This window comes from Ostrea edulis, chromosome 1 (assembly GCF_947568905.1).
Source record: "Ostrea edulis chromosome 1, xbOstEdul1.1, whole genome shotgun sequence".
Taxonomy (NCBI): domain Eukaryota; kingdom Metazoa; phylum Mollusca; class Bivalvia; order Ostreida; family Ostreidae; genus Ostrea; species Ostrea edulis.
Genome location: NC_079164.1, coordinates 50,237,574 through 50,309,662, shown reverse-complemented (window position 1 = coordinate 50,309,662; position 72,089 = coordinate 50,237,574). Strand labels below are relative to the sequence as shown.

General features: G+C 35.2%; 2 protein-coding genes, 1 long non-coding RNA gene and 1 pseudogene across 4 annotated transcripts; 2 read left to right on the top strand and 2 right to left on the bottom strand.

Annotated features, from left to right (window-relative positions):
* LOC130051359 (uncharacterized) overlaps positions 1-3,151 on the bottom strand; it is a 4,766-nt pseudogene extending 1,615 nt beyond the window's left edge.
* Positions 3,152-23,610: 20,459 nt separating this feature from the next.
* Positions 23,611-38,487, top strand: LOC125651181 (terminal nucleotidyltransferase 4B-like). Its single transcript, XM_048879767.2, has 11 exons — positions 23,611-24,317; positions 24,749-24,872; positions 24,984-25,030; positions 25,175-25,295; positions 25,979-26,074; positions 26,245-26,385; positions 26,871-27,084; positions 29,018-29,135; positions 33,056-33,244; positions 34,817-34,940; positions 35,147-38,487. Exons 1-11 carry the CDS (start codon positions 23,959-23,961, stop codon positions 35,615-35,617), a joined length of 2,004 nt encoding a protein of 667 aa, XP_048735724.2. The 5' UTR covers positions 23,611-23,958; the 3' UTR covers positions 35,618-38,487.
* Positions 38,488-43,429: 4,942 nt separating this feature from the next.
* On the top strand, positions 43,430-52,608 carry LOC125651127 ((Lyso)-N-acylphosphatidylethanolamine lipase-like). 2 transcript variants are annotated; one of them, XM_048879732.2, is made up of 6 exons: positions 43,430-43,577; positions 45,511-45,599; positions 46,888-47,430; positions 47,684-47,795; positions 47,989-48,175; positions 49,686-52,608. In XM_048879732.2, exons 1-6 carry the CDS (start codon positions 43,537-43,539, stop codon positions 49,941-49,943), a joined length of 1,230 nt encoding a protein of 409 aa, XP_048735689.2. In that variant the 5' UTR covers positions 43,430-43,536; the 3' UTR covers positions 49,944-52,608. The 2 variants fall into 2 exon arrangements, with proteins under 2 accessions (XP_048735689.2, XP_048735681.2); XM_048879724.2 differs by having other exon boundaries at positions 43,564-43,870.
* A 5,716-nt stretch (positions 52,609-58,324) lies between these two features.
* LOC125651316 (uncharacterized) lies at positions 58,325-67,359 on the bottom strand. Its single transcript, XR_007361227.2, has 3 exons — positions 67,250-67,359; positions 59,773-59,979; positions 58,325-59,472 (listed from the first exon to the last, which is right to left on the bottom strand). It is a non-coding gene; the product is annotated as an uncharacterized LOC125651316 (long non-coding RNA).
* Between the last annotated feature and the right edge of the window lie 4,730 nt (positions 67,360-72,089).

Genomic DNA, 72,089 nt, shown 5'->3' with positions numbered 1-72,089 from the left:
CTCTAAAGTGGCCAAGTATCTGACTTTTTTGACCAGGTGTATGAATTTTAGACCGCCATACCCCTGCCACCAAATATCTACTCCTCTTTGGTTCAGGCCTAAGCTCCATCTCCCCGGTCTATTTCTTGCCGCTATTGATGCCTTTTTTATGATTGACGAACCGACTATCCAAACTGTTATTCTGTCTGTTTTTACACAGCCTGTAATGCATACCAAAAATTGGGAAAACTTAAGATATAGGAGATGTTGGAGTAAGTGGTGATCTAATATAAGCTTGAAAAGCAGTGGACTTCCATCTGCCAGCCATTTTAATCTCTTCATCTGAAAACCCCTTGTCTGCTGCAACTGTTGCAGCCCCTATCCTATAAGAATGAGACTTGTAATATTTCTTATCCAAGCCAATAGCCATAATAATTCTATCTAAAACTGCCGAAAATTGATAACGGGTAAGTGGCTTCCCTCCAAAATGGCAAAACAAAGGTCCTGTAAAATGTGGTCTTACTAGTAAAAAATTGGCCATAGCTTGAACAGGGCAAATATTTGAGCCCTGCCTATTTAACATAATTGTGACCCCCTTTCCCAGTTGATCAGTTTTAGAACACCTAAGACACACTACTAATTGGTGATTCTGTATGCTAATATCATCAACCCCCAAAATTGACTGAAGATTGTTGCCCTTGGATAAGGCAAATTCTCCAACTCGCAAGAAGGCAAAAAAGGCTAATGTATATGCTGCTTTATATAATTTGGCTTCATAAAGACTCGAACACACAGTGTTTAACGCTCCCATCAAGTTTGTCAGAATTTTTTCCGTTATCGGCAACCTAGTATCCGCCCTGGACTTCAGACGCCTGAAGCCATCCAACACCTTAGCAATAACAAACCTATTTGTAGAGTCTTCTAATCCCTGAATTTTGCACTCATACCCAATTGCCACTACATAAGCTCTAGCAGTAGATTCTGCATAGCCCTTAAGTGATAAGTAAGCAATGAAATTGACTATTTGCTCTACTGGGGGTGGCCATATCATTTCTGCGTTAGTCACGCTCCTAAACCTATCGAAAGCTAAAAGCCCTGTTTTGTATGTTGCTGATGTATTGGAGGAATTTGCTGCCGTCAGTAGTCGAGAAACTTCACGCTGGACAACAGATCGTGAAATGCTGCTGGTATTGGATCTGGGATCTGGTTTGCTGTTGGAGCAAGTTGGCGTAATCTTCCCCACTGTTTACGAGAAATGGCATCAGCTATACCATTATCAATACCAGCAATGTGTTTGGCTTTAAATGTTATGTTAAATTGCATAAACAACAATACTAGCTTCCTAATCACATACATAATCCGTGGAGACCTTGACGACTGAGTGTTCAAAATGCTAACCAATGCACTGTTATCTGTGTGAAATTGAACCTTACGACAACTTAGATCCTCCCCCCAAATCATTACTGCCAACAGTATGGGGGCCAACTCAAGAAATGTTATGTCCCTCAAGACATCCAAATTTTTCCATTCTAAAGGCCACTCATAGTAAGTCCAGTTTCCTTTAAAATAACACCCACAACCAAATCCGACAGTCCCAGCACTGTCCGTGTATAGCTGGATCGCTCTAGAATTAACCCATTCTGAATGAGGAAAATAAGCTACACCATTAAAATTGTCTAAAAAATGGAGCCATAATAACATGTCTTCTTTCAATGCTCTAGTGAGTCTAATATGACTATTTGGGCGAGATAACCCCATCATTGAATCGTAAAATCTCCTGTTAAATGCCCTACTACCTCTGATAGCCTTGGAAAAGAAATTCAATTTTCCCACCAATGATTCCAGTTCCTTTAACTTAACCTTAGTTTTATTGATCAGAATACTAAGCAGCCCTTTCAGCTCCTGTATTTTTTCCCTGGGGATCTTAACATTCCTAAGCACTGTATCTATTTCAAGTCCCAGAAACACTAAGCAAGTAACTGGACCCTGTGTCTTTTCCCCTGCTTATGGAACTCCTAATTCACTGCACAACTGTTGGAAAATTGTCATTAACTGCAAACAGTCCCCCGATCCACTCCTACCCACAAAGATAAAATCATCCAAATAGTGCTCGACTGTCCTTAAACCCGATTTGTTTATAACTGCCCACTGAAGAAATGTTGAAAACTTTTCAAAAATTGCACAAGAAATTGAGCATCCCATGGGCAAGCACTTGTCAATATAGTAATGATCCCTAAATCTAAATCCTAACAGCTCAAAATCACCCGGGTATACTGGAAGTAGCCTAAATGCACTTTTAATACCCACCTTACCCAACTCTGCACCAGGACCTATCCGAGTGATCATGTCAACAACTGTATCAAAAGCTGTGTATCTCACAGTACACAATTCCGGGTCAATAAATGAATTGATGCCAAGGGATGGAGGGTACGACAGATGTGTAATCATCCTCCAACCACCACTTGACTTTGGAACAAGCCCTATAGGTGAAATATGCATATTAGGCATAGGAGATTGTAAAAAGGGGGCCCATTATCCTTCGCTCTTTAACTTCTTTAAGGATTTTTTCCTGTAACTGATTTTTAAATTGACTAGCTGACCTCAAATTGTCGGAAAACGTGAAAATTCGAGGACCTGTATAATTCAACTTAAAGCCATAAGTAAACCCATGTAATATTTCCTTTACCACATGCCTGATTGGATATTGGTGCAGATACTGTGCTAAATTAGAGACCCTAATAGGAGTTGAACCGAGCTCCCAGAGGCCTGGGTGCGGCAAATCGAGGGGACTTTTGCGGGATGTGGTGTGCTGGTCGACTCCCTTGTTGGGGCCCCTGTCGTAAAGGTTGTTTGGGACTGAAAGAAGGAGCTTGTTTGTTAACATTGACAGCAAGGGGGCAATTTGTCATTCTTCCCCAAAATTTGACCGACCTTCTTGGTTGGCTGCTGAATGGAAAAGAAGGAAGCTGGGATGCGTAATTGCCGAGTGCACCCGTGATGAGTTATAATTCCGGAACAAAGTTTCCGGATTGCAACATAACAGAGATGGGCTTACTATTATTATATATATACATATAGTAAAACATACGTCGATGCGAATACTATCGTAAATAATGCTTAGATAAAGACACATATTTACAGACAAGCTGAAATATGTGTTAATATATTCAATTATTTGGAAGATATCATCAATTCATTTGATGCGCGCAACAATTGAATTAAAGATCTCTTCAAATAATTAATGATATCTTCAATTCTGAATTATTGCGCGCATTAATTGAATTGATGATAACATTAATTCTTCAACTGAATTGATGCATGCTTCAATTGAATTAATGACCTCTTCAAATGAATTAATGATATCAACAATTGAATTGATGCGCGCTACAATTCAGTTGAAGAGAGCAACAATTGATATAATGCGCGCATTAAATCAATTGATGAGAACAATAATTGAATTGATGCGCGCATTAATTCATTTGATGAGAGCAATAATTGATTTAATGTGTGCATTAATTCAATTATTGCTCTCTTCAATTGAATTAATGATATATTTAATTCATATGAGGAGAGCAATAATTCTTTTAGAGAGAGCAACTATATAATTTAAGATATCTTCAATTCAACATATCCACAATTGAATTAATGATATATTTAATTGAATTGTTGCTCTCTTTAAAAGAATTGATGCGCGCAATAATTCCTTATACAAAAGCATTGTAAATGATTTAAAGATATCTTCAATTGAATTAAAGAGATCATCAAATTATTTAAACCGAGCTCTAAATTAATTATTGCCAGCAATATTTCTACTAAATTGATGCTCTCATCAAATGAATTCAAGAGAGCAATAATTGAATTAATGCGTGCATCAAATCTATTATTGCTCTCATTAATTGAATTAATGCGCGCATCAATTGAATTGAAGAGAGCAATAATTGAATTAATGCGCGCACTCCCAACTCCCCTCCCCCCCCCACCCTAAAATTTTCTAATTTTATGTAAACCGTAGTATCTTGTTTTAAAAAAATGTACTAAACGATAAAAGAAGCAATAATTTTTTCCACTCCCAGAGAAATAAATAACAAAATCTTTTGATTTCTTGAATTATTTGATTATGAGAACTTATTTATTTTCCCAAAAACCCTTAACATTTGCGTCATTTTATTAATTTCACCTAATTAAAAATGATAAAATATAATACAAATGACTAAATAGGAGACATATTTCAGGCCCTGTAAAATCCAGGATCTTCCGGGGGCTGCGCCCCCACCAGGGCCTCATCCTGCACCCACTGGGGGCCTCAAGGCGGCCTCCAGACCCCCTGCCTCATACAGTGGCGGCCCCCGTAACCGCAATTCCTGGATCCGCCCCTGTATAATATCTAAGATCTTCCTTTGTTCTTCTTTTAACGGTGATATTTGGAATTCGCTAAAACTTTTCATGTATCGATGCCATTTTTTGTTACCCTACATTTCTGATACGCTCCTGATTGGTCCTTGATTCTTTGTCAAGCTTGAGGTATTGGTCGAATATTTATTGAATTATTCATGAGACTGGGGTCAATAGCATGACATCAAATACAATGCTGTCAAATCCTTCTCCAGTGTAACGGTTAGAGAAGATCCGATTTTAATTAGATTGCGAGACAGCGCGATGGCGTGTTAGCGCGACGGCGTGTTGTGCATTAGCGCGACAGCGTGTTGTGCGTTAGCGCAACGGTGTGTTTCTTGCGTGTTGTGTGTTAGCGCAACGGCGCGTTTCTTGCGTGTTGTGTGTTAGCGCAACGGCGTGTTTCTTGCGTGTTGTGTTAGCGCAACGGAGTGTTTCTTGCGTGCTGTGTGTTAGCGCAACGGGCGTTTCTTGCGTGTTATGTGTTAGCGTGATAGCTTTTTCGCTTTTGCACATGGTCCTATCGAGACACAATAGGAATCGGCTCATTTAATTCTTTCCAAAGCCGCAAGAGAAGGTTGAAATTCACTGAAATTTCAGATTTTAATGAGATAAATGGCTAACACAGGGTGTTCTAACATGAAATTTAAGCAATTTATCGCCAGTGTACGCCCGTAATATCAAAAATATAGGTTTTTTTATTCATACCAAATCTCGACAACGCTTTGCGTTCGTACTGAAACTTTTCCTGTTCAATTGTTCCTCTTGCTCCTATGCACGGTACGAAATATCAACTGCACGGTTTAATAAATTTGCATTTCGTTACAGATGGCAGGGGACAGTTTTTTTGGGTTCTGAAACATGTGGGTAGGGGGTATACATCAAAGTCAGATTATGAGAGACTAATGAAAAATCACATTTCCCTTTTATGTCAATGCTTATACTTCATATTGGTGTAGTTAATAAATTATTACCCTAAATTACATGTAATCTATACATATTGGTGCACAAAACATGCTCTGAGCAGTTACCCCGTTTTTGCTTTAATTTTCTGTCATTTGGGTTCCGAGTCCAAGGCAGAAATATCTGGTGGGAGGTTTGAGGGGATATCAGATATGGCTCCAGGGATTTGGGGCAATTTTTGTGGATGAGAGGCAACATCTATTTGGTTACTATCATCCTCTTGATCTGTGTGAGATTCGGCATTTGAATTCATAACCTCTGGATATTCGCTTGTTACCTTGTAACAATCCGTTCACTTTACCCGATAGGAATTCTGTCTCAACTGCGATCCAGCAAATTTACGAACATTGCACCAAGGGAAATCTATGTTCACTACCAGATACCTATCACGACTCTTAGATTTGTTAAAGATCAAACCGAAGGTAAACAATATCACCAATATGCAAAGTGGGAGTTAGAGATGTTTTGCCGGAAGGGCACTTCGCTCTCTCACTATGTGGATGGGTTTCCAGCCGAAGTTTTTGTTGGGTGAGAATGATCTCGCTGTCGTCAATAGGCAACTGCTGGTTGGAGAATTGGTCTCTTTGTGTCCACATTTCACGAGATGATAAGCCTCGCTTCCTGATGTGTGTGTTGAGGCGAGCTGTAACGAATGACAAGGACAATGGAGTGAGGATGGAGTTTGAGAGGTTTGATCGCAGTATTTCATCCTCTAATTCTTGAATTGATCTTTCCGCCACAGGATTTTTGTTTACATTCTTGGGGTGGCCGAGTTCAATAGAAATGCGATGCCGATTGAGGAGGTGATCATTCACAAGAGCTTTAAATCCGGGAGCAGAGTCGGTTCTAATAACTGCGTATGGACCATCAAGGGGATGGGCCTCAGCAAGGAGAAGTAAAATAGCATCTCTTAGATTTTGATGGCGTTCACTTTCTAAGAGTTTCGTGTAGGTAAAGGATGTAACACATTCCCTCATGACTAGGACCAATTGCCGTTCCCGTCTTAGAACATCTGCAGCAAAGGAAGAGCCAACTGTTTCTGGTGGTTCTTGTGAACTCTGCTCAACGCGCACTTTGGGTGTTTTTAGGAGAGAAGCACACTGGTGACAAGTGCTGGTGACTGTTTCAATGGCTTTGTCCATATCCAAGGTGTAAAGGTACCGGTTCACTACAGATTTTAACTGGTTATTGGATGAATGGTCTTATTTAATGTGTAGTGATGTAAGTAATCCATCGAGGACTTGTCGGGGCACCACTATACAGTCCCGGTCTGGTGTGAAGGGTACATTCCTTTTTACAACTAACAAGCCATCTGTTGCTAAAGTACATACATTGAGGTACCTTTTGACATCTCTAATATTTGTACGTTTCTTGGAGGGGTGTGCAATCGTACGACGGATGTCGGAACATTCAGCTTGAATGGACAACCATGCCCCTCGGCTTGTAAAGGGCAGTTTACCTTGCCGTTGAGGACATCTTGAGTTGTCACGTGACGCACAACTGAGTCCTCTTGGAGATGTATGAAGGTGCATATTTTACAGGATGGATTGTCGCAATCTGGGGCATTACAACTTGAAAAGTCAGATGGTAGGATGACTTGACCAGACACATGTCTAATGGACACCTGGAAGCGACTTGCTGTTGCTAAGAAGGTGGATATTCTTGGGCTTGCTGAGAATTCGCCTCTGCATAGCTTCTCATATGTCTAGACCCAAGGTTTGCTGTCTGTGAGGATGCAAGCTGTAAGTCGGGATTTGAATGATAAATGGGCTGTAATGCTTGATAGCTGCAGCGATCGAAAGGGCTTCGACCTCACATGGTAACCATTGACGTTGATTGGGTCTGAATTTTGCACTGAAGAAACCGGTTAAAAGGAGACTTCCGTTCCTCTCTACATATAAAGTAGCACCTAGACCCAATTTTCTCAAGGTGCCATCGGTAACGATCACAACTGGTCACGCGGTCTAGGTAAAGTAATTGCCTTGTGCGTAGATAAAGCTTCTTGAGCCCTTGCAAATGTTGAATGAAGGTCATCAGTCCAAACAATGAGGTCCTTGGAGTCGCATCCAGCAATGGTGTCTTCGAGCTTCGAAAGGAAGTCAGACGTGTTCTTGGTCACCCTTGATAAACCTTTATAAGCACCAATAAATGATCTTAATGCAGTCACAGTTTTGGGGGGTTGACAGCTAGACAATGCAGCTATCTGGTGAGTAGTAGTCTGAATTGTCCCAAGTTGCCAACGCCGACCTAGAATTGTTGCTTGTTTTGGAGCAACAATAGTCTTTGAAGCCGAGAGGTTAAGGTTAGACTTATGTAGGGCATTAAGGACCCTTTCCCAGTTATCTAGTAGTTCTTCTGGAGTATGACCACCACAGTATAAGTCGTCTGCGATCTTCGCAACTACCGCTTCTTGCACTAAATGGCCTAAGCTCCTCTAATGCCGTCTCTGAGCCGGGCATACCCATGGCGCTTCTGACATAAACTCGTACCCCCCGGAATGGAGTTGCCACGCCGCAGTATTTCATAGAGTCTCTAGACAATGGTATTTGATAAAAGGACTTGGTAAGATCAGAGATCACTATGTATTCCCACTGGGCAATTTGTCTGAGGGTTAAGTCAACATTGCACATTTCTTTAAAAGATACTGACTTTTTCACAATCATACATAATGTGTTCTCTCTCCTCTAAACAAAAAGTACATAAATCGCTGTCTGATTTCCCAATCATTTTCAAAAAAGTGTTTGTAGTTAAAATTCTATGATTTACTCGATATTGTAGCCATTGTAATTTACTATCTTTTGTGTTCATAAAAACATCCTTATGAATTCCTCTCCATTCTTCACTAGATATTTCAAATTGTTTATCCCATTTTTTTTAATGTCCAGTTGTTTTTTCTTTGCTAGAATTCAATATTTTGTAAATGTTTCTATTGTTGGTTTTAGTATCTAGTAAAGGTAAAATGTGTAAGGGAATGGTTGGTTCTTGTTCTTTAATCAGATGATCAATATTAAAATCTTTCATCATTTTCTTTACTGTTTGTGTTACTCCAAAAAATTAGTTTTGATATCAAATACATGTATTGTTTTGAATTGAGCATAAGTCATTATATTCCCCTCCTCATCCAGTAAGAATTTATTAAGTAAATATTGTGTTTACTCCATTCCTTCAAATACATTAATTTTTTATCTACCTTAAGTTTTTCATTGTACCAGAGAACAGTTTTACCCATTTTTTCTGGTGTCAATTCATTTTCAAAACAGTTCTCCAGTTTTTTCCAAGAATTAAAAACATTTTGCCAAAATTTGTTTTTTGATTTTTCAATATTCTTTAATGCATATGTTGGGCCATTTCTAATGACCTGACTAATATTGATATCTTCGCCTATGACAAATTGCCATTTTGCTGAACTCTGCAGCAATTTTTTAACCCAAGATATTTTCATACTGGCAATAACATTTTCTATATTTATCATGTTCAAACCACCCTTTTCATATTCCTGGGTAACTATAGACTTTTTTTAACTTTATGAACAGGACTTTTCCCACAGAAATTAAAAAAATAGACAGTTTAACTGGTCAATAGTATCTTTTGATGGATTCGGTAAGGAAATAAACAAATGTACACTTTTTGAAATTTTATAACAGTTATGCGGCCAATTGGGGTAAGATTTCTTCTTTTCCCTTGTTTTAATAAATTCTTAATAGAAGCAATTTTTGTCATAATTTATCTTCACCATTTGACTTAAATTAGTGTCAAACTCAATTCCTTATACTTTAAATTTTGTTTCATTCCATGATAATTCTGTATCATCCACTAATTTTCCTATTGCATTCCTTTTACTTTCAATACTTTTTAATTCATCAAACTTCTCTTGAAGAGTGACGAGTTGGTCCTTGGAATATTGTGGAACTCTGCCTTTCCTTTGGGGAGGTTGTACGGGGCCCATATTAACCCTGGCTTCAAGTGGGCCAAAGCACCATTATAACCACTGAAATGCGGGTTGACAACACTGTCGTATTTGCATAATATGTCTTTGAACTTACTCCTGATATCCACTGGGAGCAATTTTTACACATGTAAGGCCAAAAATAAAAATGGATTTGTTTGATGTACTCCGACCGACCCGTCAAATTTGTTCCTACCCAATCATTTTTTTCAGCAATTTAAAATTTCATTTTTAAAATTTTTTTTTTTTTTTTTGGTTCCCTTGAAAAATAGAAAATTCTCCTTATTTTAAAAGAAAATATAAAAAATTTCATGACATTAAAAAAAAAACAACCTACCTACCGACCCACCTTGAAAAATGTGGGTCGGAGTACATCAAAAACAAAAATATTTTTAATGATGGCCTAATATCACTTCAAATATGGGGTATATCCATATTGTTAAAAAGTTGACCGGGCCTATGTAAAACTTATACGGTACCAATTTTGATGCACCAGATGCGCATTTCCACAAATAATGTCTCTTCAGTGATGCTCAACCGAAATGTTTGAAATCCGAAATAACAATGAAGTTTTAGAACTATTATAGGGAAAAACAGCGTGCCAAAAAAGTGGCGTCAAATTCGTCGAAGGATAAGAGCTATGCGTGAGGGAGATAATCCTTAATTTTGAAATGAATTTCTAAATTTTATAACAGCAATTAAATATGCATCCGTATTTTCAAGCTAGTAACGAAGTACTTAGCTACTGGGCTGTAGAGACCCTCGGGGACTAACAGTCCACCAGCAGAGGCCTCGACCCAGGGGTCATAATGTAAAACTTATACGGTACCAATTTTGATGCACCAGATGCATGGTGCGAAACTGTCCCCTGTTACCACAATCGATTCGTCCCATTTAAATAACATTCTTTTATTTGAGAGTACTTCAGTCCGGATCAAAATGAAAAGAAGCAACACTGCCTCTTCAGAACACAATTTAGGAAAAGGCAAAGTAAATTGCCGCAGTACTTTTCAAAACAACCAAAAACTGCGTCTACCGATACATGCGTCCAAGGCTCGATGGCAGTTTTTAATTCATAGTTTGCCACGCTCAAACACACTTGCTCAATTTAGCTACTCACAGCAGCAATGACGTTGCTACATACGAAGACGTTTCTGTCAAAATGACTAAATCAATTCAGCTATGGCGTTTAAAACGTTGCTATATTCAAGAAATCAAGGCAACGTGCCAGATGACTGGAGATCAGCGTTTGTCACCCCGCTTTTCAAGAAAGGAGACAGAGCGAAGGCTTCTAATTACCGCCCAGTGTCGTTAACCTCAATCTGTTGCAAATTGCTTGAACACAATATACACAGTCAACTCATCAACCACCTACAGAGGCATAACATCCTAGCAGATGAACAACATGGATTCAGGAAACTACGTTCCTGCGAGAGTCAGCTCAACACAGTACATGACCTCGCCAAGGGACTCAAGTCCAGACAACAAGTCGATGCCATTCTGCTGGACTTCAGTAAAGCTTTCGATAAGGTCCCCCATCATAGATTGGCAATGAAACTACACCACTATGGTGTGTGTGGAAAGACGTTGGAATGGATAAGAAGCTTCATAGCTGAAAGAACCCAACAAGTCGTTCGTCGATGGAGAAATATCACGGCCAGCCAATGTTATATCAGGAGTACCCAAAGGTTCTGCCCTTGGGTACCTATTGTTCCAAACATACATTAACGATCTACCATCCAAAGTCACTTCAACATCTAGACTATTTGCGGATGGTTGTAGGCTATATCGTACTACCAACACGGAAGCAGACACACGATTACTGCAAGAAGACCTGAACAGGTTGCAGGAATCGGATAAGGACTGGATGATGAATTTCAATCAAGACAAATGTGAGGTCATCCTGATAACAAACAAAAGAAGGATTGTACCTGGCCATTATAAGAATCATGGCCACATACTACAAGAAAAGGCAGATCGAAATACTTTGGTGTAACAATTGACAGCAAGCTATCATGGGGTCCACATATTAATAATATGACTAAAAAGTCAAATAACACCACAACTTTCCTTACCAGGAACAGTGCCTGCTGCCCAAGGAAGGACCTGAGCTACAAGAGCCTTGTTCGACCCCAAGTGGAATATGCTGCTAACTCCAACAAAACCCACCAAGCGGCTTTAGAAGAGTTCAAAGAAGAGCAACTCGGTTCATCATGAGTAACTACAGAAGAGAGTGCAGTGTCACTAGGATGATGGAACAACTGCACCTAGAGAGCCTCCAATCCAGACGACATGTGGCACGTGTTACCTTGATGTACCGCATTGTCAACAACATCATAGACATACCACCCATTCCTCTACAGCCTACAGGAACATCAACAAGAGGTATCACATTGTCAATAACATCATAGACATACCATCCATCCCTCTACGGCCTACAGGAACATCAAGAGGTCTTTCTAAACGTTTCTTCGACGTTTCTTCCACATCAAAAGCTACCAAGATTAAATTTTCCCAGCTACTATTTCTCCCTGGAACTCCTTGCCATAGTACATAGTGGATGCCGATTCACTTGAGACCTTCAAAGTCCGAATCGGCGAACAAATGACTCCATAGATGGAAAAATAGCTTTCATCCAGTTTTAATCACAAGTGCCCTTCACTGCAGGGTTTTAATATGCTCCAGGTGGAGCCATGTACATTATTGGAAAAAGAGGAAGATAATCTTGTGATATATATTCAATATCTTGTGATGTATGTTCAATATCTTGAAGATTATCGAATATACATCACAAGATTATTATTTAAACATATTTTATTGAGAAACTCAACAGGATTGGGCAACAGTCATAGCCTATGTAGGTCCTCTCCCACAAGATTATCGAATATACATCCCAAGATATTAAACATACATTACAAGATTGTCTCTCACCCAGGAAAGAGAACATAGCGTTTTTGCCCCAATCATAGTAGAAAAGCCTCATAAAAATGTTGCTTCTTACAGAACAGAAATTATCAAGTGGAGAGATGCAAGTGGCTAAATGTTGACGATAAGCCAAGCACACTGATCGATACTTGAGTTGTATACTAACGTTCATACCGCTGTAAAGGTTCTATTAACATTTAACCATGCCAGTAACTTCTGCAACCGCAGAGAGATCCTTTAGTGCCCTGAAAGGCCTTCGATCAACAATGGTTGGGGACAGACTCAATGGTCTGTTAATGATGCATGTGCATCCGGAAATTGAACTTGACAAGGCAATAAACACCTTTGCACCAGATGGAAACCGTAAACTACAACTTTTATTCTTTCATTCCCTTATTAGACAGTTATCAGATATAAAGTTGCATGAAAAGATAATAAGTGTATTATCTTTTCATGCAACTTTTCATCAAACACTTTCTCTCACTGTAGGCTCAGTCGTAGTAGCTTAATATGCAGTGAATAAGTTGGTGGGTTTTTTAGCTCACCTGAGCTGAAAGCTCAAGTGAGCTTTTCTGATCACCCGTATTCCGGCGTCCGTCCGTCTGTCCGTCCTACTGTCCGTCTGTAAACTTTTCACATTTTCAACTTCTTCTGGGCCAATTTCAACCAAAGTTGGCACAAAACATCCTTAGGTAAAGGGAATTCTAAATTGTCAAAATAAAGGGCCAGGTCACCTTCCAAGGGGAGATAATCAAGAAAAGGTAAAAATAGGGTATGGTCATTAAAAAATCTTCTTCTCAAGAACCACTGGGCCAGAAAAGATGAGATTTATATGAAAGCTTTAGTAGGTAGTGCAGATTCTAAATTGTTAAAATCATGGCCCCCAAGGATCGGATGGGGCCACAATAGGGGATCAAAGTTTTACATACAAATATATAGGGAAAATCTTTAAAAATCTTCTTCTCAAGAACCACTGAGCCAGAAAAGCTGAGATTTATATGAAAGCTTCCTTATATAGTGCAGATTCTAAATTGTTAAAATCATGGCCCCCGAGGGTCGGATGGGGCCACAATAGGGGATCAAAGTTTTACATACAAATATATAGGGAAAATCTTTAAAAATCTTCTTCTCAAGAACCACTGAGCCAGAAAAGCTGAGATTTATATGAAAGCTTCCTTATATAGTACAGATTCTAAATTGTTAAAACCATGGCCCCCAGGGATCGGATGGGGCCACAATAGGGGTTCAAAGTTTTTTTTTTTTTTTTTTTTTTTTTTTTTTTCCTTTTTTTTTTTTTTTTTTTGTTGTTGTTTTGTTGATATAGTGCAGATTCAAGTTTGTTAAAATCATGGACCCCGGGAATTGGATGGGGCCTCAAGGGGGCATCAAAGTTTTACATACAAATTTATAGGAAAAATCTTTTAAAATCAACTTCTCAAGAACCACTGAGCCAGAAAAGCTGAGATTTATATGAAAGCTTCCTGATATAGTGCAGATTATAAATAATTAAGATCATGGCCCCCGGGGGTCGGATGGGGCCACAATAGGGGGTCAAAGTTTTACATACAAATATATAGGAAAAAATCTTCTTCCCAGAACCACTAAGCCAGAAAAGCTGAGATTTATATGAAAGCTTTCTGATATAGTGCAGATTCAGGTTTGTTAAAATCATGGCCCCCTGGGGTAGGATGGGGCCACAATAAAGGATCAAAGTTTTACATACAAATATATAGGGAAAATCTTTAAAAATCTTCTTTTCAAGAACCATTGGGCCAAAGAAGTTCACATTTACATGAAAGCTTTCTGACATAGTGTAGATTCAAGTTTGCAAAAACCATGGCCTCCAGGGGTAGGTTTGGGGCCATAATAGGGACTACGGTTTTACATGCAAATAGATATGGAAAATCTTCTGATATGGACCAAGGTGACTCAAGTGAGCGATGTGGCCCATGGTTCTCTTGTTTTATTAGGTCACCTGAGTAAACTCAGGTGACCCATTGCAATTGGTTTTCGTCCGTCGTCGTCTGTCATGCGTTAACAATTAAACATTTTTAACTTCTTCTTAATAACTACCAGTCCAATTCTTTTCAAATATGGTATGAAGCATTATTGGGACAAGGGGGACATAAATTGTAAATTTCAGGACTCCAGCACCCCTGGGGCCCTAGGGGCAGGGCAAAAACTGCCCAATATTCAAAAATCTTCTTCTCAAGAACCACACACATTTAAGAAAAACTAAATGCATGGTGATGTAGAACAGGAAGGCTTCTATCAAAATTGTAAATTTCATGATCTCCGGGGTAGGGGTTCTGACCCCAGGGCGGGGCCAAACTTGTTATATAGTGTTTATGTGGAAAACACTTAAATTACATCTTCTTTAATGCTGTTGATGCTAAATTGAAAGTAAATAGATATTTAGAAAGAACAGGCAGTCCTCTGCCAAAATTATAAATTTGATTATTCCAGGGGTAGGGATTTTGGTATCAGGGTGGGGCCAAAATGGTCAGTTATTAAATGTGTGAACAATAGACAATTTTAACTTCTTGATAACTATCATTCCAATTCTTTTCAAATTTGGTATGAAACATATTTGAACAAGGGGAACATAAATTGTAAATTTCAGGATTCCTTCACCCCTGGGGCCTTAGGGGGGGGGGCAAAAACTGCCCCAAAATGACAAATTTTCAAAAATCTTCTTCTCAAGAACCACACATATATAAGAAAAACTAAATGCATAGTAATGTAGAGCAGGAAGGCCTCTACCAAAAGTGTAAATTTCATGATCCCCGAGGTAGGGGTTCTGACCCCAGGGCGGGGCCAAACTTGTTATATAGTGTTTATGTGGAAAACACTTAAATAACATCTTCTTTAATGCTATTGATACTAAATTGAAAGTAAATAGATATTTAGAAAGAACAGGTAGTCTTTTACCAAAATTGTAAATTTGATGACCCCAGGGGTAGGGGTTTTGGTATCAGGGTGGGCTAAAAATGGTCAGTTATGAAATGTGTGAACAATAAACATTTTTAATTTCTTGATAACTATTATTTCAATTCTTTTCAAATTTGGTATGAAACATATTTGCAACAAAGGGAACATAAATCGTAAATGTCAGGATTCCTGAACCCCTGGGGCCTATGGGGCAGGGCAAAAACTGCCCCAAAATGACAAATTTTCAAAAATCTTCTTCTCAATGACCACACACATGTAAGAAAAACTAAATGCATAGTAATGTAGAGCAGGAAGGCCTCTACCAAAATTGTAAATTTCATGATCCCCGATTCTGACCCCAGGGCGGGGCCAAACTTGTTATATAGTGTTTATGTGTAAAACACTTAAATAACATTTTCTTTAAACTAAATGGATAGAGCAGGTAGTCTTTTACCAAAATTGTAAATTTGATTTTCCCCAGAGTAAGAGTTTTGACCCCAGGGTGGGGCCAAACTTAGTATATATAGTATTTTTGTGTAAGTTTGCTGATACTGTATATAATCTAAATGCATACTTAGAAATAGCAGAAAAGGATGTACAAAAAACGGTGAATTTCATAACCCAGGGTTATGACTTTAGAATGAGTCCAAATTAGTCATATATTCTAATGTTTTAATGTTAATACACCTATTATTTAAAGCCTTTCATCAGTGTATGCACTTTTGAGGGCAGTGAAGTTTTAAGAACACATCTTGTTTTATACTGTTGCTGAACATTACAATTTAGCTTAGATATTCAGAACAAGAATTTTTTTTCTAGATTTCATAGCCCATGGAAGTAGTGATACTTTTTCACTAGTATTCAGGTGACCGATAAGGCCTGTGGGCCTCTTGTTTATTTAAAAATCTTTGTAGATATTCAATTTTATAGGGGGAAATATCAAAGGTGGATATGATCCTAAACTTTTTAAAAGAGCTTGTTCTGCACAATTACAATATGATTGTTGAGGTATTCAAACTATTGCCAGAATGAAAAAGGTGAATCCAAATAAGTCGGATAAATACATGTATAACTGAAAACAAAATTTAGAAAGTTATTTAAAAAAGATGTTAATCATACATGTGCAATATTGATAACTTTGAAAGAGAATGCTGCGTTATCAACGAGAATGGAAAGAGCTCATTTTTAGGTCACCTGAATTCATTCAGGTGACCTATTGCTATCTGTTTTTGTCCGTCGTCGTTCGTCGTGCGTTAACATTTGAACATTTTCAGCTTCTTCTCTGAAACCCCTGAACCAATTTCAACCAATTTTGGCATATAGCATCTGTGGGTGAAGGGGAACAAAAATTGTGAAATTCGTGGTCTCTGCCCCCCTGGGGCCTGAGGGGTGGGGCAAAAACCATCAAAATGAGTGTAATTTTAAAAAATCTTCTTCTTTACTCCTGGACATCAAGAAGCCAAACTGTGGACATAATTATAATGAGCATTGAGCCCTCTACCAAAATTGTGAAATTCATGGCCCCTGGGGCAGGAGTTCTTGTGTTAGGGTGGGGCTCTATTGGTCATATAGTGAAAATGGCAAAAACCATCAAAATGAGTGTAATTTTTAAAAATCTTCTTCTTTACTCCTGGACATCAAGAAGCCAAATTGTGGGCATAATTATATTGAGCATTGAGCCCTCTACTAAAATTGTGAAATTCATGGCCCCTGGGTCAGGGGTTCTTGTGTTAGGGTGGGGCTCTATTGGTCATATAGTGAAAATGTAGAAATTCTTTGAAAATCTTCTCTGTCTCTGGGTATTAAGTAGACAAACTAATAGCATGGTAATGATGAGCAAGGATGCCTCTTTATACCCCCCGCAACAAGTTGTGGGGGGGTATACTGGAATCGAGTTGTCCGTCTGTCCGTCCGTCCGTCCGTCCGTCCGTCCGTCTGTAGACGCAATGGTTTCCGGGCTCTAAAGCATTATCCTTTCCACCTACCGTCACCATATCATATATATGGACTACCCATGGGATGAAGATGTTCCCTATCGATTTTGGGGTCAAAAGGTCAAACACACTGGACATCGAAGTACCAATATGGTTTCCGGGCTCTAAAGTGTTATCCTTTCCACCTACAGTCACCATATCATACATATGGACTACCCATAGGATGAAGATGTTCCCTATCGATTTTAGGGTCCAAAGGTCAAGCGCACTGGACATTGAAGTAGCAATATGGTTTCCGGGCTCTAAAGCGTTATCCTTTCCACCTACAGTCACCATATCATACATATGGACTACCCATAGGATGAAGATGTTCCCTATCGATTTTAGGGTCCAAAGGTCAAGCGCACTGGACATTGAAGTAGCAATATGGTTTCCGGGCTCTAAAGCGTTATCCTTTCCACCTACAGTCACCATATCAAACATATGGACTACCCATGGGATGAAGATGTTCCCTATCGATTTTGGGGTCAAAAGGTCAAAGGTCAAGCGCACTGGACATTGAAGTAGCAATATGGTTTCCGGGCTCTAAAGCGTTATCCTTTCCACCTACAGTCACCATATCATATATATGGACTACTAATGGGATGAAGATGTTCCCTATCGATTTTGGGGTCAGAAGGTCAAAGGTCAAGCGCACTGGACATTGAAGTAGCAATATGGTTTCCGGGCTCTAAAGCGTTATCCTTTCCACTTACAGTCACCATATCATACATATGGACTACCCATGGGATGAAGATGTTCCCTATCGACTTTGGGGTCAAAAGGTCAAAGGTCATGCGCACTGGACATCGAAGTAGCAACACTCAGAAAAGAGGTAGTTTATACCTATTACCAACACCCTTTGGGAGATTGGGGTAAGCGGGGGGTATTTTTAGTGAGCATTGCTCACAGTACCTCTTGTTAAAAATTGTGAAATTCATGGCCCCTGGATCAGGGGTTCTGGTGCTAGGGTGGGGCTCTATAAGTCATATAGTGAAAATGCATTATTTCTTTGAAAATCTTCTTCTCTGTCCTTGGGTATTAAGTAGACAAACCAATAGCATGATTATGATGAGCAAGGATGCCTCTTTCAAAATTGTGAAATTTATGACCCCTGGGTCAGGGGTTCTGGTATTAGGGTGGGGCCCTATTGATCATATAGTGAAAATGCATTTTATTTCTTTGAAAATCTTCTCCTCTGCTGCTGGGTATTAAGTAGACAAACTAATAGTATGATAATGATGATCAAGGATGCTTCTTTCAAAACTGAAATTTATGGCCCCTGGGTCAGGGGTTCTGGTGCAAAGGCGGGACTGACCACATAGCTATTCAATGTTTCTTCCATCCAAAAGTAAAATTCTTATATTTAAACACAAACCTAATTCAAACATTGGAAGGTTGTTACATGATACTCAGGTGACCTATAAGGCCCCTGGGCCTCTTGTTAACATGAAAGTTGGTGCAAGAGGATATACTAAATCGAATATGATAAATTAGACTAACATATATGCATGGATTTACATTAAGGTATTGTAGTGATTGTTATATGTAAATCTAAAAAAAACTCCAAGAGTTTGTCACAAGTACATTAAACACTGTACCCATCAACGTGTGTGTATTACATTCCTTGTGCAAAATCTCATATTCATATTGCAAAGGAAACTCACCTGTTTGTCTGAATGAGACATAAAGCACATTGCAATTGTTTGAATTTTATAAAACAGTTCTTTATATGAAAATGCAAATAGCCTTAGCGAAAAAGCATAAGATTCGCAGCTTGTGTAGGAGTTCTAAAATAAAAAAAGTAACAGAAGTGACTCGCAATCAATATATAATATTTACAACATGTAAATGTATAAACTCAATGAGAATCCCAAGCTAGGCACTTAAAAGTTACAAAAGTAATTTTCAAATGGTACTGTTCAAACCGCTGTTAGAAATAATGAAGAGGCATCTCGCCGAAAAACTAAATGCATTTGTTATATGAAAAGATCGTTCAACGAAAACAAAATGTGGGGACAGGGAACAACGACAGTAAAACCATGCCCCCAGACGCTGAGCACATTTTGTGCACACTGAACACGTTTCGTGCAAAATCCTTGATTCTAGGGCCTTCTAAGATGTTACTTGACTAACTCATTCTAAAAGAAAGATTTGGAATGCTTTTTAAGGGAGGTATCATGTTCTTAGTTATTGGAAACAACATAAATTCTAATGAACTTTAAATTCTAATTTTTTTTGGCTCAAAAGTTGGAGGAGGCAGCTGCCTCCTCCGCCTCCATGTAATTTACGGCCCTGTTGAATGTCGTAGCGGCAGCGTGGCGTAAACGCAGTAAACGCGGCCGCTGGTCGGCAACGGTCTGCGTAACATCGTAGTAGAAGCGTGTTAGCAGCGCGTTTGACGTAGGGGCATCGTAGTACGGTCGTAATGAAGACCATAATTTGCCAAATTGCTCGATTTAGACGCCGATCGGCCCCGATCCGCCCCGATCCAAACCTTTTTCAGATCATGCTTGATCGGGATGATCGTCGTAAAGTCGCAGCTCCGTGTGAAAGTGAGAAAGTTTCCCAGTTTACTTTCGGAAGGTCGGTGGTCTCTTCCCAGGTACATTGTATCTGGGTTCTCTCTTCCACCAATAAAAACTGGGGGCCACCATATAACTGAAAAATTGTTGAGTGTGGCGGAAAAAAATCAATCAATCAATCAACAATCAAAGCGAACGAGTTCGGTGTGGAAAAAAGGTTTTCCTCTTTTGAGATGATAACCAATGTAAACTAATGTGAATTTTACGACCCATAGTAAGAGGAATTAACAGATTTATTTCACAATATATGAAATAGCTAAAAGGCTAGCACGGAATTTATGCTTGAATAGAATTAAAAGTCATCTCATTGAAACAAGGTTGGTTAGTACTGATTGTCACAAGCAAAACACCACACTCCTGGCTTGGGTTCATCCATTTATTTATCGATGCAATATGCTGATATATACACCTAAAATGTATCTTTTCGACCCTATAACAAATAAAACATACATAAATATAATTTCATAATAATATACATTATATCACGCATGAATTATCAGTCACAATGAAATGATTTGACATTAAGAGTTTTATCCCTTAATCTAGATAATCTAAATATGTACATTATGCTTACATCTCACAATATTTCATTATGAGTACTATGAAACTAATAAATGTCATAATATATAATAGGCAATATATTCCATTACCTCTCTATGGGACAGAGCCCAGTGTATATACTAGCCAACTGATTTAATATCAACTGGATGTTCCAGAAATAAATCTGTCAATAAAAATACATAATCTTAGGACCATTATTTGTTTTATCAGTATAAAACCACTTATTCGAAATCCTTTGACTTTAATATGAATTACAAGGTTTTACTTTTATTTGATAATTTAAACTTGCAGCCTTCTTTCAAAGTGAAATTAATTATACAGACATGTTAATAAAGAAGTTAATACTTACTGTCTAGTCCGTATAAAGTCTAAAATATAAATATGTCTTGTCAGCAAACTAGAACTTTTTGTCAACTTGCTACCTCAAAGTCTCTAGTAAAAGTACCTGAATAAAACTTAGTCACAAGAACCAATGAAAGTTCAATACAAGCTTTCCACATGACCACTCACTTTTATGAGGTGGATCTATAAGTTAAAACGTGAACATTCTGCATGATAGGCTTTTTTATTTATTTATTTATTTTTTTATAATTAAGATAAAAAACACACTACTACATCATTATTTCTCTAAATGTTAAGATACAAGTATTTAGTTTAGAAATAAACTGCTAGAAGTACTCCCTATTTAGTATTGGAGTGCTGCGGTCACTTATTCTGTGTTAGTTAAAAAATAATAAATTAGACACAAGATGTTGTTGACTTAATAAGACCATGAATTATCGTTTTATACACATCACACTCCCTGTACAGACACATACACGGTATTATGTGTAAATACATGTTCATATGCGTTAATATGGGGGTGGGGTATAAACCACGTGTGTTCTTTTCATTCTCTACTCATAGGTGTCACTGCTCGCTAACACCTGTCAATGCCAAAATTTCAATATTCTTGTAAAACGCTTTGTAAATTCTTATACAAACGTTTAACGATGCAACCTTTTAAGATAAAGTTTTTTCACCGCTTGTAAAAAAAAAATTCCAAATTGTTGATTTTAATCAAAATGAATCATTTTCCCCCGATATTTGGCGTTATCTTATCTATTCTAATCATTCTAATTCTTAATTTAATGACTGATTAGTGATTACATCAGGAAATACACATGTTTGTCCATAAAATGTAGCTATATAACAATTAATATGAATACTTGTTTTGTTTCTAACACTAATGATATAAATATATGCAGTATTAAAGAACAAAATTTGCAAAGACTTAACGAGCACATTGATCACCATTGGCGGATTTAAGTGGGGCGCAGCCGCCCCCGCCCCCTTAAAATTTGAAAATTTAAGGTAAATCGTGGTCTCTTGATTAGAAAAATGTAAACGATAAAAGAAGCAATAATTTCTTCCACTCTGGGAAAAATAAATGACAAAATCTTTTGATTTATTAAATTACTTTTATTGGGAGAACATGTTTGCGTCATTTTATTAATTTCACCTTATAAAAAATGACAAAATATAGTAAAAATGACTACAAAAGAGACATATTTCAAGCCCTATAAAATCTGTAAAATCCAGGAGCTTCGGGGGGGGGGGGGGCTTTGCCCCCTGGGCCCCCACTGCCCAGGGCTTTGCCCTGGATCCACTGGGGGCCTCACAGCGGCCCCCAGCCCTCCTGCTTCATAAAGTTGTGCCCCCCCCCCCCTAACCACCATTCCTGGATCCGCCCCTGATCACAGAACAGAAAGAGGAATTGTCTCATGGAAATGATTAGCTCTGTAGCTCTCTTAAAAATATTTTGACATAACAGATCACTGAACATTATGTCAAAATATTTTTTCAGAGTGCTACAGTTCTGCAGCTAGGAAATGATACATGTGCAAACATCTATACAATGCAATTAATTCATGGTGTTTCAGAGTTCAGTAGGAGATTCAAAGATCATTTTAATTAAAGCTAAATTACATCTGACCAGTTAAAGATTAATTAATCAATTTATTGAGTATATAATCCTTGAACAACCCAATATGAGTAATTTATAGCTTGTAAAAAAATTATCTAAATAATAAAAATGAAAATATGATTTGGAAATTCTGTAGTTATTTGAACAATTCAAGAGACATAATTATCGACAAGTCACATTGCAATGTGCAATAGAAACATTTAATACAAGAAATAATCTCAAGTGACCTAAAAGCAAAGATATCATTTGATGCAATCTTTGCACTAATTAAGGTTGACATGATTTTGAATCATGCACTTTTATCTGTTTATAATGAATAAACATCTGACGGGCGTATCATGTGCGGTGGTGGTGCATTGTATTTATTTATAATGAATAAACATCTGACGGGCGTATCATGTGCCGTGGTGGTGCATTTTATTCTTGCCTCTTTTGGTGTGCGTGTGTGTCAAAGTGTGGCTGTTTATTTTCTTTGAAAATTTTTGTCCCTAGACATTCGATTTTATGTCAACAGCATAAAAATTAAGAAGAAGAAAAACAAAATAGGAAAGAAAAAAATGAAGGAATATGAGCAAAACAAAAACAAAAAACAAAACATAAAAATAATCAAAGCTGGCTGTGATCTTATACCTTATACAGCTTGTTCTGCATGTACAATTACAATACAATTGTTGAGGCATTAAAACTACTACCAGAATGAAAAATCCTTGCCTCTGCAATTGAAAAATATACTGACTAGCTCATCTTCGGGGAGGGGGGGGGGGGGGGGGGGAGGGAGCATCCCCATATGCTCAGCTTATGTTACCGCCCCCAGAAGACCCCCTGCTTACAATTATTTTATCCCTAGCTACGCCACTGTTCTCCCCAGGGAGAAGAGACAATGCAGGGTGGAGTATATGCTAATTAATAGTGCTTGTCATCGCGATATATTCTCTTTGGAGAAGTCCACTTCTCTAAAGTGCCGTGACACCAGAAACTGAGAAAATTGCCATACCTATAACTTATTTTAAGTGATCACCTTTCAAAAACCTTAATTAAATTTGATTGTTGCACCTCATCAACTCAAGCCTGTTCGTTGTTAAATGGGGTACATTTCTGTAACTAATAAATTCATTGGCTGATGAGAAATCAACATGTGGGCTCAGGAAATTTGAATTGAAAATTTTAATGGAATCCTTGTAAAATATAATATTATGTTTTTACATGTTTTTAATGGGTAGATTTGAACGTATAGGTTTTTTCGATGAATCGATTGATTGATATGTCACAATGTTGTGCAATGTCAGTGAATGAACCCTTCTTGAGGGCCCCACATTTGAACTGTCAAGTAGCACATGTTATCCGTGAACCTAGTTCCTTATCGGGAATTGTTGTATATTTAGAATTTTATTTTACAAAACGACCTCAGAAGGTTAAATAGTCAAAATAATGTAACCTGGTTCCCTTCATGAGTTTTTTAAAGTCATATAAAAGTTTTGAAATCATCTAAGTTAAAAATTATATTACTTATTTTATATTTGAGGGGGAAATGCTTAATATCTATTTGACGTTTTTCTTCAATGGAAAATTCTCGAAATTTTCATATGAATTGTTACGCATGCGCATGTCGGCTTCTTCGACGACAAGATTCGAAGTCAGCAAACTTGTGCAGACTGTGTCCGAATGTAAGTTAAATTGTTAGGATTGGGACGAGGGAAAGAATTCCTTCCTTTTATTTTTCCACGAATACAAGTTTGAATGGATCCAAGAATAGCTTGGTATCCACCGGAACAGTTAGGAACAGCCCATGACATTTGGACAACGATCATAGAGGCCCAGATAGGCGTGGATAGTATGTCACTGAATAATTCGAACCCCAATTTAGACCACAAACCGCAGGAGTACATTTCTCTTAGTGTAAACAACAATTTAGAACAGAAGCACGCGCCTACGAATAAACAGTACAACATTCAGAATCAACAAATCAAGAGAAAACGAGACAACAAGGCGAGTACGTACGGTCTGAACCATTCGTCCTACAAACATCTTTTGAATGAAGGTGGTGGATTAACACCTTGGGTTCCACAGGGAAAGGATTACTCCCAAGATATCATGGGGTAAGTTCTTTAACAGTCTCCTTTTGTTGATGTGTAAAGAAATGTTATTCACACAGTGACAGTCACGCCCACGCATGACAAGTCATTCATAGCTCTCTCAAAGAATGTTCATAACTTGGAAAACACAATCCAAATGAAGACAACATTTGTGAGTAATTAAAGATTAAAATGCCTCCTAACATAGTAAAAGTATTTCTACTTAATGACATGAAACAAATTGAAAAGTTCACCAGCAAACGTTTCAAGGTTACACAACATATGTCCAACCACTTCATTAAGTACTTTTACATGTTTTCAATTTAACTTGAATTCTATTTCAATTTTGAAGCATGATAATGTTTATAATCCAGCTATTAGCAAGGACAAAGTAGTCAATGTAATTTAACTTGTTAATATGTCATGATCTGAATTTCAGTTATTTATATTTTCAGATTACATGAAGAGATTAAGAATTTTTATGAATACATGTCACCTTCTGCAGAAGAAGCAAACATGAGAAATGAGGTTGTACAGAGAATCAAAGATGTTGTCAAAGATCTTTGGCCAGAGGCAAAGGTTTGTGATTGTCAAACAGAAATATAAAAGTGAAAATGTTACTAAACTTTCAAGTTGTTCGCTATGATTTTTTTTTACATAAAAATGTATTCCAACTTCTCTGCATTTTAGGTGGAAATTTTTGGAAGTTTTAAAACTGGGTTGTACTTGCCAACAAGGTATGCTGTGAAACTTTTTAATATACAAGCTGTTTCAGAATATACTTGCAAAGTATCAATGTATGAAAAGTTAAAACTGAAGTTTCATATGGTACTTGCTGTATACTTTGGTAAGGAATGAATTGTTGTATATGTATTTTGTAGTGACATTGATTTGGTTGTGTATGGAAAATGGGACAGTCTACCTTTGTTTACCTTGGAAAGAGCTTTGAGAGAAAAGGGTTATGCAGATCCAGCAACTGTTAAAGTGCTAGATAAAGCATCTGTAAGTATTTATATAGGTTTACACTTTTTAAGATATCCACTACCCAATACTATCAGGCACCAGCAACAACAACAAAAAGTTTTCATCTCAAAAAAACTAATTGGCGAAACCCCTGATTTTACTTTAATGGGATCAATATAGAAAATTATTCACCTGGATATTTTTTAAATGTCTAAATAAACGTTGAAGCTTTCTGAAATATATGTTTATGGCATAAAAATGAAACGAAGAAAAATTTCACAAGAAATTTCTTGATGAGAATGCGTGTGAAACTATTGCTTATATCTTAAACAACTACAGAATGCTTGGAGAATTTTTTCATCACTTTTAAGAAAGGGGAAATCTGAGTAAAAAAAAACCAAAAAACTTGCATTGATGTGTAATAAACCCTCTTGGACAAATGAAATGAACTATCAGTATATAGATTTACAAATTCATTTACCAATACATCATTTATATATAATAATGTCAAAAAATATTGTAAATCTCGTACCTTAATGTGGTGGTGGGGAATTTAATTTCAAATTATGAGTGATGAGTGAAGTTTTATGATTGTGATGTATTATATTGACTATATTTTTTTGATTTTGAGGCTTTAAAACTTTAAAACTGATAAGTTATAATGTTTGTAGTAGATTAGTTAGATATGTTTTTCAAAATGTTGATGTTTTATTCTTTTAAAGGTTCCAATCATAAAAATGGTGGATCACCAGACAGATGTAAAGGTTGACATTAGCTTTAACACACAGAACTCAGTGGAAAGTGCTCAACTTATTAGTGTAAGCAATTATTGTAGCAAAGAGTTTGGTGGTGATAGCCTGCTTAAACATTGATACAATTGTGAAATGCCAAGTAACATGTTTTCTGTCTTTATTTTTAAAGACAATTGTAGAACAGATAGTGTGTCAGGTTAATGTATGTATTTTACTTATTTTGAAAATGTTTATAGAGATTTATGGAGGAATTCCCAAATCTGAAATACCTGGTATTGGTGCTGAAACAGTTCCTTCTACAAAGAGATCTGAATGAAGTTTTTACCGGAGGAATCAGCTCATACAGCCTTATCTACATGACTGTCAGCTTTTTCCAGGTAATAGGGTTGTTTGCAAGCCAGACTTTAAGGGAGTGTAGGGTTATAAATTAGTATATACTGCATGTTTTGTGACAGATCCAGAAATTTAATCTTTTAGATATATGCTAATGTGTTCATCTTAAACACGAAGAAAATTTTAGTGTCTGAAGCAACTTTTTGCCAAGCCCTTTCAGTAGATTTATCAAAATTGTCAGTTTTTAAACACAAGATGGAGTTAGTGACATCAGATTTATTTTTATTACACCTTTGATATACAATTTAACACAGGTATAAATAGTGCAATTACAGGAATCTTTACTTTCACTTTTGGTTTGACTGATTTTAGAAAATCAGTTTAAAATGAAAGTAACCAGCGTTAGTTGTTTTGAAAGGAAAATGCAGATTATTAACAATATACTAAATTCAAAATTATGATATTAATATCAAGGTTGTGAACAAAGTTTATTGACATTCCCAAATGATTTACATTTTAATTTTTACAGCTTCATCCAAGGTTAGATGCTTTGGATCCAAATGCAAATCTAGGGGTTCTACTGATAGAATTTTTTGAACTGTATGGAAAGAATTACAACTACTTGAAGACGGGAATAAGAATTAAGAATGGTGGGTCATATGTCCCAAAAGATGAAATTCAAAGAAGCATGGAGAATGGATATAGATCTTCAATGTTATGTATTGAAGATCCACTGACGAAAGGTATGTCCAAGCACAAATACCAACTGAGTTCATGCAGCCATGGATTCATTGGTGTGTTCGTCCATCTTTAGAATTTTATTTTAAATCATAATCAAATGTAAACTCTTCATGCCCTTATGTGTTAAATTTTAGCAACAAATATATTGATCCAATTGATGTAGGGGACAAAAAAGGGCATTTGAAATGGAACATATATTTGTGAAAGCCAAATTTAGCTTTAAACTATCAACCATCGATATTTTACTGTTGACATCTATTAGTATTGTGGCAGTCTTGCACAAGACTGTTTTCTGTAATAGAAATATATAGAAAAAAAGGTAGTAAGAATTGATTATTAAAGATGTATCTAGAGTATATGGGTTAGCCTTCACTCTATGTTGATTTAGATTGATTTTCAGGTCAAGTGAATTGTCAGGGCCATCAATTTCTCTAAATTGAGTCTGATAAAAGGACCCTTCCTGATTGGAAAATGAGGAAAAATTTCTCATTTGTCTAGAGCAAATGTAATTGAGTGGAAGTCTATGGTAACCTTTATTTTTATAAAGAAGAAACAGTAATTGAAACCTGAGTGATAATACAGGTTTCAACCCACAGGGTTTGACATTAACTTTTTTGAGCACTAGACCAATCGGGCTACTTCAAATTATTTTTGCTAGACCTGACCTTACATCCACTAGCCCTGACCAATTTTCCAGAAAAAATCTGATAGATTCTCCATATCTAAATACTTAATTTAAATGACAGACGTTAAGTTTGAACTAAAATGCATTTAATTGTCGCAAAAAATCTTTAGTCTCGTCATTCAATTTGATGCTTTTGCTTTCAAACATATTTTCAGTTTCTTTAAATTCTTACCTTCTTACCGGCACGGAAAGTCTTTAATCCATTTAGAATAAAATTACCTCAATATTTTTTTTTAATTTCTATTTTATAAGCCCTGCTTTGTTTCTTCCCAACGTTTTCCTTTTTTTCTCTTTCTTGGACATCTTTTGCTTTCCTTGAGGACGAGAATTCGTATTTGAATATAGACATTCCCGCACATGTAAACACCGAAAAATTGTCGTTTATGACGTAATTCATTAACTTGATAAACACTTTCTTATATTCAATTCAAATGAACTGGGTTTTTTTAAAATGAAAATGAATTCAATAATTCTATTTAACCAAAACATAATTTTACACACATTAACATTGTGTAGATGTCGTAGAACATCACTTCCGACCGCAACTTATTAGAACTAAAAATAGAGATTATGTCATCATGCAGTTCAAAATTGCTCGCAAACTCTTTACAGTTTTTTTTTAAAGAATAAAATATCTTATGATTTAAAGTAAAGTTTCTTAAATTTGTTTATTTTTTAAACATGACCAGTTGGACTAGTAAATCGACATTTTGCCCGACCGGACCTATCATTTAGTGGACTCGGTTAGTCGGACGTGCCTTAGTGTCAAACCCTGACCCAGATATCAATCTTGAATTGGTTAAGATTTTAACAAATTTGCCAGAGTCTCGTATTGGTCGAATACCTGCATGGTTAAGGGTTTGCATGACAATGACATGCTGACCTTCCAAAAATGAAGTTTATAAAAGTGGTTACGCGAGTCTCTCCGAGGTCATTCTATGCTTATGAAGAAAACAAAATAAAGTATGGTTGTTTTTTGGTTCTTTGGATTGATTAAATACCATTGAATAAAAATGAATGTTATTTTATAAAATATGACGTGATGGGCGATCTAGTGAAATACTTTACAGACTAGTGATCATTGATAGTAATTAGTCTGTACAACCCTGGTTGTATGTTGATTAAAAAATTCCCAATCTGAACAAAAAATTCTGATTAATTCACAATCTAATGGGACAGTCCTAAAAACTGTAGGACCGCCCTGTTTGTTTTTCTAAGAAATACATGATTCAAATTGACATTTATTGTAGGAAATGACATAGGAAGAAGTTCATATGGTGCTATACAGGTGAAGCAGGCCTTTGAATATGCCTATATAGTTTTAGGTTACTCAGTAGGCCCACAGTGTGTGTATTCAAGAAAGCATAGGTAAGAATCTAAATAGTATAGATTTGTGAAGAGAACAAGTGCATGCGTTTTGTTGACTGTCTTTGGATACTTATGTAAAATTGAAGGATGTTGAATGTGTTGTCAAATCAATCGTCGTTTTACATGTAGATGAAAAGGATTTTTTAGATATCAACAAGTTCTTATTGATATGTGGAATACTAGGGCTGGGACGATTCAGGGTTAGCTCGATTCGGTTCGGTTTCGATTCAGAACAGCACGGTTCGGTTATTTTCGATTCGGTTCATGTTAGGTCCAATTTATCTAATGACACCACAAAAATTAACAATTTTAATGAGTAGCATATTTGATTTGATTTTATTCAAGTTATATAACTATATGTCGTCATTTGTAAACATATCTATTCATAATGACATTTTATAACTTTGATAGAAAAAAGAAAACACTTACAGTCTATCAAAATTTGTTATATCAATGTGCTACATAAGTTTTGGATTATTAAACAAATCTATAATGAATCTAAAATGTATATGATATTGCTTTCATTGATATGCAAAAATTCAATAATTCTATCAATTGAGAGTCTTTGAAAATCTCTCCTTTATTGATTTACTTCTCTCATATTAACTGTCAAATCTGTTTCATTACCTATGATGTTGATTTCATTCCACCACTGACAGAAATGCTTTATGTCATGTAAAGATAAACTGCAATGATCTTACGGACCATATTCTGTTGGTATATGAATGGTGAAAATGCTAACTCTCAACACAGTAGTGATTTAAATCTCTGTTGCATAAAAATCCACATGTTTTCAACATCACTCGGACGCCATATTTGTTGTTTTGGTGTAAGTAAAATCTAAACCGAACCGAAATCCGGAGTTTGTAATCGGTGCATCGAATCGAATGGTATGAATCGCGGTGCACCGAAATTTTCGGTGCACCGCACAGCCCTATGGAATACATTTCACAACTTCAAATTCCAGTCAAGCTCTATAGATTCCTAAGTCTTGCAGAAGCTATGAATAGGAAAAATTATTCCTACTACCAAGTTTATATAATATTTTCAGATTTTATCATGGCATTTACTAATTTTACACCCAGAGAAAAAGTAAAAGGCAAGAGCAAAGTTATGTGATTTCTTCAAGTCAGGGTCATTAAACAAGGTCAGATTCAGAGTTCTTGAAAACTTTTTTCCAACAAGCAGAGCATTAGGTCTTGCCAAGAGAAAGGTTTTACAGGGCTCGTACTTTTCTAGCAGTACCCACAAAAAGACCCAACACTATTTATAATCATATGAGACGAATTGCTGAATTACATATGTGTGAACATCATTATTGTTATGCATATTGTCTTTCAAAACCAGCAAAGACAGTCCCTTTCTTCACTGCTGCTGAAAAGTGTTCTTGGGGTCGCTTTTTATACGTCTGTCTTTAGACAGGATGTATTATAATATGGCAACCCCATCTGTCTGCCCCGCTTCTTGTCTGACTCGTAACTTTAAAAAAAATATGATACATAGAATCGTCAGACTTTTTCAGCTGATGCACCTTTGATAGAGGGTGAATTACACTTTAAAGTTACGTCACTGTGACCTTTGATTTAAAGGACACATCGTATGTTTCTAAACTTTTCCAGCAAAATTCTTTTCATGCTTAAAACTACTTCAAATGTGATTTAAATGAAATTTTTTGTTTAGTTTTCGAGTTTGAAAGCAATAAATTTCCAATTTTATGATATGCATATTTACTTCGATATTTTACGTGCCATTATGTGTGCCGTCATATGCGACCTCGAGCGAGAAGGTTTGAAAACAGTTAGCCATTTCATAAACAGATTGGGTTTTACGAAGAAGAAAAAACCAATTATCATGTTAAAGGGACTCGTTTACGCTTCCGTTTTGAAGAAATTTTTTTCTCTCCATTTTTAATGTTAAAAATTAAAAAATCCAATTTAATGTTGATAACTAAAATTTTGAAATTTTGAATGCAAGGAAAAGATTAATATTTTAGCCGAAACTTTGTTATGTAAACAAAGTCTTTTTATGTTTACAAACAAACCAGTGAAATATTAATTTTGTACTTTGCAGCATTTTAATTTTGTACGGTCACCCAATTTTAACTTTGAAATGACACATTCTACCTTTAAAGTACACTGGAAATGTGATTTATGTAATAAACCTGGACCAATTTCCCTTTATTTTGAAAACTTAGTAAACAATAACACACCTCAATATTTGTTTTTAAAACAAATAATAGACTCTCTATAATGAGCTTCTGTGATGATAAATAACCTTAAATTTTTTATGAAACCTTTTAAACATATTAGACTGTAGATTTTGATCATTTAAAGTAAAAAACAAAATTTAGAGAAAAATTGGGAATCTGTCTCTTTAACGGCTAGTAAATAACATTGCATCAGGGTGTTTTGTGTTGGTTAAGGGTGTACTAGCTGAATTAGGTTGACTTAATTTTGTGTTGTGCACTTAGGTCTGTTTATAATGAATAAATATCTGACGGGCGTATCATGTGCCGTGGCGATGCATTTTATCCTTTTCAGAAGCTCATCTCCTTCCCATTTGGTTTTTTTTCCCTGTTATCTGGGTTCTTCATATTTTTAGGTGAATAAAAGGCTTAATGAATCATTTAATCTGTTAGACATCACATTTGAAAACTATTTAAGTATATGAAAACCAGAAGCACTCTGTGTGGAATATATCGCAGCGAAATAAGAATTCCCATAATAATCAAAGAACGAAAGAAAGAAAAATTGGGTGGACCCCAGGACTGATGACAATAAGATTTTTGGCAGTCCCATTGAAAAAGTTGTCTGCCTGGACCATAGGTCACATAGGTTTCAAGATAACTCAAAATTTGTCACATGGACACATCTGGTTGTATTCATGGGTATTTGTTGACCATATATGGACACATTGATAGTAAAAACCTGCCATTCAACCTCGCCCAGCTACACACTCATACATTTAATTCAGTGTTTCCCAAGGTCTTCTGGTACTTACTGGACATTTGGTCCAGTAATGGTTGAGTTATTACTGGACCAAATCACATTTTATCAGACCAGAATTTTATCTGCAAATTAATCCCCAATTGTGGCCCCACCCTACCCTTGGGGGGCCATGGTTTTGACAAACTTGAATTTACACTATATTAGGAAGCTTAGTATTTCATGTAAATTTGAACTTTCTGGCCCAGTGGTTCTTGAGAAGAAGATTTTTAAAGATGTTCCCTATATATTCCCATGTTAACCTTTGATCTCCTATTGTCACCCTACCCTACCCCTGGGGGCCATGATTTTAACAAAATGTCAGGAAGCTTTCATGTAAATTTGAATTTCTGGTCCAGAGTGGCATCGGCGACGTACTTTATCAGCCCAAGCATTTCACTTCAGATTCATCAGTGAAGTAAACTTTTCCAACCCGTGTTCAACACCAGTGTTATGAAATACGTTTTTTTTTAAACTCGAGCAATTCGCGTAACTCAAATGCAAATTGTAAAGTCAAACGTACCCATGTTGTTAAGTACTTCTTGATCAGTTTAAATGCTTTATTTACTTGTTATTTATTACCTAATTCAAATGCTTCAAAGACGTCTTTAGTTTCACAGGATATTTCTCAATTGTATTATCACCCTCTCGGGAATTGAAGATGATTGCAAGTTTGATAAATATTTGAGTTAAACGTAAACACGTTTTCTGTTTGCAATGACTAAAAAACAGAATAAATTTTGGGACATGCTGCTAAAAATTGAAAATTTATCTAATGTATTTCATTGGGGGGAAAATCGTCGGACACTTGGTCCGGCCAACAACTGATATTGATCAGACCAAAACAAAAATTACCGGACATTTGCCCAATGTCCGACGGACCTTCTGAATCACTGTTAATTTTTGATTAGCTCTTAGTATTTTTTTTTTTTTCAGCTTATTAAGTCGGATAGTTCGAGTGACAGATGAAGTAGTAAATTATAGACACTGGATCAGAGCAACATTCCCTCGTAAAATCCCAGAAAACAACATGATGGATTCCAAAAGCAGAAGTTATGCCAGTGTTGCTAATAGCAGTAAATCAGAGGGATCCAACAAAGACCTTAACATTGACAACAGCAAAAGGTAAGGGGGATCATCAGCATTGGTTCTACTGTACATCAGAATTTGTCTTTGTGGTGACAAATTCTTCATACTTTTTCATGAATAGTAGAAAGAAAACATTTTAACATATTAAAAATTACCAGTGTTTATTTTTTCCTTGTATACATGTAAACGATACCATTCCCAATGTCAAAATTTTTACTTTGTTTACCTAATCGATCTCAATAAAATTGCTGCAAAAGATGTAGAATTGTAGAAATTGTGATCCTTACAATATGTTAAGAATTAGATATTAGGAAACAGCCAAATAGATTTTATGGACCTTAATATTCATCATCGTACAAAAGTAAGACCATGATCGTGACGGAAAATGTTGTACGAAGCCATTGTTGTGTACACTTGCTTTTTCAGAGAATATGCGAAAACTTTTAACTTTGCAGTAAAAGACTGACATATTTTAACCATCTAAAAGCGGAATTTCAGAGGGTTATGTTTGAATTCTTCATTGCACTACTGTCTCCAAAGCATTGTATTTGCATACAGTGCACCAATTATTTACGACAGTAATTGAATTATTGGCATTGATTATTATCATTTTTGGTCAGGTTGCACAACGTGCATCTATCTTATAGAATGGTGAATGGCAGGCTGGTTATTGGGCAGTCATCCCTGTAATATACCTGCATTGTTTATGTAAAATTATTCATGCAGGATATTTTGCAAACTACTTGATTTGAAGTCAGTAGGGGACATATTGTGATATACAATACTTAAGTCATTGTTCAAAAAACATTCTCCGACTTTTTAACAGAATTTCCATTGAATGTTATTGGTCCACACCAAAATGACCTAGTCTCAACCTTTGTTTATAATATAAATATTAAGTATTTGTAAATATTTTGGTATTTCCGCTTTGACTTGCAGCTCATTAGTATGAAGGCAGAAAAACATCAAATCATATTTTATATATTATCACCCTGTGAAATGTAAAATCAATATATGATATGACTGATCAAATTGAGTGGTTTACATTAATCACTTGACAAAATAAATTGATTATTTTGCTTGATTCAAGGAAGAAAAAAAACTTCTGTGTGATAAATAATAGTTACATGATGACACAAGATGTATACAAAATATTGTTCGAGTTATTGCACAGGAGGAGGCGGAGTCTTCTGAGTGTGCAATGACGAAACAATATTTTGTATACATCATCGAGCTGTCAATCATGTAACTAATTTATTCCATGAACTTGTCAATGACCCTGTCCCTTATTTGGAATTTTTTGCATCCAAGAAAAAAAAAATTCAATTTGCAACACAATTTACTCAACACTATAGAAAATGTGATTTATTTTATTTGTCCTGTGAAGAGTTCTGTAAATTCTATCTTAATTTAATGTTAAATCTTGACTGTCTCATTTACATGGCTCCTCCTACCTCCTTTGTGAAACAGTGGGATATTAGTAGTTGGATATATATCGCATATGTGATATCATAAATATCGTCAGTTTTGATATATATGATATACACCTTCCTAAAGATCAAAGAAAAAATGCCGGTCATGGTATAATTAACTTTATTGTGATTGTAGGTGTAATGAGGTTGAGTCCAAGCCATCCCATCCTGAGAGTGAACAATCGGACTCGAGTTCAGTGTACAAGTCCAGCAGCAGCTCAGCTACCAGTAGTTCCACATCCAGTCTCACTAGTGACACGGTATGTAGTATTTGGTTGGACTACATTTGATTGACAAATCTTTTGTTGCAAAATGAAAATCATTGATGTTTTTTCCTGCCCATAAAAGTGATAAAGTTGTTGATAGATTTATGCAATATTGAGTTTTAAATGCCCTGTCATGTGATGCCTTGAAATTTTCTAACTATATATTAAGATCATATTCAGGAACATTCCTTTTATTGTAGGATTCTGAACCTGATCCTCAACAACAGACTGAATTTGAAGTGACAAAATCAACATCACCAACTCCAGTGAAAGCAGAGAAAAGGCCAGCTGTAGTGACTCAGGAGTACACGCGAAGCAGAGATAGAGCACACAACAACACTAAACAAAGGACAGGTTCATCCAAAAGTCGAGACACCAGTTGTAGTAGTGTGTCGTCCACTCATTCAGCTGGATCTAACAAAACAAATTTGAACAGTGGCCACAGAGGTTATAATAATTTCGAGACCCGTGGAAATAGTACTCGGAACTCGGGTCACTATGACAATGGACCACGAAAAGCATATCATGGAGGAAGTGCTCAAAACAAAACTGGCTATGAAAGTGGCCGGGTTTATACGCGGACGAACAGTAACAACAAGAAAAAGAAAAGTACAGGTAATGGTTACAGTTATAAGAGAGACACATATCCAAATGCTGGAGGCCACAGGTAACCCTCATGGAGGCCTAAGGAGGCAGTATTTAATGGTGCCCTTCTAGTGTAACTGCAGATCTGTACATGTATGTGTGTGAGTTTGTGTTTGTGTGACATGGTGCCTAAAAAAGGAAACGAGTTCAAGTGGCATAGAGACACAATCAGAAAAAAAATATGGTGATTACAAGACAGAAAGACTGTAATGGGTCATGTAAGTATATGTCTCAAATATCATCATGTTGTGAAATGATGTGAATAAGATTATTGGACTCTAGGCCAAAAATAAAAATGGATTTGTTTGATGTACTCCGACCGACCCGTCAAATTTGCTCCTACCGATCATTTTTTTCAGCAATTTAAAATTTCATTTTGGGGTTGGAGGTTCCCTTGAAAAATAGAAAATTCTCTTTATTTTAAAAGAAAATATAAAAAAAAAATTCATGACATTCCAAAAAACAAAAAAAAACAACCTACCTACCGACCCACCTTGAAAAATGTGGGTCAGAGTACATCAAACAAAAATATTTTTAATGATGGCCCTATCATAAATGTTTTTGTTTGTAAACACTCATTTTTGGAATACAACATCTGAACACAGTTTATCAATCTAGGCCTCATTGTAGGACTTGAATAACATTACTCATCAAAAGGTGTAGCATTGTATTCCTCCGTGTCTTTATTCACATCGCATTCAAATTATGTGATAATGATGTTTTATGTGATATTTTCCCCATTTTTGCATTATCATGAGTATTAGAATGCCATTTTCCTTCTCATTTTTTGGTGAAAAGGGATAATATGGCATTGTTTATGATTAAAAAATCAAAGTGTATATCAACACGATACAAATGAATAAAATAAGCAATGGATCATTTTTCATCTTGTTTGAAATTTTAAAGCAAAATGTTGGATTCATGAGAATCTCTATAGATAAAGCACAATAAAACATATGCAAAGGTCTTGACTTACTGAATTTTTATCATATCATTTTTATTTCAATCATGCCACATGTTGTGTTGTTTTTTAGAAACTGTTTTATTCATGTATTAAGCTTATTTTAAAGCTGCATTTTAAATAAGTGGTGTACGAATGAGGTGTTGAACACTGACCTTCATAAAGAAAAAGTCCATTTTCTAAAAAGATCATGTGTCAATTGTTTTCCATGTGCCTTTTCATGAATGAAATACTGTAAAATTCAACAGGTGCTTTTTGTATGTGTAAAACCACCCTACCAACTTACTGTCAGTAATCTGAGAAGTGCTGCCCGTTTTAAAGAGGGATTTTTTTAAAAAATAAAATTTATCCATTATTATTCCACAATTTGTCCATTAATTATCTCGATGCCATTTTTTTTTCTGTGGTATTTTGTACAAGATTGTTTATTTTCCAAATATCAAATTTTGTTCCCTTTAGCTTTCAGATGTGTGGCCAGCTCTGTTAAAATGACAGCTATTCACATTTTGTGTGTACATATGAAACATTTGTTGTATTGATATTATATGAATATTGTGCAATTATCATGGTTATTAGGATTTAGAATGTAATTAGAGAGAGGACCAACTGAAAAGTTTCTTGTTCTATAATATTGTATAGTATGTTCATTAGACACCCATTACATCTTGCATGGGTAAAAAAAAAATACAAAATAGGAAAATGTATGATACTTATTTTTAAAAAAGTTTGCAGGCTGTAACTTGGTTTTTACATGTATGTATGTTGAACAAATTGTATTTGAGATAGCACGTGAGGTTACTTGGCCAGTGTTTGTTTTTCATAGTAATTTGGATTGATCTTGTCAAATGATGTTAAATCAGAACTGCAAAAAAATGAATAATGACTATGTAATTCAAAGACGATCCTTGAAATCCATTATTTTAATTTTCCCTCTTTTTTTTTTTTTTTTTTTTTTTTTTTTTTTTTTTTTTTTTTTTTATGGAGATAGATGGAGTGTAAGGAAATCATTCTATACATTCGATCACTGGCAAAAGGTATCGTCTTGTGTTAGTAATATGGAATACATGTTATGTTTGAGTGTTTGATCTCTGTTATTAACAAATATAAATTTTGATGTAAAGACATGAAGTCTTTGTATGAAAAGAGAGAACTGACTTGTACATGTCCTGAAGTGTTTCAATTATTGACAATCCGATTTTGTGTTAATTGAAATTCTCCACCATCCATATCAAATTTATGATATCTTCACATTTTAAGAAAATCTTTTAAAGAATGTTCCTCTTTTTCTAATATCTTTAGTTCATGCTTTCGATAAATTCCACAATGTACTGTATACTGGGATAATTTTGGCCTTATCATCAATTTGTGAATTCAAATCGAGGTTAATGTTAATGGAATTATAAATTTTAAAGTGGCAAAATGACATAGATGAACTTAAACTGGTGCAAATTTATCTATTGTAAAAAGGCTAAAATGACGGGATGAAGATTTCTTGGTATATAAAATTTTTGCCCATATTTCTGAAAGCATCTCTCTGTTAGTACAGTTTAAAGGTTATTTATTCTCTAGTCAATTTCCAATACCTGCAATGTATTCAAATATGTATGCCCTGGGCAATTTAGTTTATATTATGGCAGCAGTTGAATTTAAAAATAAATGTTTGTTATATTAAAAACATCAGGTCTGAAATTAACATTTCAGTTCTTGCGGGGGAAGGGATTAAAGAGTCCTTTTTAGCTTAATTCTATTTTTACGTAAACTTAAAATGCCTTTGACTTCATGTGATTCTCAAAAGTTATAATTTTTGTGCATGGTAAAGATCTGTGCCACTTTCAGTTATTGTTGATATGTTTTATTTCACAGTTTAATTTGTCATCATTTTGTATGAAAAGAAAAAACACAAAAAAAGTGGAAAAAATAAAGGCATTAAAAATATTTGATGGTCTTTTTTGTTTTTTCTGGCAACTAACATTGAATGATTTGGATAATATTCATTAAACTTCAGGGTGTAAATCTATGCATAATAACATGCAATGTCTTGAGGGAATATGGAAGTGGATAAAAATAAGACATTCGCTAGTATCTGGATGCTGAACTGGTACACCAGAACTCATCCGATGGGTATCGGTGTGTACATTTGTGTAATTAAAATTAGTGCCTACACAGCTGGTAAACAGGAAGTCTTGTTCTGGATATTGTTGCCTACACAGCTGGTAAACAGGAAGTCTTTGGGATATTAGTGCCTACACAGCTGGTAAACTGGAAGTCTTGTGCTGGATATTGTTGCTACACAGCTGGTAAACAGGAAGTCTTGTTCTGGATATTAGTGCCTACACAGCTTGTAAACAGGAAGTCTTGTTCTGGATATTAGTGCCTACACAGCTGGTAAACAGGAAGTCTTGTTCTGGATATTATCATAGGCACCTGAAATATGGATATCATCCCCACTTCTCACCTGAGTCACCTTGGCCAATATTTTTTCTATATATTTGCATGTAAATCTTTTATCCCCTATTGTGACCCCATCCTACCCCCACGAGGCATAGTTTTAAAAAACTTGAATTTACTATATCAGAAAGCTTTTATATGAATTTCAGCTCTTCGGGCCCAGTGGTTCTTGAGAATTTTAAATGACCCCACCTTATTTTTGCATTTTTGTGATTATCTCCCCTTTGAAGGGGGCATGGCCCTTTATTTGAACAAACTTGAATCCCCTTCACCCAAGTATGCTTTGTGCCAAGTTTGGTTGAAAATGACCCAGTGGTTTTGGAGAAGTTGAAATTGTGAAAAAGCTTACTTGAGCCTTCCGCTTATCATCTGGTGATGGCTTGTCTATGGGATGTGCTGCATATTTATGGAGTCTGTTGGTTTTACTCCGAATATGCTGGTAGGGTGTTAGAACCTTGCTCTCTATTAAATTTTTGTGCGCAATAATTGCATTATTGCTCTCTTCAATTGAATTAATGATATCATTAACTCAGTTGATGCACGCAATAATTCTTTTAGAGAGAGGAACTATATAATCAGATATATCTTCACTTCAACATATCCACAATCAAATTGATGATCTCTTTAATTGAATTGTTGCTTTCTTTAAAAGAATTGATGGACGCATTAATTCCTTATACAAAATCGTTGTATCTTTACTTGTATGAAAGAGATCATCAAATCATTTATACCGAGCTCCAAATTAAATTTTGCTAGCAATATTTCCCCCACATTGATGAGCGCAGGATGAATTGTTATTTGTTTAGTACATGTATATTGATTAATTTCTATCTCAATTAAGGACATGTGATACCCATAAAATCATACTATATAATTTTGTAAAACTATTTGTAATTAAATGTTTTAATATTGCTAAAACCTATATTTACCACAAAATTTTCCTACTTTTATTTTTGCGAAAATTTTGAAAATTCTATAACATTTTTTGCGACCGTATCCTGTGTCTGTAATTTGCCTAAAATTCCTTTAGTTATCCGCGGAATGTTATTTTTTAGTGAGACTTATACGATGTATATATTTATAATAGTAATGCACAATGTATATGATTAGTGTATCACTGTCATATATTGTAATTCAGGATATAGTAGACCAACCCAGTGCCATCTAGATCTGTAACCTTCATTAACTGTATGTTCTAAAAAAAAAAAAAAAAAAAAAAAAAAAAAACCAGAAAGGATAACATCTGTCACATTTGTCATTCAATATAATTTTGGTAATTGAATGTCAAAGCGACATACATGTACATCTGTATATTGGTTTGAATTCAAGCCTTCGGCTCGCAGAAATGGCCCCTTAGTTTGATAACTGAGCAAGAATATACTGAGAAGAAGAAAAAACCCATTAAGATATCGAACAGAGATCTATGGAGCGCCAAATTAACATAAACTCAAATAATTGAAGATATCTTCAATTATTTGAAGATATCATCAATTCAATTATTGCTCTCTTTAATTGAATTAATGCGCGCATTAAATCAATTATTGCTCTCATCAATTGAATTAATGCGTGCATCAATTGAATTAATGAGAGCAATAATTGATTTAATGCGCGCATTTATTCAATTATTGCTCTCTTCAATTCAATTGATGAGAGCATCAATTGAATTAATGAGAGCAGTAATAGATTTGATGCGCGCATTCATTCAATTATTGCTCTCTTCAATTCAATTGATGAGAGCATCAATTTCGTAGAAATATTGCTCGCAATAATTGATTTAGAGCTCGGTATAAATAATTTGATGATCTCTTTAATTCAATTGAAGATATCTTTAATTATTTACAATGCTTTTGTATAAGGGATTAATGCGCGCATCAATTCCTTTAAAGAGAGCAACAATTCAATTAAAGAGATCATTAATTCAATTGTGGATATGTTGAATTGAAGATATCTTTAATTATATAGTTGCTCTCTCTAAAAATTATTGCTCTCTTCAAATGAATTAAAGATATCATTAATTCAATTGAAGAGAGCAATAATTGAACTAATGCGCGAATTAAATCCATTATTGCTCTCATCAAATGAATTAATGCGCGAATCAATTCAATTATTGCTCTCATCAATTGATTTAATGCGCGCATTATATGAATTATTGCTCTCTTCAATTGAATTGTAGCGCGCATCAATTCAATTGTTGATATCATTAATTCATTTGAAGAGATCATTAATTCAATTAAAGCGCACATCAATTCAGCAGAAGAATTAATGCTATCATTAATTCATTTAATGCGCGCAATAATTCAGAATTGAAGATATCATTAATTATTTGAAGAGATCTTTAATTAAAATGTTGCGCGCATCAAATGAATTGATGATATCTTCAAATAATTGAAGATATCTTCAATTATGTGAGTTTATGTTAATTTGGCGCTCCATAGAGATCAATTTTTTTTAGAGAGAATGCAAAATTAAAAGTAAGGCAAACACGGACCCCTGGTCATACCAGAGGTGGAATCAGGTGCCTAGGAGGGGTAAGCATCCCCTGTCGACCGGTCACACCCGCAGTGAGCCCTATATTTTGATCAGGTAAACGGAATAATCCATAGTCAAATTCGTATGTAAAGAACGGCGTAACAATCGGTATGAAACACGTCAGACAGACTTTTAACTTATGACTGGTTGTATTGGTATTAAACGAGACTGTTGAAACCCCTGTAACATCAACTTATTTGTCAGTAGCCTTCCACCGCCGCGGTGGTCTTGAGGTAGAGCGTTCGCCCCGCATGCGGAAGGTCGGGGTTCGGATCCTGGCCGCAACAGACCTAAGTCATTAAAACAGGACAGTTCCATCGCCAAGCATAAGGTGTTGATGTTACGGGTCCTCGGATATTATCTTAAAAACAGATGTCCCGTATCACAGTAGGTGTGGCACGCTAAAAAAAACAACCTAACTGCTCAATGGCCATGAAGCCCTTCACCGGTCTTGGTGACGTCTCCATATGAGTGAAAAAGTCTCGAGAGAGACGTTAAACAAGATCAATCAGTAGCCCGCCTCGGTTGAAAAACTCATCGTACGCAGAGCATGTTCTTATGCAGTTGATAATGAGATACTGCTACATATAAATATGGGAAGTTGACAATGGAGAAGTTGGAGTCATCCCGTTTGTCATAAAATTGAGTTGTAAGTTTGCCGATAACATCCATGTTCAATCAAATATCCAATTATGAAGCAGATGTTGAAAACTCTGTGATGTCTTTTATTTCGAGTTAAGTGCTTCTGTATTGATATAACAACCCCCCCACCCCCACCCCACCCCCCAAAAAAACCTTGTCCCAACACAATCTCTATCCAGAGTTATCGTTCCTTACCCTCAAATATACCTCTGGACGTCAGCGTTTCAAAATGTTATTCCACTTTTTCACGATTAATAAGAATAAAACTAAGAACTACTTTATGAAAATCAGGGAAATGTAGGGCAAACAATTTATTGTAGTTTTTATATCCCATAACAATGCATATATATCTACCTAGATTCCCTAAACTAGTGCACTATATAGAACAACACCCGCGTTAAAATTCAACAGAAATGTTTCTTGTATTACGGAATGGCTAGATATCTGCTTAGGTAGTACCAAACAGAGACAAAGAATTTTCCCTCAGATTCAATTTTTTAAATATAAACTTTAGTATTTGTTTTAAAGAACAAAACCTCTTAGCATACAGAGTGCCAAAAATCTATAATAATTTTTTTCTCCACAGTTTCAAATAAAGGGTATCAGACTCCAGCTAGAAATTAAGGGTGTGAAATTAAACTTTCGTGATAAGAATGTGTCCTGTGTAAAAATTATCTATATAGAAATTTTACAAAAATTAATAATACAGTTGATAAAGCTATTTGTTATTCTGTTAATAAATACATGGCTCGTCGCAAAATTTTAAACGTAAAATTTCTGCATATTTTAAAGATCTTTTGATCATGTTGATTATTTTAAAATTAAGGAAATGTGTAATTAAAATTTTGAAGAAAAAATAAATGTATAAATAGCATCGTGAACAAAATGATACAGAAATTTATATAAATTTATTTTAAAATAGACAGTAAATCTCACTAAGATTAAATAAATGCATTCAAGATTAAGACTCCCAGACCTCCAATATATTGGATGGCTCCCATATTTTTCAGAATATGCCAAATACATGCCATGGATTATATTAGTTTGTTCAGAAGACGAGCAATCGAGTTCATCTTATAGAACATGGTAGCTTACGTAATAATATTGCTAAAAATAGATGGAGGTACTTTGAGGATGTGATGCATGATGGTGGGTTTTCTTTGATGATTTCTCTTGCTTCTACAATTGTCCTGTTTTTTCGCTATGCATACTTGCTATTTATAACTTCAAAGTGCCAATTAAAAGAAAAAAGTTCCTTGAACACAAGTCTGTCTGAACTATATTTGAGACATCCCATTTTAGAGGCCTCTGATAAGGCCTATATGACGTATGGCGTTAAAATCGGAAGAATAGACTGGAACAGACATGGCGGTGGAACCGAGCGGCGAAGTCACAGAAACACTGAGGTAGGTGCGGACTGCATTGATAGTTAATCTATGCGTTGTGTTATTTTCATATTTAACTTTATAGAGTCCATATCCATCAACAACAATATGTAGTTATTTATCTACATCCATCTAGGCTATTTGTTTACGTTGAGAAAAGTATTTTTAACACGGAGGATTCCCCACACTTCCATTCGGACTACCTCAAATTTATTTGTCTTATACGGGGTTAAGGAATCAGACCTTTACATGGATGTTATTTCTTACTTTAAAGGATATTTAGGGGCATTGTTCCATACTTTCGGCATCATATTGTAAGTACTCAAGATTTGCTAATTGTACCACTGTCTTTCGTAGAAACACGGAAGATCAAGCAATTATACGGGGCAAATTATAGTGTTTATGGGGTCATAGTGACCCAAATTAATAAGTTCTCTTGCCAGTATTGCCGTACGATGTACTGTTTAATTGTCATTAATGATACTTCAGCTTTTGACCAGCTGTTGCTTAATATAGACTTCAACGTTTATTGCAATGCAGATGCAAAGAACTGAAGAGTTTATAAACTTAATTGTACCATTCATACCTGTGCACTGGGAGACTAGGTCATTATGATATCAATATTGTGTCAGTGTGTCCCAAGATTTGACCTCATGACACCTTGCAGTTTACATGCGTAATGTAGGTACACATTAACTTAGTCTAATAGAACCACAATTTTTTGTGTGTGATAACCTCCATTAAAAAGAATAACAATTCACTGTCGACAAGTTAAGTTTATCAATAATTTTTCAAGTCTCACCACTAAAACTAAATTGGGGAAGTAGAGAAAAAAAAATGTTTTTGTCATAAAAATCAATCTTAATAATAATGATGAAAATGTCTCAGCATGTCTGAAAATTCCTAAATGGAATAGGTTGAATTCATGGTGATGTAGTAGAGTTTAGCTATTCTACTTTAAATGGGCTTAGGACTGATTTCAAATTGCATTGTTAACTAGAAGACATTTCCCCAAATTACGATTTGGATTTGTAAACATTAGTACATGTTGATAACTCCATGAGTGAGAGATTCTATAATATTACATATTTATGGAAAAGTGGATTTGTGCAACTTCAAACACCTCTGCCCTTTAAGCTAAATGTAAAGAAAAAAAAATGGCAGCCAAATTCAAGAAATTAATACAGAGGGAAATTATTCTGAGGAAGAAAAACGCTTTAGTGGGTGATTGATGTCTCCTAGCCGGGAGTAACAGACTTGGTGACTGTGATGTTAAGCTTGTTAGCAGTTGTCTTATAAATCAGAAGGGTTAACATGTATGATGGTATCTTTACGTCATTTTTGTACAAATTAACTTGAAATTATCAAAACTTGTTCAGAATTATTACACTTCCAACTGTATCTCTTTCTTTTCACCACACATGGTCAAAACAAGATAGGAATGGCAGTTTGCTAAGTTTACATGTGATGGTGTACATGTGTCAAATATCTGGACGGGTTTTCTCTATAACAGTTATATTTGTTAATGATAATATAAACTTTTAATTAGTTTATATAATTTATCCACGAATAGAGAAGAGCATCGGTGGCATAATGGAGAGCATTTTTGCTTACTAAGTGTGCTGCTCCGGGTTCAAATCTGCAAAAGAGTACATGATTTTTCTAAATAAATGGATTTATATTTTTTGTGAAAAGTTTGAGGAAGACAAAAAAAAGTAAAGTTACACAAAAGAAATAGTAATAGTGCACATTTATAAATAACCATGTGCAAAAATAATACAGTATTGAACATATAGGGAAAAGCTAACAGGAGGCATGATAATGTGTAATACACCAATACAATATCAAATGGTTGAAAGATAATGCTTCTATAATGATAAGACCAATTCTTTATTTGGCTTGGTTGTTTAGAGTTGGTGTTTGCAGTGTCTAGTAATGTTGCTTTAATTTTTAGTTCAAGTTGGATCCGACCTTCATGCTGGTTTTCATGGAGACCTACCTCAATGGCTAAGCTTGCACAAGCTGAAAGAAGAATTCTGCAAGGTAGTTTATTCTTAGTAATGGATACTATGGCTTCATTAATTTCATGGACATCAAAATTCTTGATTTTGCGAGAAATTTCATTGATCATACATCAATTTCTGGACATCTAACCTTTATTCAGTCCTCGAAAATGAAAACTATGTTGCTAGTCAATTTTTGTTTGTTTGTTGCTCAACCATGAAAACAAAGAACATTAAAGTGGAATAAAACCATAATGATTAATAATCTAGCTGTATTTGTGTCCTTACTGGTAAAACCAGAGGGGACTCTAGTTTGTTTCTCTCTGTCCCACTTTGAATTCAACACCTTTTTTTGGGTCACCTGAGTAAACTCAGGTGGCCTATTGCAATGGGTCTGCGTCCATCATTGTCCATTAGCAATCAAGCATTAATGATTTTTATCTTCTTCTTGATAACTACCATTCTAAAGAAGATCTTTAGGACAAGGTTGACATAAATTGTAAATTTCAGGACTCCTGCACCCCTGGGACCTTAGGAACGGGGTAAACCTGCCAAAAATTGTCTACTTTTCAAAAATTTTCTTCTAGAACCCCATATGTGTAAGAAAAACTAAATGCATAGTGATGTAGAGCAAGAAGGCCTCTAATCAACCAGTATTGACTGGTTTTACCAGTTTTGACCACCGACCAAGTCAATACTCATATTGACCACTTTTTGCCAACCCTAAAAAAAATTGAAAATTTTATGATCCTCAGGGTAGAGGTTCTGACTCCAGGGTGGGGCCAAACTTAGTATATAGAGTGTATATGTTAAATAATATCTTCTTTAAAGTATTTTTACCACGATTTTTAATTTAATAAAATTATTTTATAGGGGGGTTATGAATATAATTTTTTTTATGACAAGTTCATAGTTATGGTCCAGCTTTCTGCATTTACTGTTTGTTATAAATAGGGAATTTAGTGTTCTGTATAAACTTTCATATAGGTAAGTTTTTTTTTGGGGGGGGGGAGTAAAAATTTGACTCGTACACGCATGCTACTGTCTGAAACTTTTTTCTTGCTGTACGATTTGCAACGTTTAATGGTATTTGTGTTGATGCATTAATGTTGGTTTAATCAGTAACAAATCAGCAAAAGTGATTGTTTAAATAGCAAAATAACAATACCAGGTATTTACCACTATGATGTTATTGATGAAAATATATTTACTTCATCATCTTATACATGTGTGTTTGATTACTGCCCTACACATTCAAGCATCTAATTAAATGTTCTAACTAATTATACAATATACAATCCTGTATTTTTTTATTTTTATTTTTGCAGCATTTTTAAGGAAAACACATGATACAAAGTATGTAACATTACCAAAAGCTCAACATAGATTGTGGACACTGTCAATAGACCACAAAGACAATGAGACCATTAAGGGAAAGGTCCCGCTAGTGTTGGTGCACGGAATGGGCGGAGGGGTTGGATTGTGGGCACAAAACTTAGGTCCTCTCAGTGAAAACAGGCCACTGTATGCTTTTGATGTGTTGGGATTTGGACGAAGCTCAAGACCCAACTTTAACTCAAAACCAGAAATAGCTGAACAGGAGTTTGTAGAGTCCATTGAAGAATGGCGGAAGCAGATGAACATAGAGAAAATGATTTTATTAGGGCATAGTTTAGGAGCATATATCTCAAGTTCATATAGTCTGCAATACCCAGACCGTGTGAAACACCTGGTGCTTGTGGATGCATGGGGATTTCCAGAGAAACCCCCTGGTGACCAGCAAAGACAGATACCATTGTGGATTAAGGCTATAGCCACAGTGATCAAACCCTTCAATCCACTAGCAGTACTTCGTGTTGCAGGACCTTTAGGTTTGTGTATTGAAGAAAATGATTTTATGATATGCATTATGTATAATAGAAGAACAAATTGATGTTGCAAAACGATCGTTACATACCAAAGCATTGATATCTGGATAAAACTTCCAATGTATGTCCAGCCTCTAATTTGGAATTGTCTTCCTTTGATCTTGCAATTCATTAAAAGGTACATGTTATTTGAAAATCTTTAAATTACCAATCCATGAAAGCCTAATTTGACTCATTTGATGTGTTGTAAATGTAGGTCCAGGACTAGTGAGAAGATTTAGACCGGACTTACAAGACAAGTTTGCAGACACCTTGGAAGATGATACAATATTTGACTATATATACCACTGCAATGCTCAGACTCCAAGGTAAGCATTAGAATTAAATTTTGGAAATAAATTGCATACATGTGATATGTCAATACCCTTTATATATACGATGGAAAGATCAATATGATAACTAATTAAATTTTATTTCTCACACTATGAAAATATCAAATTTTATTCAATAGATAAATTGCACATTTTTAAATACTGTTGAAAACGTAACAAATTGTTTTAGTGGTGAAACAGCCTTCAAAACCCTGAATACTTCATTTGGATGGGCGAAAAACCCCATGATTCACCGTCTGCCAGATCTGAGGAAGGATGTACCGCTCACTCTGGTGTATGGGTCCAAGTCCTGGGTAGACAATGCCACTGGCTACCACATCAAGTACTTGAGGAATGAGAGCTTTGTGGATGTGGCAGTAAGTGCTGTCATTTTGAAACATCTCAACTTTGTATATTGTTGAAAACTGATCAATTTATTCGAAACAATGATAACATGTAATTTTAGCTTACCTGAGCTGAAAGGTCAAGTGAGCTTTTCTGATCGCCTGTTGTCTGTCATCTGTCCGTCTGTCTTAAAACTTTCCACATTTTCAACTTCTTTTCCAGAACCACTGGGCCAATTTCAACCAAACTTATTAAAAAGCATCCTTGGGTGAAGGGCTTTCAAATTTGTTCAAATGAAGGGCCATGCCCCCTTCAAAGGGGAGATAATCACAAAAATGAAAAAATAGGGTGGGAGTCGTTTAAACATCTTCTCAAGAACCACTAGGCTAGGAAAGTACAAATTTACATGAAAGCTTCCTGACATAGTGCAGATTCAAGTTTGTTCAAGTCATGGCCCCTGGGGGTAGGATGGGGCCACAATAGGGGATCAGAGTTTTATATACAAATATATAGGGAAAATCTTTAAAAATCTTCTCAAGAACCACTGGGCTGGGAAAGTAGAAATTTACATGAAGGTTTCCTGGCATAGTGCAAATTCAAGTTTGTTAAAATCATGACCCAGGGGGGTAAGATGGGGCCACAATAGGGGATAAAAGATTTACATCCAAATATATAGGGAAAATCTTTAAAATTCTTCTTCTCAAGAACCACTGGGCTAGGAAAGTACAATTTACATGAAAGCTTCCTGGCATAGTGTAGATTCAAGTTTGTTCAAATCATGGCCCCCGGGGGTAGGATAGGGCCATAATAACAGATCAATGTTTTATATTAAAGTATATAGAGAAAATCTTTAAAAATCTTCTTCTCAAGAACCATTGGGCCATAGAAGTTTACCTTTACATGAAAGCTTCTTGACATGGTGCAGATTCAAGTTTGTAAAAATTATGGTTCCTGGGGGTAGGTTGGGGCCACAATAGGGATCAAAGTTTTACATGCGAATATATAGGGAAAATCTTTTTAAAATATGACCCAGGTGAGCGATGTGGCCCATGGACCTCTTGTTTAAAAATGCTTTCTGCATCTAAAGTCATTTCAATAGTACTTTACTGTATTAATTAATACAGTAATTTTAAAGATAACTCCAATTTACACAGATGACTGATTTGAACATATTTTGTTGTAATATTTGTATGATTTTCACTTGTACAAGGGATTGAGCACAATTTCTTAAAACTTTAATTACCTTCCAACACAGATCAAGTTTATGAGTACCTGTATCTGGTGTCCCCAAATTACTAAGTACAAATATTTCATCATAGGGTTCAATTCTGTCAATAGTTGTAGAAAAAATGCCAATGTGCGAAAGACATAGGCAGTAGTGAAGAATCATTTTATGTCCTTTAGTTACATTTCCAACATTCCTTTGCACTCTTGGTGCTATGTATTTTGACCAAATGGATTGACATTACATATAGTTTTGCCAAGATATGTGGTATTTTATTTTTAGCTTGTGTCTTTGATATTCATACAATACATCTGTAGGTTGTTCGTGGAGCTGGGCATCATGTATATGCAGACAAACCAGACCCATTTAACAAACTGGTTCAGCGGATTTGTGATGCTGTGGACAATGACACAAACCCCAAACCTCTGAAATTCCGAGAAAGCTTCAGAACTTCGAGTGAGTCGTCAACGCACACCTCAAAGACAATATCAGAATCAAAGAGTTCAAAAAGTTTAGTAGTGGAGGAAACACCAGACAATGAAGATAAAGAAAATATACCCACTCAAGTTTTATAGTAGTGGATGGTGCTGAACCTGGCATACATGACATTTTTATTTATGAAGGATATTGTTTAATTTTTATTTTGCTATTTGTTGTTTTAAAAATGAAGAATTATTTTTCAAATATGCCTTTTAAACAAAATGCTTTTAACTTAATTTGAAAATTTTTAATTGAATATCAAAAGCAAGTTGGAGCAGATTTCATTTTTACTTGGTTTACCTAATGCTAGATTTCTACATGTATGTTTTTACTGTATAAGAGAATTTTTAGCGAGGATCTAACTTTAGCATTATTAGCGAGGGTGTTGAGATCACTAAAATTGAATATTTCTAACAATTTATTCCATATTGGAGGTAATAGTTTTCTTTTTTGGAATAAGAAAGTCGCTAAAATTAGCTCTCACTAAATATTTATAGCCATTTTTATGGAAAAATCACTAAATTTGTGTCTCTCAAAATTCCACTCATACAATATTTCATTTGAGCCAGTGAACAAATTTTGTTAAAAGTAAACACTCTTTAGTTTAGGTTGTAGCTAGTCAGGAATTGGAATGGATAGCCTAGACAGAAGAAGGAGACAGAGTTATGTATTTTGTTGTTTATTTTTTTGACATCTATTGTGTTTAATATTAATGTGCAGCAGTTTATACTTGTTAGCATGTTATGAAACATAAGTCTTCATACCTTTGTGTATTATCATAAACACAATAAATGTAAAAATAAAGATATTGAATAGTAAACATTTCACATTTACTTTTACATTAATTTTAGATGTGATTTTTTGAAGATATCGGACAGTGTAATATCCCAATTTGTAGAACTTTCTGTGAATGTCAGACAAGTTGGAACAGCCATGAAATAGCCATGGATGCTACCTTCAATTTAATTGGTTGGATTGTTATTGTAACGTTAATATAATTGTGTTGTGTGGCATTGTGATGTCTTTGTGTAGTGAACCACAGCATGTTTTAGGATTTTCATACAAGTAAAATCATGTTGGCATGTGAATATTCTTTTATATATTATGGAGGAATTTGAGTGACAAGAATTTGATTATTTTGATATAGTACATTTATTCCTGGAATATACATCTTTTCAAAAACATTAGTGATTTGAAGCTGGGTCTCCAGATTGGTCACAGTAATTTGTATATATTGGTAAAAATATATATATATATATATATATTATTACTAAAGTAACTTGATCCAAAGTGTCGGATCATGTCAAGTTGACAGGCACTTATCATTAAATCAAACAAGAGTTCAATCTGATGATCCGTACCTGTCAATGAGACATAATCCAATTCTCCGGATCACGTTACTGTAGTAATGAGGAATTTATAATGTACCTCCTTATGAAATTTCAAATCTACGTTTATAGATAATAAATGCATTCCAAATTATCAAAAACACAAACATAGAGTGAAATTATTTTTGTGTGTGTGCAGTATTGCTTGTGACGCGGTCAATATTTTCCACAAAATATGTTGCATTGTGATGTCATCAGTCTCAGAGAGGCATGATGTGGATTCTGAAAACCAGTGCGGTGATCTGAAATGTCTGATCACCCTCTGTGAATTTTTACTGCATGAAAACAAGGATTGTGGAGTGGTTTATAGTAAGTACATATACCGTATGTAGCCCAATATTGCAGGTCGTGGTTGCTTTGGTATAGATTTGCACTACATCAATACGATGTATTGTTAAATGTTTTACATCGATCATTAATTAGTGCACTGGACCATTGATTACATGCTGCTGATATGAGTACATGGTCATGAGTCACTAGAGTTGTACATTGTTGATTTCTTTAGGACTAAGGTTACACTGTGTGTGTACAATGTTAGGAGTTATTAAGAAGTTTAGCACGATGTTATTGTTGAATGTCTTAGAAAGTGAGAAATCCAATATTATTTAGATATTGAATAGTTATAGTATCTATGAATGACATCATAATTGTAAGATTTTCGTGCATTTCTAACAACACTTTTATCTACAGAAAATATAGTCCAAATGTATTGCTCAACTTGATTCATATTTTTGATTAATTTGATCATGGTCAAGGTTAGCTGCAATAAAAACAAAATCTGAGAGGGCTACATTATTGCAGCTAGGTCAAGGTAGCCAAGTGGTAAGGGTGCTCTTTCACAACTGGGAGTCCCAGGGTCCATGCTTGATCCCAGAACTTCATCAAACCTAAGACTAAACATTAATCATGGGTAGTGACTGTTCCTTCTCTTAGCGTCCAGCATTACAAGTTAAAAGAGAGAGAGAAACTATATTTTGATACATTGTTATGATATTTGTATGTTTTAACATGTATTTAATGTACATTTGATTAGTGTCCAAACTAACATTAACAATTCAATTTCTTACAGAAAGACTGCATTATATACCATCCTTCTTTGATGAAGAGAATTTTTCTTACAATAATGTAGAGATTATTTTTGCTTTAGAGAATATGCAGCAGACTTTCTTAATATTATAATATTCTTTTCATTTTATTTGTAACTGAATGCATCTTTGCTTTCAATGACCAAGAAGTGCCTCTTCTGTATAAGAAATACAAATGTAGTAGAAATTTAGTAAAAATGTATTTTCTCCATGACAAAGCATGAGTTTATTAATGTATTTTGTTCACTGCTATAGTTTTGTTACACCAAATAAATTGTGAAAACCTACTGTGTATTTTCTCTCAAGATTGACCTACCCGGTAAATAACTTCTACACTGCATCAACTGCATAGTGCGGCTTTTTATACCCCCCGCGAACGAAGTTCAGGGGGGTATATAGGTATCGCTCTGTCTGTCTGTCTGTGCAGATCCGTGTCCGGACCTTAACTTCTTTGTTCTTTGACATAGGCATACCATATTTGGCACACAGGTGGATCACCATGAGACAATGTGTTAAGTACTTTCATGACCTCTATATGACTTTGACCCTTGACCTCAAGGTCAAAATTTAAAGGTTTTTTACAATGGATTCGTGTCCGGGCCATAACTTCTTTGTTCTTTGACATAGGCATACCATATTTGACACATGAGTGTATCACCATGAGACGATGTGTCGGGTACCTTCATGACCTCTATATGACCTTGAACTTTGACCTGATTATAGGGTTTTGACATAGTCATACCATAAGACATGGGTGTATCGCCATGAGACTGTGTCATGTACATCATTCATGACCGCTTTATGACCTTGACCTTTGATCTCAAGGTCAAAATTATAGGTTTATACCATGGATTTGTGTTCGGAATATATCTTCCATTTTCTTCTACAATTAAGGCATACCATATTTTTACATTCTGGGAAAGAGGTAATTTATACCTATTAATAGCACCCTTTGGGAGATTGGGGTAAGCAGGGGATATTCTTAGTGAGCATTGCTCACAGTACCTCTTGTTAAATTTAGCCAAATAGACAAGAAATAAATGGTAAATTTTGAAAAGAAAATGGATTATTTTTAAACAGTTTTATTTTCATGGTAAGATGAAAAATGTGAAGAATTTTCTACTTATGACCTATCAATGTACAGATTATTTAGTTTAAATCTTGATTTATCTCTCCTTTTGGAGTTTTGGTTAGCATTCATCAAAGCCATGCGTATCTTTTATTTGTTTGGTAGTTGGATACACTTTAAGGACAATTGTCAATGATACAAACCAAATCAAAAGTACTGTAAACGGTATAATGATAATACATGTATAGGTTATATATATAAGATGTTTTTATTATAAGATGTTTGTTTTGTGACATTGATTAACACACATGGCAAAAAATGCTAGGAGTTGTGGAAAATCAATAATTTCTCAGGCTCCACCACATCCGTTGAAAAGGTACCGCATGGAATTATTTTTTTCATATTTTCTTGTGTTATAGATATTTATGTAAAACTTTCAGAAGGCGTTCATAAAATTGTTAGTATCTTTTTTATCAAATAATTATTGAATGCATACATTTATGTGCAAGTGTTTAAAAATAATAGTACATTGTATACATTTAATAGTAAGTAATGTGAAACTATATATTTTTTATAAAAATAAAACTTCCATTGCTTATTCTATATATGAGAAAGAAAAGGTTAAGCTCATTCTACAGTCAACATAAAAAGGAAAGATGACTCATGCCACAGCCAAGTAAAAAAAAAAAAAAATACCTATCTGCCTTTTCAAAACTTGAAATGTTTGGCCTGAGAAACTATTGATTTTTTTTTTTTTGGCCTAAGGTAGTACATGTATCAGCCATCATCAAGCTGTTACATATTTTGTTTCATAACATGAATAACGGAAGGTCAACAATATATATATTTTATTACCTAGCTGGTCGTTTGAATTTTCATATCTATTCAGAGTAGCTTATTCGATAGATTGGTTAACCTATAAATCTGGATCTCACAAAAATTGAATGTTTTAATGTATCAATAAAATATACTTTTCCAACAGTTTATATAAAATCTTTTACACCAGCTCAATATTGTAAAAATGTAATTACTTTCCTTTATTATGAATATCCATTTGCTGAGAATCAAAATCCTTGCAATATGTTTACATGGGCCCTATAGTTTAACTGTGAGATGAGTTAGAGAGTTTCGCACCTGAGATTTGGAATAATATATGTCAATTTTTTTGGAAGTGTATTTTATGATTTCTACATTGATGGAGAAATAGGAAATTAAAAAGAAAAACAGGGGTCGTGACCTTGGTATGAGCTAGTGTTCTAAACATGACCTTTTTGCACTTAAATTGACTCAAGATTTATTCATTTAAACTTGATTTGTCTGACGGTGTCAACGCAACATAAGCAACACAAATCAACCATTACATAAAATAGATACATAAACATGTCTTCTAAAAATACAGATAAAATAAATTAATACAAGAAATGTATGTTAAACATATATAACCCCCCCCCCCCCCCCCCCCCCAACCCCCCCCCCCCCCCCCCCCCCCCCCCCCCCCCCCCCCCCCGGTGCAAAATTGAAAAGGGTTAAACTCATGCATCATCTAATTAATAGTAGTGCCAAACCAATTCAAGATATTAAATTAATAGGGGTCATACACTCCTTAAGCTGTACCAGTGTACCAAGTTTGGTGTCAATCAAGCAAATAATTTGACCATATTGACTTAATCTTATAAGGGTCAACTTAAAAGGGTCTACTTCTTATGATGCACTAGCTGTCAAGAAAATGGTCCTCCAGATATTGAATGGTCAATACATTCCTATGTCCAAATTGACCATATGACCTCAAAATCAATAGGGGTCATCTACTCCTTAGGATGTAAAAGTGACACAACAAGTTTGATGTCTGTCAAGCAAAGGGTTCTCAAGATATTGAGCAGACAGTATTTTCCTACATCCAGTTTGACCTTTGGCCATGTGACCTCAAAATCCATTGTGGTCATCTACTCCTTAGGAGGTACTAGTGTACCAAGTTTGATGTCTGTCAAGCAAAGGGTTCTTAAGATATTGAGTGGACAGTATATTCGTATGTCTAGTTTGACCCTTGATCATGTGACCTCAAAATCAATAGGGGTCATCTACTCCTGAAGATGTACTAGTGTACCAAGTTTGATGTCTGACAAGCAAAGGGCCTTTGATCATGTGACCTCAAAATCAATAAGGGTCATCTCCTGAAGATGTACCAAGTTTAATGTTTGTCAAGCAAAGGGTTCTCTAGACATTGAGCGATCAGTATATTCCCATGTCCAGTTTGATTCTTGACCTTTGACCATACGACCTCAAAATCAAGGGCCATCTACTCACAATGTACCAAGTTTAATATCTGTCAAGGAAATATGGAGTGCCAAATTAACATAAACTCAAATAATTGAAGATATCTGCAATTATTTGAAGATATCATCAATTCATTTGATGCACGCAACAATTTAATTCAAGATCTCTTCAAATAATTAATGATCTCTTCAATTCTGAATTATTGCGTGCATTAATTGAAATAATGGCATCATTAATTCTTCAGCTGAATTGATGCATGCTTTAATTGAATTAATGATCTCTTCAAATGAATTGATGATATCAACAATTGAATTGATGCGTACTACAATTCAATTGAAGAGAGCAATAATTGATATAATGCACGCATTAAATCAATTGATGAGAGCAATAATTGAATTAATGCACGCATTAATTGAATTAATGTGCACATTAATTCATTTGATGAGAGCAATAATTGATTTAATGCGTGCATAAATTCAATTATTGCTCTCTTCAATTGAATTAATGATATCTTTAATTCATTTGAAGAGAGCAATAATTCTTTTAGAGAGAGCAACTATATAATTTAAGATATCTTCAATTCAACATATCCACAATTGAATTAATGATCTCTTTAATTGAATTGTTGCTCTCTTTAAAAGAATTTATGCGCACATTAATTCCTCATACAAAAGCATTGTAAATAATTAAAGATATCTTAAATTCAATTAAAGAGATCATCAAATTATTTACACAGAGCTCTAAATTAATTGTTGCGAGCAATATTTCTACAAAATTGATGCCCTCATTAATTGAATTGAAGAGAGCAATAATTGAATTAATGTGCGCATCAAATCTATTATTGCTCTCATTAATTCAATTGATGCTCTCATCAATTGAATTGAAGAGAGCAATGATTGAATTAATGCACACATTAAATCAATTATTGCTCTCATTAATTCAATTGATGCGCGTATTAATTCAACTGATGAGAGCAATAATTGAATTGAAGCATGCATTAATTCATTTGATGAGAGCAATAATCGATTTAATGTGCACATTAATTCAATTAAAGAGAGCAATAATTGAATTGATGATATCTTCAAATAATTAAAAATATCTTCAATTATTTGAGTTTATATTAATTTGGTGCTCCATAAGGAAAGGTTTTTCAAGATATTGAATGGACAATATCTTCCTATGTCCAGTGGATTGACCCTTGACCTTAAAATCAATAGGGCTCCTCTTCTACTCATAACCAACCCACATATGAAATATCATTATGATCAATTAAATGGTTCTTAAGATATTGAGCGGACAACATGTGGTCTATTGTCAGATCGACATGCTGACCGACCGAAAAGTGCAAAGTAATATGCCCCTCTTCTTTGAGAGGGGGTGGGGGGGGGGGGGGGGTGGGGGGGGGGGGGAGTAATGGAAATAATTGGCCTTTTAGCACTTGATATACGAAAACATTCATATCAAATTTGAGAGCCATTAGGAGTGATGTCAATTTCTAAAATTTCACATAATTTTCAAGGTCTTGTCTTAAAATCTAAAATGGACTAAAAAAAAGAAGAGAGGGTTAGAGATCAAATTTGTAAATTATTGGTGAAAATACTGGATTTTTATACTTTGAGTAAATTAATTTAAACATTTTTTTAAGAATCGGTGTTCTGTTTGGAAAAATATATCAACCAAATTAATAAGTTACAACATCTAATTCCAAGTCTCAACTTCTTGTATCATAAATTATGAAATTGAAATACCTGCAGGTATTGGAGTATAAAAATAGAATATATATTGGATGAAACAGAAACTGTAATATCATGCAGATTTATAACTCTTTGATTAATCAATCCTTACATTACAAAATATAGTCCCTGCCAAACCATTTCAAAATTTGAATTTAAACAAAATTTTTCAACTAGATATAGAGTTCAGTAATAGATGTGTAATATGTTTGCACCAATGGGATCAGTTTCGAACCAGTAAATACTTAGTTGTAACATCATATGCGCAGTTGTGTTCAAAAGCTCAGGAGCTAACTTCCTGGTCATGGTGTGAACAGACTTGAATCCACGCTATCTGAGGATGCCTGTATATTCATTTGACAAACTGTGCATCTTAAACTGATTTTAAGTAAGATATATATATATATATATATAATTTCCTTTTTCACCCCACTCTATCATCACTATTTTTCAATTTTCTCCCCTGGTACAGGGTATGACCCTAGCTTTGACTGAACAAACTTGAATCCCCTTTACCAAAGATTGTTTGGAGATGGCCCATCTGGAGTACAAGTCAAAAATGTAAAATAGGTGAACTAAAATATGCCGTAAAAGTGGAAGTTTTTGCATGTTTAGCGCGACACAAATCTTTTGATTTTACCATTAAAATGGGTATATATACATGTATTAAGCAAGAGCTAATTTTTGCGAATTCATAATTCCATGAAAGATATACTGTATACTATTACCTCTGATATGAAAATAAATTTTAGCGATATTCAATTTTAGCGATCTCATCACTTGGCTAATAATGCCAAAATGTTAAAAATTCTGCTTATACATTATGCCTCATCATATGAGCTCAGAATAACAGGATTTGTTGACTCAGGGAATCCATTTCAGCTCCTTAAATCCTTTGTGCTTGAAATCATAAAATAAATCAACATGTAAAAAAAAACAACTTTTATTGCTAAATACAATGCATCTCAAATCAAATCAGCTTCAATGTATGATGATGAAATTGGAAATAAATGTAGAACAGAATGTTGCACAATTACAATGTTTGCTACTTTTGTATAGCAATGTTAACGCTTTCATCTATTGATAAAAAGAGAATAAGTGTGCATTGTTCCTGACCACCACCACAGCACAGGAGCCTCATGGGCCACACCACTCAATTGAGCACGTAAATCTTTAATCCACACTGTGGTCTTGAGGGTCAGACTTAATTCTCAGTTACTCCCCCTCAAGTGAATGTGGTCCTTCACTTAAATAAAATCTCAAATCTCCTCCACCAAATGATGCTTTGTGCCAAGTTTGGTTGATATTGGGCTAGTAACCGACATTCGGTCTTGCTATCTCTTCTTAACTTAGGGAAGAGATTGTGAGATCGACCATGGTTATATGGAAAGTTAACACACAGTGTGGCAGATGACAAATGACGGACAAAATTTACTCAGAAAAGCTCAATTGAGCCTTAGGCTCAGGTGAACTAAAAAATATACTGTAACAAACAAATTACAATGTAAATAATTGATAAACAGTACCAACATCAGCATCATGTGACAGATTTGGTAATAATAAATCGTTGACCAATCCCTATGAAATTCATATGTACATGAAAAATGACCAATCCCTTTGGGATTTCATATTTATATATGTACATTCTGCATGAAAAAATTAACGGCGTTTCTTTTTCCATTTAATGCGATCTTTTGTTATAGACACAGTGTGCACACAATACCAAACAATAAATACAAAGAGAAAAATATAAATAATAATCCAAAACATATGGTTAACGAAAGAAGAAAAGGAATCAAACAAACTGTTGATATTGTACAAAAACTGAAATGGAAACATCAACAGTTTACACAGAAATGTGATGACTAAAACCAACAAGTTCAAAATTACACCCGGTATTGTTGTAGCTTTCTGAATGATATGATATGACCAACTATCAGAGGAGCCCAGATCTATCACTAGCCCGACCATGATGACAATCCCAATTATCAAAAGTACCCATTGCTTTTGCAGTGCTGTTCTGTGTTGTTGCAGGAAGAAGCTTTGATCTCCTTTTGCTTTGGTATCAGTTTCATCTAAAAACAATTGATATAAATTTTTCATATTCATGTAGTTCATTGAAATATTTCTTGATGTTTTCAGCTGGTTATTTTTAACACTTCTATTATAGCAAACATTGGCATTCTTATATGGTGAAAGCAATGAATGAGGAACATCCAATCTAATTAAAATCAGACTTCTTAGATCCGCGCCGTATACTCTGTGTAAGAAGTAGCGATTGTGAGCATACCTTAGGATCCGATTTTAATTAGATTGGAGGACCATCACAATGACTCCACCAGTTGTACAATTTGTAGTTTCAATATATAATTTACCATTGTTGTGTTTACTATCTTCCAAACCAAAGATGGACTGCAGACGATCAATCTGTCTTCTACAGTCAGGACATTCTTTTGTACGTTTAGACCATGATTCTATACAGTTCCTGCAGAACATATGACCACAGGGAACACAACAGCAAGGGTTGGTTAGCACCTCCAGGCAAACTGAGCAGTGCACCATTGTCCCCAAATAATGTTGGCCTACAAAATAGATGTCAATCATATTGTCACTTTCATGATTCAACTCATAAAATGGTCACACATACATACTCTTATTTTGTACAATGCAATGCAAGACATTCAAAAGGAAACATGTGAGTTTTCATTGATCAACATTGTACCAGTATTTTTCTTTATTTTACACACGAGTAAAAAGTGGGTAAAAATTGATTCATGGACCTAGGCAGGTACAATATACCAACATACACCTGTATAAAAATAACTTTGTGCAGTCATTTGTATAGTTCCGATAAATTTTTGATTGTCAATCAAGTCTATATATGTACCAATGGAAAATAAATTATATTTCATCTCAAAGTATTACAATCATCATAAAAACCACATGCAAAATATACGTTTTTTTCCTCTTTTACCAATTGGTTTAATGTTCATAGAATTTGTCACAGTTCATTAATGTTTTTTAACCAAAGCGAGTAAAGCATAGTCAGAACATGACCATTGGATACCCAATTGTAGTTGTTGTACACAATGTTTGTGGATGGAGATGTAATGGCATAATAAACCCAACAAAACAATTTTTTCTGACTTTAATTCTTAAAAGATGGTATTGAAAAGTTTCTTTAAACAACTTCATACGTCATGATACTGCCATGAGAGCCTGTCAAAATGTTTGCTATGAATAACTTCCTTAGGTATTCTAATCATCAGCTACTTTATCGATTCAAAGGTGATGTCAAAATTTAATGAATATTGATCTATTTACAGGACTTCTTGTGATCAAATAGCCATGGGCAGGAGGGAAGAGAATGGACTTCCGATGGTGGCATGAGATAATGTGAACTGGTATTACAGGTTTACAAATTCATTGTTCTCATGATCGCCATGTGGGCTCCTGACAGAGGCATGCACTTCTGGCAGCCCCATCATACTAAAAAAGCCACAAATTTTATACATCGATTCTTATTCCATGTTTTGCTAGCAAGCAGTGATTTTGTTTGTTAATTCAATGCTCAAATTCCTAGCCTTCTTTTACAATCTGTGATTTTGGCTGATTTATGTCAACAGTGGGCAACGGTATATATATATATATATATATATATATATATATATATATATATATATAATTAATTATTTTTAGCCTTCAAAGGAAAGTTCTACACACAAATGCAAGAGGGTTAATTACTGTTTATCTGCAACTTTGTATGATCAGGTACTTTATGAAGAGAATTCTTGAAGGAATATCATTTGAATAGCTAAGTACCACCAAACAGGAATCACATGTGCAGTGCAAGAAATGTTTTCCTAATAATTTTTTTTTACATTTTCATGTCTGATGCCTACAATTTATTACTACTAGTAAGAGTAATATATATCTAGGAACAAAATCACTTGTTGTGGTTAGACCAGGTGATATACCGTCATTGCATTTGATGTCTCTCTCAAAAGTAAAAATGTCTGAATCTGCATATTCATAGACATCTATTAGCTTGATGAGATTCAGCTTTATTATGATAATTGGACTGATGCCTATACGCAGAAAGCTGATGCAGATGACACACTTGGATACCATGAATTACACCATAACAACTGGCTGGAGATCGGTGAAAATTTCCAAACTTTAAATGAATTATGAAATATGTCCCGAGAATTAGTGTATGTGTCAATCAGTCCAAATGCCAGAGTGTCAAATCCAAGCAGAATATTGCCAATATTAAAGCAATATGAGCTGTAAACAGCGACAACTTTTTAAAGCAGATTTTATGCATTTTATTTTTCTACGTTCATTGGGAAGAGATTATTTAATGGTTAAAATATTTTACGCCGCATACAATTACCGTAAACTTAATGTCAAATGTAACCCTGTGGTGTCTGTATAGTTGAATTTGCCATTGCTCATTATTTTTCAGCGAGCGTTACTAAGATACAATGCTGCAAACAAATTGGTATCTACGATGGAATCAGAGGCAACTGTCCGTTTTTGTATGTCATGCCTGCACAAATGATTCCCTGTGGTTTATTTAAGAAATGAACAGCACTTTTGAGCTGTTCATGGTCGAACTGGTCAAAAGTGCTGTTGATTTCTTATATTTATATTCGTTTACTAAATCACCATTTGTTTACATTGCTTGAATAAGTCGGGAAATATTTTGTTGCATAAAACGAACTCCTAAGATCCACCTATGTCCCAGTCGTATTGTGACATACGTCAAAACATAGACATGATGTCACACTTTACTCTGCCTTTTATATCAAAATTGCACGGTGCACTGTATTTTGGAGCTAGGAGACCACAAAATTGGGATGATGATCCATGTAAGTTCACAATCTTAATCCGGGGTGTGACTTTGCGATATCTTTGCAACACATGTTGTATTTTTTCAAATCATTACGCTCTCTCAGTTAAGTGCTTTAAACTAGTTCATAATCCGTTCATAGTCAATATGAACGGATTGTGTCGCGTGCTGAAATTGGTTGGTTCATAGAGGAAAATGCGATTTGCAATATAAATATACTGAATTAAATTTAAATTGGATTCCTTTTTCCATCTCTTTCATAGAGAATCAGTCAATTTGGACTTTGGACCTCATTTTTCAGACATTCGTTTCAATGTCAACAACCGTTCGTGCACATGCAAAACTTCTTGTCCAAGTGTTTGACCTGAGGTCACTTGCATACAGCGTTTATGTCATACAAATAATGTCTTGCAAGACAAGTGATTATTTTCTTTCTAAACACATGTATTGGCATAATTGCAGGAAGTGAAACTTTGTTATTTCATCTTCAATGTCATTTCCTGATTGAGTAAAAGGGTGCGGACTTAAATTTACACTTACAAAACATTGCTGCTGATTACTGCAGCTCATATTGCTTTAACTGAATTTGATTAGGCCCTATCTAAAGCTATTTTTAAAGATTATTCTCACATATTTCAAGAGACAATCAAATATTCTTCAATGATGGAAGGTTTTGTGTGTACTTTGCCAGTCCCTAGATACCAAATGACGTGGGAGAGAGTCAGTCAATGATGTCAGTGTCATCAGCAAGCTTTAGCCTGGTTCCCGAGGCCTTCCAAATCTGCAAGCACAGAAGGCCTCAGGAACCAGGCTACCTCATACTTTTGTTTACAATGACATCTTATGTTTCTGTGATTTGAAATAGTGATTAAAATTAGGGGGTAGTATTAAAAGAACAAGATTGATAAAGCGTAGTCATGTCCCCCACCGCAGTAAAAAAATTTGAAGCATAAAAGTCCCATAACTCCTGTAAAATTTGTTGAATTGAAATGGCGGTGCAATATGATCAACTACATATGTTGACTAACAATCTACCAAATTCCATGCAGCGATCTCTGAGAAGTTGCATCCACAAAGTGTTCCTTAGCGTAGCATGTACAAATTCATCAAAGTAACATAACTCCTGTAAAAGTTGAATCAAAATGGCGGCGCAATATTGGTCGACTAAATATGGTGACTAACAATCCTACATTTGAACAAAATCCGTTGTGCGGTTTCGGAGGAGCTGCATTCACAAAGTGCTCTTATACAGACATGATTTTTCTCTGCTTCAAAGTGGAATTCTGCTTTCTGGACTGTAAAAATCCGTTCTCTATACAGTATAACAATTCTGCTTCCAAATTTCTTGGTTGTTTAATAAATTTCACTGTTTATGAATCTTATTTTCTGGAAAACTGGGTTTTGACTTTGAAATTTACATAGCAAGTATTTCCTCATTGTATTCTCCTCGTTCATTGGTTGAATCATTACAATATCACCCAATCAGCAGATTGTACACTGATTGTAAACACATGAACCTTACAAAAATGTCTGTAAAAGCAGTACAAAGAGAAGACAGTAATGTGTAAGGACATTGACAAGGTCCAGCTTTTGAAGAACCTTTTAGTCAAGTGTTGGTACAGAGCTCCAGATAATTTTTTACCACAAAGAGTATTTACTCCCTGATTTTCAAATCAATGAGTATTTTGCTTTTCAGAAAAATTCAAAGGTGTATTTTGTTAATTTACTGATGATCTGATCTTTTGCACAGAAGATGTCACCAGATAAAAGATACTTCTTTTGTTAAACTTTAACTTAAAGTTTATACTAAAAGGCCGCTCTAGCTATTTACGGGGAAAATCCTTTGCAGTTCTTTTTATTAAAACTACTCATTGTCATTGGGAATTTGATATTTATCATTAATGTATTAAATTTGAATATGTCAGACATGCAGTCACATGATTATGATCCAATTCTCTATATCATTCGTCCACGATTGATAATACAAGTTTTTTCCCTGTGCTTTCGACCGCACATTAACTCTTTAAGAAAGAAAGTATAACAAATAGGCCTATATAATAGTGTTTCAAAATTGTGATTGTCATCAAAACGTATTTGATACGCAACTAGGTTAAGGGCTTCCATAGTCAAATGCACAATAATCATGCGGTGAAATTGCACCTCAAATTCACAGGTATCAGTACACTTGTTACGGTTAAACACCGAAACGATACTACCCATATGTTGACTGTGACTGAGCTAGCGTAAATTCCCCTCATGGTAATTTCCCCGTGACGTCACTTAAATATCACGTAACACTGTATTGTTGGAAAACAGCAAGAGGCCCTACTTGTGAACAAATGTTCAGGTTCATTCGGGTAACCAGCTGAATTTTTATTGATATACTCAGAAAAAAATGAAAATCCTTAACATGAAAAGTGTTGGGAGCAAATGCATACTCAAACTAACCATGCTGTAATTTAACAACGTATCAACAGTCATCAGCGAATTACGGGGGTTGTCCACATTCTTATATATACCATACCGTTAATATACAAGACAAAAATTGCTCCCCGCACTTTTCAAACGCATAAATATATCTAGATTACATAGCAGAAAAATTAATATGGTTTTAACAAACTTGAATCTGCACTATGTCAGGAAGCTTTCACGTAAATTTCAACTCTTCTAGTCCAGTGGTTCTTGAGAAGATTTTTAAATGACCCTAACCTTTTTTGCATTTTTTGAGATTATCTCCCCTTTGATGGGGCATGGCTCATCAGATGAACAAACTTGAAAGCCCTTAACCCATTGAAGGATGCTTATTGCCAAGTTTGGTTGAAATATTGGTCCAGTGGTTCTGGAGAAGTCAAAAATGTAAAAGGTTTACAGCTGGACAGACAACAGGTGATCCGACAAGCCTACTAGAGCTTTCAGCTCAGGTGAGCTAAAAATCGGAGGGGGCTGCCATTATTAGCAGGAGCAGGCCTCTTTGGTCATGGCTGACCATAGATAATGACCTTTCGTCCACTATCTGTTTGGGGTGTCTGCTCAACAGTGCCTCTTGTGGCTGTAGAGACCGATGCGAGACTGACAGTTTCTGTTGCATTGGTCACATATGTATGATGATTCTGGTTGCATTATTGCAGCTAAAATAATGGTGAGGGCTATGTTGTGGACTTGTCAGATCTTAAAAGTTTCAAATGTATTGTTTCTAAATGATCAATAAATAGAATTTAAATCATAGAGGGTGAAGCCCTCTCACGGCCCAAAGAGCTGTGAGAGCGGAGCTCTCCCTATAGGTAACACGTATATACATGTTTAAAAGGAAAATATACAAAATTAATGAAAAATTAAACCATACCTATGGAACTTGAAAATTTTGGTCCCAATGGCGTCGATTCGAATACTAGCGCATGGACACATATTTCTCCATATTGAATCTCGTGTAACCAAGTTCACGTCGTTCTGAGATGTTACATAAAATCCGTAAAAGCTTGTAATCTTATTTTCTTAATCATGTATATTCACTCCTCGATTAATGCGATTATAGTGTACCATGTCTCCTATGTTTATGAATTTGCTTAACACCGATGCTGAATATGACGTCACAATGCACGTTTTCATCCACAGGGGCTACACCCTTTGGGCTTGAACTCTGTGATACCATAAATATAGAAAGGGGTATAACTCTGACCCAGATAAAAAACTACCCACTCACTTCAAATGCCTAAAAAAATCAGAAACTTGGTGCAGTATGCGTAATTTACCGGTTTCCTTGTATAGATTTATGTTTTAACTACTTGCATGCCAAATTTCAAGTCACAGGTTCTAAAAATAACAGAGATATATACGTCATTGTTCTCTCGATTTCACTTGTTTATTTTCACTAGAACATTTACCGGTCCAGGTCACCGAGTGATTTTCACCTATGACAGCAGCAAAATTCAGACCAGTGTGGAAGATTTCAGACCTATTAATTAAAATTTCACATCAAATATACATTACTTACCTCCTCTTACTTTAATAAAATTCTCTATGTTCACCGTATCTGGGTTGCTTATTTTACAAAACATCAACTCCTGACTCTAACTGCCATTTGGAGAAACGCACTAAAGACCTGAAATACTTAAAACTTTAAAGAAGGGGAAAATGGGTAAAAACAATCAAAATGAAATAAAATAAACAAAAAATTAAGAAAGCCAAAAAATAATATTGAATTTCCTTCTCAAGGTGCAATATCACAAGAGTAATGTTTTGATCAATTTTAAGGTATTTGAAAGTATATCAGGTATTTAGTGCATTCATTAAAATGGCAAATCTTGTCAACAGTTGATGCTGCTGAGGAAAAAATGAGCCATGTAACGTCTACACGAAGAACATTATTTTAGAGTGAGGAAGTAAGTAGCATATATTTGATGTGAAATTTTGATTGACAGGTCTGAAACCTTCCACCCTAGTCTGAATTTCGCTGCTGCCATAGGCAAGAAACCAACAAGTGACCTGGACCGGTAAATGTCCTAGTAAAAATAAACAGGTGAAATCGAGAGAACAATGACGTATATCTCTGCTATTTTTAGAACCTGTGGCTTGAAATTTGGCATGCAAGTAGTTAAAACATTAATCTATGCAAGGAGACCGGTAAATTACGCATACCACACCTAGTTTCTGATTTTTTTGGGGCATTGGAAGTGAGTGGGTATTTTTTTTTAAATCTGAGTCAGAGTTAGACCCCTTTCTATATTTATGGTATCATAGAGTTCGAGCCCAAACGGGCTTAGCCCGTGTTTTCATCTGTTGCATGGAGTTTCTCGCGTTCAATGAATAGGCGGATCAAAAATGTCTAGCTACATTTTGTAGAATACTTTGATTGAGCTCTGTTCTCACACGTTCGGTGCTAACTTATATATTTTTTTGTCCTGTTATGGATCTAAATCAATACTTTTTGCTTCGCCCTCAAACACGGTCATGCCGCAAGACATATTAATTACCTCAACAGACTCAATCAGCCAACTCACCTCTTAATTAGTCATTTTCATTTGACAGTTTCTAGCAGCTAGCTCAGTAGCTGCCAGATTTTCTAGTAGGAAATGCAATCAAGGTATCAAATCGACTGGCGATAAAACCACACACGGACAAATTGTGTTTTTCCGGTCAAATATATTTAACACTGTTTTGAAAGTGCATAAATCGAATCATTTAAGAATTGAACAGCACTTTTGAGCTGCTCATGGTCAATATGAACTAACGCGATTCACAGAATTTGCCTCAAATCCAAATCCGTTCATATCTTTCGTCAACTATCATAAACAAAGGTCGATAAAATATCGCCACATACAAACATACTTGCACAAATATCTATTTATCTATTTTATTTTAGGTGAACAATTATCTAATGATTGTTTTCTCATTATGATTATTTGCAAGCTTATTTTGGTGTTTGATATTTCGGAATGGCACATCGTCATGCTCTTCTACCCACAACAAAAGCTGAGCAGGTAATTTTCCCCTCCTCGTTTTTAAAGATAAAGAACTGCTTGGATATCTCACAGTTAAGAATCAAGCAAGGGGGGGGGTGGGGGGTAATGAGGAGATGAACAATTTACTTCTCAAAATGACTAGAAAAATTTCATAAATTATTAAATACTTGGTTTTATATAAAAACTTCTTATATACAAATATTGATATGCAATGGAAAAAAATTGGGTATTTCAGTGGGTTATGGGAGGGGGGGGGTATTTCGGTGTTTTCTGAGGGTATTTCGGTATTTTCTGAGGGTATTTCGGGGTAATTTTAGTTGCCCCGTTCATACTGACCATGAACAACTCAAAGGTGTTGTTCAATTTTTATATAATGATGAAAGTGAAGTACATATGTAGATGAATTTCACATTACTGGTAAATGATTAGATGCTGACCTTCATACACAAGAGACTTTTTTTGAAGAATTATCTGCCCTTTGTAAAAATAAGAAAAATTTAATTTTCTAAAAATGCGTGCAGTAAATGATTAATTTTATCTCATATTTTCATAAAGAGAAAGTGAATGTAACTTTCTACAGAGAAATTTTTATGAAAATATAATTTCTTTTAAAGATATTTTGATAAAACATGCTCTTCCCATAAACTTCAATGTAAAATTCTAGGTGACATAATTCAAGCAATAAAATTTTTAAAAATTCCTATGGTGGATCATTTTTATTTGATGAACCCTTCAAAATGATACCATGATTACAAAAATCCCACCACCCATTTACTAGATATGAAATATGGTTGTTTAAAAATACAAATATGCTGCTATGCGTTTACTGCGAAAAAAAGTACAGTGGGAGATCCCAGAATCAATACATATTTCAGCAGCACAGCTTCTCCATTAACTCCGCATCTTTATTTGATACATGTTTTTTATGTCAAAATAAGGACGGTTATAACTGTGTATGCCGTCCGATGATCCCCCAATCAAAGGAATCTCGCTCCAAACATCAAATATCAAATCACTTGAAATCCAGGAAAGTTGATGAGATTAATATAAAGACAGGTAAAATTTTGTCTTTGATGATGTACCAGTGAAATAAGTTTTAATTAAGATATAGTTTGATCATCCTTGTCAGTGCTGGCTTCTGTGATCGAGCCGGAGTTAGGCTTTTGAAGTGTATGCGTGCTTGCCAACAATAAAGTGAAGAATGGCCATTTGATTTTGTTTGATCGCAAATCTTCTTAATGTTACTGATGTACAGAAACTTGTTATGAGAGAGAGAGAGAGAGAGAGAGAGAGAGCAATATCGCTTTTTGTATTAAAAAGAACTTGGACATTTCGCCAAAAGTGTATATGTACTACATGTATTTGAACGTATACAATCTGTCACTTTCCAGTCACAGTAAAATAAATAAAACTAATTCATAACATGATGTTACGTTCATCATCTGAAAAATGTTCTCATGTTTTTACTGGCTGGAGTTTATTGATAAATCCTTATACTAACCAAACAGGAAAAAGTACAGATGTAAATGTTCCAATAAACTTCCCTATACATAGGTGCAGTTCTTTAAAAAAAAACATAATCATATACGACTTTTTAGAATCGTACAATGTACAATAACCTCCATAGGCTTTTAGAATCTTACGATAACGTCGATTGGCATAAATTATGGGTATACGCCGTCCACTAATCCGAGATTCATCTGACTCTTACCCCCTCTTTTATTTTGTGACATGTGCGGGGGGAGGAGTCTCGGATTAGCCGACCACATACTTAAAGGGGTACGTAACCAGCGCTTCATGAAAAGTAAGTTGAAATTTAAGACTAATTTCCATCAAAAAGTTTAAGAAGTGTAATATCGAATGATATGGAATCATTTTGCTGTAACGTGCTCTATCCATGACACTCGACGTTTTATTTATAATTCTAAAAATTTGTCTCCTATAAACAAAATATTCACTAGGTATCTTGGTTTTCTTTTTTCCAGCTGCATCGCTTGCAATAATCGACGAAAAGTTCGATATAATATGATTATTAGACCCCTACCGTTTAGAAGCAACTTTGTCAAGGTCTTACCTCTCGCATCGTCATGGTGAACTGAAAAAATAATGTCCATTTATCGGCTATAATCAACCATCAAACATCGTTTACTGCTACTCAAATCGGCACGATAATAGCATCGCACCATCACGTCATCGCCATCGTGTCATCATACCAATGCGGCGATGGTACGATGGAACACATGTCAGCAATAGGAATCCATAGAAATAAAACCTATAGTTATATATACAGTGCTAAATCAGCATGAACTTAAATAATTGAAGATATCTTTGCTTATTTGAAGACATCATCAATTCAATTATTGCGCACAATTTGATGCGCGCATCACATCAATTATTGATATGATCAATCACTGCTCTCATCAATTGAATTCATTCGTGCTTCAAATCAATTATTGCTATCATCAATTCAATTGATGAAAACAATGATTGATTTGATGCGAGCATCAATTCTATTATTGCTGTCATCTATTCAATATGATGCGCCCATCAATGTGATGAAATTATCGATCGCAAAATTTAATTTGGAGCACGGTATAGATGATTTGATGACCTCTTTAATTCAATTGAAGATATATTTAATTATTTTCAATACTTTTGTATAAGTAATTAATGCGTGCATCAATTATTTTAAAGGGAGCAACAATTCGATTAAAGAAATAACTAATTCAATTGTGGAGTTGTTGAATTGATCACATAGTTGCCCTCTCTAAAAGAAGAAATATCAATTAAATTGAAGAGGTCAATAATTCAATTATTGCGCGCATTGATTGAATTGATGCGCGCTACGATTCAATTGAATTATTGCTCTCCTCAATTGAATTGTAGCACACATCAATTCAATTGTTGATATCATCAATTCATTTGAAGAGTTTATAAATAGTTGATATCACCAGGTATGATATATGAAAAGTGATGGCATATTGAGATGTTCAAATCACTTCTCTTCATGTATATATTTCGGTATTGTGAACACAAACTTTCTTTAAATCCGCAAGTACACGCATAAGTTAATGTTTTCTCCATAAGAACCTTAGCATAAGCTCATTTGCAGATTTAGATCCACTTCTCTTAATGTATTTGACTATGAATGCAATATTTCTATGTAGTAAATCCATATACTTAAAGTTGAAAGTTTATTCGCATTATGCACTGCAACGGTTAAGTAGTTGGCAAATGCTGATATGAAAATGACTCCTCGCCATCTAAATAAACCGGATAGATGATTATATTCAAATCCACTCGACTTGTTTTTGTAGCTGGCTATCAGTAGTCCTTGTAGTGGCTTGCTATTAGTAGCTTGAAGTAGCTGGCTATCAGTTGCTAATTTTCCAGTTTCAAGCAGCTGACTACTGGTAGCCAACTTCTCTAAGTAGCCAGTTACTAGTAGCTGGTTCAAGTAGCTAACTTAATTTACCGATGTGGTCAGATACCCTTAATTACAATTGATATATACCGTATATTCGGAAGAATTGGGATCATTTATCTATGTAGAATTTTGACCCCGGTCATTAACCTGGATATGGGGTTGTGAAGGGGTGAATCTCTTCACATGGTCTACACAAGCATGGATGTAGAGAAGTGCCACCCCCATAACATCGTCAATCTCCCTTCATCAACTTCAACTCATTTGAAGTGACAGACACACGCATGTTTCTCTCCCACATTTTATATTCAGAGAAAGCATTGTCTATCCACAGGACACATGTTTCAATAGTATTGTAACTACAATAGTGTAATAATGGGCGGGTTTTCTTTCTTTCTTTTTTTTCTTGAAGTTTCTCCTTTTTTTTTTTTTTTTTTTAAGAGGTAATTTTGTATACCATGAAAAGATGCCCCCGAGTAAAACTGCTACAGGTGGACACGCAATCTACAGAAAGGGAAGCATTTTTTCTCTGTAGAATTTGGACCCCCGATCATTCTTCTACATGGTGGTCCATATTCTTCGTTACAGACACCTGCCCGAAAATTTTGCCTATACATGCATGTAAGTCATTGTATTTTCAGAAAGATTTTCTTGTAAAACAAATCGCAGCCAACAATCAAGTTATTACCAGACGAATAAAACTACTTTGCCTGTATGGAGCGCCAAATTACATAAACTCAAATAATTGGAGATATCCTTAATTGTTTTAAGATATCAATTCGTTTAAAGCGCGCAACTATTCAAATAAAGATCTCTTCAAGTGATTGATGAAATCTTCAATTCTGACTAATTGAATTGTTGATAACATTTATCATTTTACTGAATTGATGAGCGCAATAATTGAATTCTTGCTCTCTTCAAATGAATTGATGATATCAACAATTGAATTGATGC

Excerpts from the sequence above, each read along its gene's own strand:
- LOC125651181 (XM_048879767.2), top strand. The coding sequence starts at position 23,959 with ATGGATCCAAGAATAGCTTGGTATCCACCGGAACAGTTAGGAACAGCC. Across the intron at positions 24,873-24,983 it reads ATCTTTGGCCAGAGGCAAAG|GTGGAAATTTTTGGAAGTTT; the intron begins GTTTGTGATTGT and ends TCTGCATTTTAG. Across the intron at positions 25,031-25,174 it reads GGGTTGTACTTGCCAACAAG|TGACATTGATTTGGTTGTGT; the intron begins GTATGCTGTGAA and ends TGTATTTTGTAG.
- LOC125651127 (XM_048879724.2), top strand. The coding sequence starts at position 43,806 with ATGGATGTTATTTCTTACTTTAAAGGATATTTAGGGGCATTGTTCCAT. Across the intron at positions 47,796-47,988 it reads TGCAATGCTCAGACTCCAAG|TGGTGAAACAGCCTTCAAAA; the intron begins GTAAGCATTAGA and ends AAATTGTTTTAG. Across the intron at positions 48,176-49,685 it reads AGAGCTTTGTGGATGTGGCA|GTTGTTCGTGGAGCTGGGCA; the intron begins GTAAGTGCTGTC and ends ATACATCTGTAG.